This window comes from Nomascus leucogenys, chromosome 2 (assembly GCF_006542625.1).
Source record: "Nomascus leucogenys isolate Asia chromosome 2, Asia_NLE_v1, whole genome shotgun sequence".
NCBI lineage: Eukaryota > Metazoa > Chordata > Mammalia > Primates > Hylobatidae > Nomascus > Nomascus leucogenys.
Window position 1 is genome coordinate 150,424,331 of NC_044382.1, and position 71,277 is coordinate 150,495,607.

General features: G+C 49.7%; 1 protein-coding gene across 1 annotated transcript; it reads left to right on the plus strand.

The window, feature by feature from the left end:
- The first annotated feature begins 8,130 nt into the window (after positions 1 to 8,130).
- On the plus strand, positions 8,131 to 43,260 carry WFDC1 (WAP four-disulfide core domain 1). Its single transcript, XM_003272492.4, has 7 exons — positions 8,131 to 8,531; positions 26,444 to 26,636; positions 31,777 to 31,860; positions 32,885 to 33,025; positions 37,884 to 37,925; positions 40,346 to 40,419; positions 42,741 to 43,260. The coding sequence occupies exons 1-6, from the start codon at positions 8,388 to 8,390 to the stop codon at positions 40,402 to 40,404; spliced, it is 663 nt and encodes a 220-aa protein (XP_003272540.2). The 5' UTR covers positions 8,131 to 8,387; the 3' UTR covers positions 40,405 to 40,419; positions 42,741 to 43,260.
- The last annotated feature ends 28,017 nt before the right edge of the window (positions 43,261 to 71,277 follow it).

Below are 71,277 nucleotides of genomic sequence, written 5' to 3' on the forward strand. Positions count from 1 at the left end.
GGAAGCTGGGAAGGGGTGGTGGCCCTGAAATCATGATGGCATGCAAGCCCTGGGTAGCAACATCAGGCCCCAGCTGGGAGCATCCAGCCCAGCTCTCAGGCTGCGATCCTGCCTTGTCACTGATCAAAGGAAGGCAGCTGGTTTCCCAGGCGGATTTGTTCTGTGTTTATTTCTCCTCTTGGAGCTTTTCTCCTCGCACACAAGACCTGCAGTACTGCCGTGTTCTCCGAGTAGTTACCTTTCTTGTCTCAAAAACTTCAGAAGGTGGTTTTATAAGTTAATGTTTGTGAGAAATTAACTGAAGGGTCACTGCTCAGCATCCTGGGTCCCTGTAGTCTGAATACCGCTGCGGAGTGGATGGCTCAGTTGAAGAACATTTATTGAGTGCCTCATGTGTCAAGCCCTGTATATATTGAGGAAAGCACTTTGGAGTTCGGTCACTGGCTGGGACTTTGGAAAGAGCCCCTAAATTCTGCGGACTTCCATCTCTTTATAGAACAGGGACCATTCCTGATGGGGCCATGATGATGACATTGATTCTGTCCATCGGTCCAGGACTTACTGAGGGCTGATGCCGCCCCGTCCCTGTGCGAGGCGCTGGGTTGCAGGCAGTAAGAGACATGGATACTTGACCTTGCAGAGCCTATATCCCACTTGTGGGTATAGGACCTTCCTCTTTTTTTTTTAATTTTTAATTTTTTTTTTAACAGAGTCTGGCTCTGTCGCCCAGCTGGAGTGCAGTGGTGAGATCTCAGCTCACTGCAACCTCCGCCTCCCAGGTTCAAGCAATTCTCCTGCCTCAGCCTCCCGAGTAACTGGGACTACGGGCTCCCTCCACCATGCCCAGCTAATTTTTGTATTTTTCATAGGGATGGGGTTTCCCCATGTTGGCCAGGCTGGTCTTGAACTGCTGACTTCAAGTGATCTGCCCGCCTCAGCCTCCCAAAGTACGACCTTCCTCTTGATGCTGTAACAAATGACCATAAACTTAGCGACATGGATGGAGCTGGAGGCTATTATCTTAAGCGACCTAACGCAGGAACGGAAAACCAAAGACCACATGTTCTCACTTCTAAGTGGGAGCTAAGCATTGACTATGAGTGATCGTAAAGACGGGAATGATAGACACTGGGGACCACTAGATGGGGAAGGGAGGAAAGGGGGCGTGGGCTGAAGAACCACCCATTGGGTGCTATGCTTAGGGCCTAGCTGATGGGATCATTGGGATCTGAAGCCTCGGCATCATGCAATTTACCAATTGCAAACTCAGCAAGTTCACAAGTCTATGATTTTACTGTTCTGTTGATTAGAAGTCCCACCTGAGTCCCAGTGGGGAAAACTCTAGGGGTTTGCAGGACTGTACTCCCTCTGAGGCTCTAGGGGAGAACTTCCTTTGACTTTTCCAGCTTCCAGAGGCCGCCTGCATTCCTTGGCTCATGGTCTCTTCCTCCATCTCCAAAAGCACAGCATAGCGTGGCAAATCAACTTTCCCTTGACTTCCACGCCCACCCGACTTCCACCATTCATCTCCTCTGACTCTCACTCTCTACCTCCCTCTTACAAGGACCCTTGTGATTGCATTGGTCCCACCCACATAATCCAGGATACTGTCCCTATCTCAAGATCTTTGCTTTAATCCCCTCTGCAAAGTCCCTTTTGTCAGGTAAGGCCACATGCTCGCAGGTCCTGGGGATTAGGATGTGGACATCTTTTAAGGGCCCATGATTCTGTCTACCACAGGGAAAGATACAATCAGTAATAAACATAGTAAGTAAGCTTCATAATTTATTATAAGGTGATGAAACTATGGAAAAAGAAAGCAGGACAAATGGGATTGGGAATTTAGGGTGGTGTAAAAGAGGCAGATGGTGATTTTAAAAGCTCGGTTGGGGTAAGCCTCATTGAGAAAGCAAAACTGGAGCACAGACTGGAAGGAATTGAGGGACCAGCTAAGCAGGTATCTGGGGAGAGAGCAACTGGGGGGCTGTGCAAAGGCCCTGGGGTGGGAGCTGTCAAGGAAGAAGCTACAGCAGAGTGACCACAACGAAGAGAAGTGGAGATGGTGATTTCAAGAGCCCAGCACTGTGCCAGGCATATAGTAAATGTTCATTAAAAGAGGTTCCTGTCCATGTCCCAGAGAAAGTTTCGGAGCTGGACAACGCTCAGCCCTGTCCTCAAAAATTTATGGTCAAGTGAGGACAGAGGAACATGTACAACCGTCTTCTTCATACTACTCATTCAACCCTCATGACAACCCTATGAGACAGGTACGTTACTCCCATTTTACAGATGAGTCAACCAAAGAACAGAGAGGGCAGGTGACTTGCCCAAGGTCACACAGCTGGGAGGTCTCAGAGCAGGTGTCTGTGCCTGAGCAAGCTGGCTGCAGAGTCCGTGTTCTTCTTTTTCTAAATTTCAACTTTTATTATAGATTAAAGGGTATATGTGCAGATTTGTGACGTGGGTAAATTACATGCTTCTGAGCCTTGGGGTCCCAGTGATCCCATCACCCATGCGATAAGCATAGCACCCAACCAACGGGTGGTTCGTCAGTCCACATCCGCTTTCCCCCTCTCCCATCTCCTGGTCTCCAGTGTGCGTTGTTTCCATCTTTATGTTCATATGTATTCAGTGTTTAGCTCCCGCTTATAAGTGAAAGCATGTGGTGTTTGGTTTTCTGTTCCTGCATTGGACCACTTAGGATACTGGCCTCCAGCTCCATCCACTGGAGCCCTCGCTGCAAAGGGCATGATTTTGCTCTTTTTTATGGCTACACAGTATTCCCCGGTGTACAAGTACCACGTTTTCTTTATCCAGTCCACTGTTGACGAGCCCTTAGGTTGATTCCATGTCCTTGTCATCGTGAATAGCACTGTGTAGCAAACATTTGAGTGCGTGTGTCTTTATGATAGAACGAATTACTGTCCTTTGGGCATATTCCCAGTCGTAGGATTGCTGGGTTGACTGGTAATTCTACTTTAAGTTTTTTTGAGAAATCTCCAAGCTGCATTCCACAGTGACTGAACTAGTTTCCTTCTCACTGAGTGTATAAATGTTCCCTTTTCCCCACAGCCTCGCCAACGTCTACTGTTTTATGATTTTTTGTTTTTTGAGACAGAGTTTTGCTCTTGTTGCCCAGGCTGGAGTGCAATGGTGTGGTTTTGGCTCACTGCAACCTCCACCTCCCAGGTTCAAGCGATTCTACTGCCTCCCAAGTAGCTGGGATTGCAGATGCCTGCCACCACACTCAGCTAATTTTTGTATTTTTAGTAGAGACGGGGTTTCATCATGTTGGCCAGGCTAGTCTTGAACTCCTGACCCCATGTGATCTGCCCATCTTGTCCTCTCAAAGTGCTGGGATTTACAGGCGTGAGCTACCACGCCTGGCCTGTTTTCTGACTTTTTAATAGCTGTTCTGACTGGTGTGAGATGGTATCTCAGTGTGGTTTTGATCTGCATCTCTGATGCAGAGTCTGTGTTCTTAATGTTACTTAACGTTGCCATGCTGACCTCACCCACAGCCATGACTTTGCCCTTGGCCTTGACTTCTATCATGCCTAATATATATACATAGAAAAAAAGAAAGGCTACGTTGGTTATCTCTGGATACTGATACTAGATGTATGTATTTTAAAGATTTTCTTTATTCTTTCCTCTGTTTTCCCAGTTCTCTGCTAATAAACATGAATTATGCTACTATTAGGGGGAAAAAACATCATATCATAACTTTTAAAAATTCTGAATTAGGCTGGGAGCGGTGGCTCACACCTGTAATCCCAGCACTTTGGGAGGCTGAGGCAGCTGGATCACCTGAGGTCAGGAGTTTGAGACCAGCCTGGCCAACATGGTGAAATGCCATCTCTACTAAAAAAAAAAAAATTAGCTGGGCATGGTGGCAGGTGCCTGTAGTCCCAGCTACTCAGGAGTCTGAGGCCGGAGAATCTCTGGGACCGGGGAGGAGGAGGTTGCAGTGACCCAAGACCACGCCATTGCACTCCAACCTGGGCAACAAGAGCGAAACTCCAAGTCAAAAAAAAAAAAAAAATTCGGAATTAGAGACCAAATAAGGAGAGGAGCAAGGCAGGTATTAGCAGTGAAGGGAAGGTTTGAGTTGGGTGTCTGGTTGGACAGTGATGGCCTTGGCTGAGAGGGGTTGAATCTTAGAGAGGGAGTTTGATATCTCAGACCAGCACCACTTAACAGAAACATAAGACAAGCCACATGTGTAATTGTAAATTTTCTAGTAGCCATGTGAAACAGATATGAAGCCGGGTACAGTGGCTCATACCTGTAATCCCAGCACTTTGGGAGGCCGAGGTGGGTGCATGGCTTTAGCCCAGGAGTTCAAGATCAGCCTGGGCAACATAGTGGGACCTCGTCTCAAAAAAGAAACAGGTACAGTTAATTTAATACCATCTTATATTTAACCCAATATAGCATAAACATTAGCAGTTGAATTAGTGGTTGAATGCACAACCAACGTAAAAACTCCTAATGAAATGTTGAAATTTTTTTTTTCCTGTCTCCAGCCAACAACAGATGCTGGCGAGGCTGTGGAAAAAAGGGAACACTTATACACTGTCAGTGGGAAGGAAACTAGTTCAGCCACTGTGGAATGCAGATTAGAGATTTCTCAAAGAACTTAAAGTAGAATTACCATTCAACCCAGCAATCCCACAACTGGGAATATATCCAAAGGACAGTAATTCATTACTGTCATAAAGACACATGCACTCATAGGTTTTCCAAATCTGGTCTGCATTTTATCCTTAAGACAGATCTCAATTCGGACCAGCCATGTTTCACAGGGAAGCATAGGTAGAAAGCGACTGCCACGTCGAGCCGTCAAGCAGGCAGATGAAATGTGTTATGCGCGACTCATTCATTACACCGTCTTTACTGAGTGCCTGCTTTGCACCAGGCACTGCTTAGGGATCGGCAATTCCAAAGTGAACAAACAGATCCGCAGAAGCTGCCCCCATGGAGCTCACATCCTAGTGTGGAAATATAGACGATAAACAAAGAAAGCAAAGTCAGTAAAATACAGAATATGTCAGGTGGAGATGAGTACGAAGAAGCATAAAACTAAGAGGGGCACCGTGAGTCCCAGTGGTGTGCAAATGGTGGTTTTCAATCCTGGGATCAGAGAGGACCACAGCAAGAAAATGACACGTGAACAAAAGTCTGGAGGAGGCGATGGGTGAGAAGTGCCGCAGCTGCGTGGAAAAGCATTCCAGGTGGAGGGCGCTGCAGGGGCACAGGGCTGGCGCCTTGCCCAGCCAGGAGGCTGAGAGAGGGCATTTGGAACCTCATCTACCCAGAGGGAGGGGAGTCATACTGTTGGCAGAAGTGAGGCCACCCAGGCAGAGAGAGAGAGGCAGGAAATGGGCCAAGACTGTAACATCAATGGGAAACGCCTACATTTTAAGGGGAAGGTGGAGATGGTGGATGAGCAAGAACCACGTGGGAGGTGTTAGCTGCCTTAGGAGAGCGCAGGACCCCAGGTTCCAAGCAGTAGGAAGTTTCTGAAACGGAACCTGGGCCAAAGTTCCGCTCTGCCTGGAGAACAGGGTGAGGGTGGAAGAGGCCCAGGAGGCAGTGGCTCAGAATGCTCATCTCCTAACAGCAAGCCTATGTTGAGCCTAGATCCTCGCGTAAGTGCAGCTGGACCTCATGGCAAACCTGCGGGTAGATTCTGGCTCCATACCCCTGTTTTACAGATGAGAAAACAGAGGCACAGAGATGCGGCGGGACCTGTTCCAGGTCGTCCTAGTAAGCAGGGGTAGCAGCTCCATCACGTCCGTGGGTGGCTCCTGGCTTCTAAATAAGCAGCCTTGCCCTGCAGGGAGGGGCATTGAGACTGCGTCACAAAAAGCTGAAAGAAGAGGGAGTGGAGCACCCTGGACCAGGCCCCCGTAAGGGCTCAGCCGGTAGTTTCTGGATGAAGAAGTGAAGGAATATTCTAGAATCTAGGGTAAGGTAATGACCAGGGCTGGGCCTAGCGGGAGGCAAAGGAGGCATCTAGGGTGTAAAATGTGAAAAGTCTCTCACTCTTGGGCTCCTGCGTTTACAGGACTCTGATGGTGAACTTAAATTTTGCATTGCTCACTGGGCAGGTGTCTTAACCTCTCTGTGCGTGAGATCCCAGACAGCACCTGCTTATAAGGCTAATATGAGACCTAAATGCATTAAAATGCAGGAATTGCTTCAAACATTGCCTAACACACAGACTATATGGTTTTTAAGTTTTTTTTTTTTGTTTTGTTTTGTTTTTTGGTGATACAGGGTCTTGCTCTGTGACCCAGGCTGGAGTACAGTGGTATGGCCTACTGCAACCTCTGCCTCCTGGGTTCAAGCGATTCTCTTGCCTCAGCCTTCCAAGTAGCTGGGATTACAGGCATGTGCCACCATGCCTGGCTAATTTTTGTATTAGTGGAGACAGGATTTCACCATGCTGGCCAGGCTGGTCTCAAACTGCTGACCTTAACTGATCTGCCCGCCTTGGTCTCCCAAAGTGATCATGGCTCACTGCTGCCTCAACCTCCCAGGCTCAGGTGATCCTCCCATCTCAGTCTCCCAAGTAGCTGGGACTACAGGTGTGCATCAGCACGCCTGGCTACTTTTTTTTATTTTGTATTTTTTGTAGAGATGGGGGTCTCACTATGTTGCCCAGACTGGTCTTGAACTCCTGGGCTCAAGGGATCCTCTGCCTCCCTAAGTGCTAGGATTACAAGTGTGAGCCACCACACCCGACCTACACAGACTATGTGTGTTTGCTACTGTTGTCATTCACCAAAAGGCCAAGAGGGGTTGATGGTACCTGCCCAGGGCGTTCTGAAGTCTGTGCTGGCCAGGAGGTGGGGGGTGAGGGTCCCCAGGGAGGGAAGAACCAATCTTTCTGGAGCACTCACTCTGTGCAAGTGCTGGGCACAGCTGGCACCCTCTCATGTAGCGCTACATGAACCTCAAGAGGAAGAGGCTTTCACATGCCCATTTCACAGATGAGAGAACTGAGGACCGTGAGCAAGAGGCTTTCCAGCATCTCACAGAGGCTGAGCTGGGATCGGGCAGGTGCGTCAAGCCTAGTGCCTGGGTCCCTTCTGCTTCACCTGGGGGGTGCCACAGGGTCTGACCTACGTGGGTTCCAGCCTCCTCTCTGCTGCTGTTGCATGACTCAGGCAGCCCCCTCTGTTTCCCCATCTGTAAAGTGGGCATGAAAACAGTGTCTGTTTTGGAGCCAGGCACGGTGGCTCACACGCCTGTAATCCCAGCACTTTGGGAGGCCAAGGCAGGCAGATCACTTAAGGTCAGGAGTTTGAGACCAGCCTGGCCAGCATAGTAAAACCCAGTCTCTACTAAGAATACAAAAATTAGCCAGGTGTGGTGGCAGGCACCTGTAATCCCAGCTACTTGGGAGACCGAGGCAGGAGAATTGCTTGAACCCAGGAGGCAGAGGTTGTAGTGAGCTGGGATCATACCACTGCACTCCAGCCTGGGTGACAGAGCAAGACCCATCTCAAAAAACAAAACAAAACAAACAACCAGTATCTGTCTTGGAAGTGCTGAGAACAGACAAGGGAATATAAAGTTTGTGAAATGTTGAGCCTGCTGTGCTACATTCCTGTAAAACACACACGTGCACACACGCATACACATACATGCACATGTGCAGATACACAGGCTGACAGTGACAGCACACTTACGTGTGTGAAATGCTTCATGTGCTCAATTTCATTTATATCTCACAAGAAACACACGCTATGAGGAACTACCCACGTGCCCACATCAGACAGGAGGACCCCAGCGGGTGCAAGGGTGGAAGTCGTCTCTTCATGGCTGTACCCTTGGCCAGTCCCCGTCCAGCAGCCTCTTCCAAAGAAGCTTTTATAGGCAGATAGTTTGTCAGCCCAGCTTGAAATGTGAACAGGGTAGCAGCCAAGCCCCCACCTATCCTGCTGCACTCGCCTGCATGTCCAGCCCAGAGCCCTGTGTCAAGCACACCTCCTCGGGAGGAGGCCGCCCCAGCCTGCAAGGAAGTGCTCGTTAGGGAGAGTGGAGAGTGACAGGCCACTCCCGGCCACGTCTCCAAGCAAGCCGGTGCCCCCTCCTCCTGCTGCCACCGCCCACTGAGCTGCCTGGGCTGCAGACGCCCTAGTCGGAGCCTCTGGGGCCAGATGTTATAGGGCAAGCTAAAAATAACCGGGCAGGCCAGCCACCATCGAGGAAGGGGCATGTGCTGGACACGGACACATGATCCGAGGGACCCTGCTGGGTGGAACTAAGAAAGTCCAGAAGACTGTTCACGCTCCTGTCCCCACTCGCAGGCCCACGCAGCGAGAGGGGCCCCTCTTCTGTGTGCGTCTGGAAGGTCGCTGCCCAGGGAGGAAATGCCTGTAACCAGCGTGGGGCCGGGCAGCCGCAGGAGGCAGATCATCCGGGCTGTGTGCCTCTTGCTACTTCTCCTCCACGCCGGCTCTGCCAAGAATATCTGGAAACGGGCATTGCCTGCGAGGCTGGCCGAGAAATCCCATGTAAGTGCCTGGGATGGGGAGGCTGGGGCAGCCTCTGTGGGTGGGAGGCAGCCTTGAGGAGAGGCGATCCCCAGACACTGCCTTGTCCTGTAAGTTTTCCCCCAAAACGTGGCAGGGCAGGCGGCTTCCTATCCGTGTGTGTCTAAGTTGTGTGGTGGGCAGATGGGGCTCAGCCCCTAAAAAGGACCCTTGCCTGTGAGTCAAGAGGCAAAAGACACATCACAAATGTGCAAAAGAATCGTGCCTCGCTTTTGCCTTGTTACAAAAGTGTGCTTGCTCCTGAAAGACAGCATCTAATTTCAGAGCCCTAGGATTTAAGGGAGCATTCCGTCTCCATGATCAGTACCAAATGTTTGTGAAATATACTTATGCATTCATGTGGTTGTTTATTCATTCGGCAAACAGAATGAATACATTCTGCTAAACAGAATTTAGCAGAAAGCGCTCTGGGGAAGGCACTCTGTGGGGTCCTGTGTGTACAAGATGAAGGAGGTACCAGCCCCCATCCTCAAGGGTGACGTGGCCGAGGTGCAGAGGCAGTTGGGTGACAAACGACGGCAGTACCAAGAGAAGGCGCGAGGCAGTGAGTGGCAAGAAACACACGCCCTAGGGCCAGGTGTCTGGGTGTGAATCGGGCTCTGCTGCTCATTGTTGTGTCACTTCTCCCAGGCAAGCTGCTTGACGTCTCTGAACCCCAGCAGTCTCATCTGCAAAAGAGAGAGGGATGCATTCCTTCACACAACTGTGTCTGGGTCGCCACTGTTTACCAGGCACTGTCCTAGGCTGTGGGGATACACACCTCAGATCTCTGCCTGGGGAACTCACTGCGGGGCTGGGGGCAGCGGAGAATAAATGAGAGAGATCTCATTTATTAGTGTGTGTAGTTTGCAAGAGCTGAGGAAGCAATAAAGCAGGAAGGGAACTAGGAGAGAGAATGGGGTGGAGGAGGCTGTCATTTTGGGTTCCTCCCCCCCGCCCCCCACCAGAGATCATAGATCCACAGGGACGGAGGAAGCCAGGATGACATCAGCACACAGAGGGCTCAAGAAGGTAACGCTGGCACCCACAGCACCTGCGTGAGGATTAAATGACTCAGTATGTAGAACGTCTTTGCAACATAGCAAGCTGGCAGTGCATCTTGGCAGCTTTCAGTCAAATAATTGTGACTTTGGTTGGTGTTGCCTGACAGGGTAGCATGTAGGTTCCTTGGGGTAGGGCAGGGTTCTGTTTCACTAGTGTGTGCCCCTGGTGCCTGCCATTAAGTCGACCCCTGGTACATTCTTGTGGGTGAATTATGAGCGGATGCAGTGGTAGCACGGGATGTGTGTGCAGCTCTTCCCCGGGAGAGTCAGATAGGGTTTTTAGGGTTGGGGTCAGTGGACCTGGGGCTTTAAAGGATAAATAGGAGTTTGCGAGCTGGAGAAGAGGGAAGGGAGAATGATTAATGAACCCAGGCACGGTGGGGTGCCTGAAACTGTATTGAGGCAAATCTGGGCCTCCAGGCCTCATATTCTCCATGTTGGGCACGTGCTCGTGGCAGGAGACAGGAGGCCTCCGAAAAGTGGAAAGAGTGGTAGAGTGACATGATGAGGCGCTTGGAGAAGGGAAAGCTCATGTGAGATGGTGTAGTCACCTAAAGCTTCCTGGAGGAGGTGGAGACCCTGACTGGAGCTTGGGGAAGGGTTAGGAATTAGGACGAGGAAGGACATTCCTGGAAGAAGGCTCGGCATGAGCTGAGGCCCACAGGCAGAAGTGGTGCATCTGAGAGCTGCTTGGGAGACAAGACCCGGCCAGAGAGGAGGCATTGAGGAGGGGTGAGAGACTCTTCTCAGATTTTATTGACTCCTCCGTGCTCTTCTGTGGTGCAACAGGATGATTTAACCCTCACCAGTAGCACTTTGGTTCTACAACCATAGAGAGATTCCCAGTATGTCATCTGATTTTATCTCCACCATGTCCCAAGATGTCATAGGAGCCAGTACCGTTACATCCACATAGGAGGGTCAGGGTTGATGTGCACGGGGGATTCGGGGGAGTCTCTAAAACACAGGCCTGGGTGGGCTGCAGGAGCTGATTCACTTGTAGCCACCACTGGTCAGGATGCAAGTGGTTTGAATTGGCTCCTCGCTGAATTGAAACTTTCCCTGGTTTTCAACAGATACTGGCCTCCTTCCTCTGCGCCTAGACGTAGGCGAGGTTTATGCAGAACAACTGTGCTGGCCGGGCACGGTGGCTCACGCCTGTAATCCCAGCGCTTTGGGAGGCCGAGGCGGGTAGATCACCTGAGGTCAGAAGTTCAAGACCAGCCTGACCAACATGGTGAAACCTCGTCTCTACTAAAAATACAAAGTTAGCTGGGTGTGGTGGCACATGCCTGTAATCTCAGCTACTCAGAAGGCTGAGGCGGAAGAATTGCTTGAACCCGGGAGGCAGAGGTTGCAGTGAGCCAAGATCACGCTATTGCACTCCAGCCTGGGCAACAAGAGTAAAACTCTGTCTCAAAACAACAACAACAACAACAACAAAAAAAAAACAAAAAAAACAACTGTGCCTCAGAGAAAGCCCTGGGCAAAGACAGGCTGTTGACTTGTGGCTCAGAGGACAGGGAGGGCTGGGAAGAGTGCCTGGCCTACAACTCATCACAGCGACATCTCTAATGTGCTGTGCAATCTTGGACCACTCGCTGCCTTTCCCTGGTCCTCAGTCCTCACCTGGGAAATGAAGGTGGAGAACCTATGACTTTCATGGCCCTTTCGTTGGACAGGGACTTAGGCGTGATAGGAAGCAGCCCCCACATGCACAAAGTCGAGACTTCCCCGTGAGGCACCACTCCCTGACCCTACGCTGAGCCAGACCTTCAGCCTTGGCCTTGACCCTCAAGGGCTATGAGCTGGTCAGAGTGAGGAGATGCTGGGTGTGTGCTGAGGCTGGCTTGCACCCCCTCTGGAGAGCCAGTTTCACAGCCAAGATCACAAATTAAGTTATATAAACTTACAATTAACTCATTTATATTAAAAAGGAAAGAATTTTTTTTTTTTTTTTTAAGACAGAGTCTTGTGGTGTGATCTTGGTTCACTACAACCTCCACCTCCCCGAATCAAGTGACTCTTGTGTCTAGGCCTCCTGAGTAGCTGGGATTACAGGCATGTACCACCACGCCCAGCTAATTTTTTATATTTTTAGTAGAGATGGGGTTTTGCTGGTCTCAAACTCCTGAGCTCAGGTGATCTGCCCGCTTCGGCCTCCCAAAGTGCTGGGATTATAGGTGTGAGCCACCGCACCCAGCCAGGAAATACTTCTTATTAGAAATGCATCACTTTCCAATTGTATTGCTCCATTTTGCTATTCTCTCGGCTCCTGGGGTTTTATGTCTCTTGCATCCGTGTGGTATGACGAGGAGAGAAGGTACTCCACATCTCTTCCCACTCCCATTCAGCGGCCTCACGTGGGTTGCCTGAAATCAACCATGCTGGGAGTATTTACACCTTGGAAATTGGCCAGGGCTACATGCGGAGAGCTGCTGGTTCAGTCCTGACCAAGCGCAGTGCTGCCTGTAGCCTGCTCTAGTCTCTCAAAGCCTCATCCCCCGGCAGAGTGAGTTTTGTGTAGGGGACTGGTCTCTTAGAGTGGGGCCAGTTAATGTCCTGAGTGCTGTTTATGCTTCTTGGTCTAAACATGCAGAGACAGTACCAGAGACGAGCACGCTTGCCTTCCATTCCTGTGGGAGGGCCTTAGGAGAGGCTTCTAATGAGAAGTGCCGGGTCTCCCGCCTTCTATCTCTAAGACCTTCAGGAGTTTCCTTCTCCTATCTGAGCCTCAGTTTCCCCATCTGCAGCATGGGTCACAGTAGTGCTTGCTTTGCAGTGTTCAGTAAAAAGACCATAGAGTCCACAGTTCCCTGACTAGCACAGAACTGCATTCCCTACATGTGCACTATGGACAGATTTAAAAACCCATTCCAGGCCGGGCGCAGTGGCTCATGCCTGTAATCCCAGCAGTTTGGGACGGCAAGGCAGGCAGAGCTCCTGAGGTTGGGAGTTCAAAACCAGCCTGACCAACATGGAGAAACCCCGTCTCTACTAAAAATACAAAAAAATTAGCCGGACGTGGTGGCACATGTGTGTAATCCCAGCTACTAGGAAGGCTGAGGTAGGAGAATCGCTTGAACCTGGGAGGCGGAGGTTGCGGTGAGCCGAGATCGTGCCATTGGACTCCAGCCTGGGCAAGAAGAGCGGAAATCCATCTCAAAAAAAAAAAAAAAAAAAAAGCAAAAAAATGAAAACCCCATTCCAGAACCAAATATTTATGAGACTGAATAAAACAGAAGCAGAACGTTTGTAAATAGTCCAATAACCTTTCCATGGAGCTCAGTTGGGTCTGTGGAGTTGGCATTTTTGGCTTTTCTTTCCTGGCATTAGATAAAACTCCTGAGAACAATGATTTACTGAGCGCTTATGCTGTGTCAGGACAAGCGTTTGCCATGTAGTCGCTCTTGGGAGACTCTCAACAAATCCACTGGGTGGGGCCCCTGGCAGCCACCAAGTGGGCCTGGGTGCTGCGCAGCCCCTGCCCTGGGCAGGCCGGCCCCTGCTGTCAGTGCGACTGTGGGTCTGTTTTCCCCTCTAAGCACCCCTCCAGGGCAGCTGGAAATGGTGGTTCGGTTTGCACCCTGCCCAGAGATGCCTGTCCTGCTGAGGGGGCCTGGGAGGGGCTACAGCAGCCAGGAGCTGATGCCACTTTCTCTTTCAAATGCATCCTGCCAGACGTGGGTAGGGGGGACATTGCAGCTTGTCTGTCTGGAGGCACCCCCTGTGCTAATAGCAGTAGGGGACTGTAGGAGCCAGCAGTGGCCCACAACTCACATTCCTCAGTTCCCCAACCTAGTTCTCCTTTCCTCCATTATTTCTGTGAGCTCTTGAGAGCCTTCCAAACATCCTTTTATTTTTTGCTCAGATAGCAAGAGTGGGAGAGGCAGATGGCCTGGAGCTGTGCTTTCACCGTTCCATGAGTTCTGACCTTCGCCTTCAGCTTTGTACCGTAAGCATCTGTGTCTGCTGGCCTGAAGGCTTTCTCTGGCTGCAGGAGCACGCTCAGCCCGCACACAGGCAGGCCAAGGTGCTGGGGAGGTAACGCCTGTAGGAGCAAATGGAGCTGGAGCCCGATGGCCCGGCTGGCTTCTCACCTTTGGTGGGACACCAGTGAGGAGTGTTCCACACGGTTTCTCCAAGGTCCACTGGGTTTGAGCTCCAGCACCCAGGCAGCCACCTGCTCGTTAGCAGTCCCTGAAGGGGCGCCTTCCCTTTCGTGCCCAGCTTCCCCAGTCGCCAACTGGGGCTTCCTGGGATCCCCTCCCACATGTACTCCGTGCACTCAAATCCTGTCAGATCCATGCTGTGGGATGAACTGTGTCCCCCCAAAGATACATCCAACCCCTAATTCCTGATCCTTGTGAATGTGACCTTATTTGGAAACAGGTGCATTGCAGGTGTAATTAGTCAAAATAAGACCAAGTCATGCTGGAGGTGGGTGGTTCCTTAATATGACCCCTGTTCCTTATAAGAAAAGGAGAAGGGGCCGGGCATGGTGGCTCACACCTGTAATTCCAGCATTTTGGGAGGCCGAGGTGGGAGGATCACCCGAGGTCAGGAGTTCGAGACCAGCCTGGCGAACATGGTGAAACCCCGTCTCTACTAAAAATACAAACATTAGTCGGGCATGGTGGTGCATGCCTGTAATCACAGCTATTCGGGAGGCTGAGGCAGTAGAATCACTTGAACCCAGGAGGCGAGGTGGAGGTTGCAGTGAGCCAAGGTCATGCCATTGCACTCCAGCCTGGGCGACAGAGTCAGACTTCATCTCAAAAAAAAAAAAAAAAGAAAGAAAGAAAAGAAGAGACATAGAATCAGAGACACATGCAGAGAAGGCCATGCAGAGACAGAGAGTTGCAGAGATCAGAGTGATGTGTCTACAAGCCAGAGAACATGAGGGAGTGCCAGCCACCGCTGGCAGCTGGGAGAGGCATGGGAAGGTTTTCTCCTTAGAGCCTCCACAAAGGAACCAACGCTGCCAAACACCTGGGTCTCGGCCTTCTGGCTTCCAGAACTGTGGAAGAATCCATTTCTGTTGTTTTAAGCCCCCAGTGTGTGGCATTTTGTTGCAGCACCCTGGGACACGAATACAGTCTGCTCTGGGCATCAAGGGAGTCAGCTTCTGTTGGTTGCAACTGGCAACGCTGATTGAGAGACATTTCACAGACAAGGAAACTGAGGCCGTTGCAGAGAATGACTTATCCGTGCTGTTTTGGCTGGGGACAGGTAGGGCTATCACTATATCCCCAGAGTCTGGGAGCTTTCTCTGCTCCTTGAACCATGTGAGCTCACACCCTGCAGGACTTCATCATCGAGACCACGAAGATGCCTCAGTCTTGGGGGTCAGCGGGTGCTCAGTGGGCTCCGGAGAGCCCCAGCAGCACCCAGCAGGGGGTCTCCAGGGCTCATGGTTGAGAACCCCAGAAAAGCCCTGGAGCTGCCTGGGTGCTGGAGAGAGGGGATATGTCATACTGATGTGAAGCAAACTCACTGTAGGCTTGGCCACACCCTGGTGTCTAGCCCAGAACCCGGCATGGATGGGTGAGTGGAAGGAATGAAAATCCATGAATAGCTGACTTTTGAGGGGGACCTTGGGCAAATCACTTTCTCCTCGCTGGACCTGAGATTCCTCATCTGAGGTCCCAGCCCTGAAATTCCAGGTGAAAATCAACGAGTAAAGAAGCATCCCAGGTCCCTGTGTGGTTATCGCTTGGGAGAGGGAGACAGGAAAGCAGGACACCTCTGTGCCAGGACTCACCGCAGCCACAGGGCGGAGGCAGAAGGATGCCCATGGGCTGAGCACATCTCACCTGTCCACTCAGGGGACTAGAACTCAGCCATAGAAAGGTACGGAGCCTGGCCACACTGCACTACACAGATGAACCTCGAAGACATGATGCTGAGTGCACAAAGGCCACAGGTGTGTGACACTGTTTGGACGCAATGTCCAGAAGAGGCAAATCCAGCGGGACGGGAAGGAGATTCTTGGTTGCCCGGGGCTGGGGGAGGGAGGAATAGGGGGCAGCTGTCTGATGAGAACAGAGGTTCTGCCTGGGGTGATGGAAAAGCCACAGAAATAGATGATGGAGGTGGTTGCACACATCGTAAATCTAATTAATGCCATCAACTCACAACTTAAGATGGCTGAAATGGAAAATTGCTTGATATATATATATATATATATTTATATCCACAATAATTTTTCTAAAAAGCAGCAAGAACCTGGGGCATTTCTTGGGAATTCTGTGATGGCATATAGAGACCCTGTGAGTCCTCTGTGTCCCCAGCACCGAGAGGCAGCCTCTCAGCAAGTGTCCGCTCACGGTGCCCGCTCTGGCTCATGGGTCATCGTAGCTTCAGGCCCACCTCCTCCGAAGCCTCTCCCTGAATGCCTCGTTATGATTTCCCTTAAATGTTTACATAACAGCCCAGCTCTTCCTTCTTAGCATTAAGCTCTGTCGTTGTTTTTGGCATGATTTGTTTAGGTTTCTCTCTAACTACTTTTGCAGATGACCACAAAAAGCAATTCGTTCGCCTTCTCTGTGTGCTGTTTTGTGTGGTGTCTGTGACTTGTCCTGAAACTGAGCCATGTAAAGTCAGGGCCAAATGTCTTCTGGTTCAACTCGGAACTCCCCATTTCCAGCCCAGCGCCTGAAACGCAGTGGGTCTGGGAATTATGAATTTACTATTGAATGAACGAATAAATTATATTAAAACCTTCCGGAACAGAACAGAAGGGATGGAAAGTTCTAGAGGACTCTCGGGTGCACTGATTGACAACGACATTGTTGGGAAGAGTGGGTCGAGTTTGCAGTCTTGTGAATTTCTTTTTTTTTTTTTTTGGTCTCCCTCTGAGGAAGTCCCGTTAACTTTGTGCCAGATTCCGTCCCCAGGGCCCAGTGTTAAGGGCCCCGGGCACCAGGAAATGGCATTCATCTACACACGCTGAACTCTAAGCCCACTATTTCAGGGAGCAACGTATTTTTAGATGTTTGACGTCCAAATTCCAGAGGAAGAGCAAGTAATACTTAGAGGAAAATTGGCTTTCTTCCTCCACCACGCAAACCAGTGCTGGGGTGCATTTTTATTGGTCTGGCTGCTAAGCTGCTGGCACTTTCCAAAGAAGGGTAAAAGCTCCTGCATGTAGAAGGAAGGGATTGGCGAGCACTGAGGGAGGCATGTGGGTAGATTTGGTGGCAGCTCTGGAGATTGGATTCTTTTTCCCTAAATGGAAATAGTTTATAAATTCTTCTACTGATTACTAAAAGAATGATGTTTACTGTAAAAAAAAAAATTCAGGCAACACAGAAAGTTATAAATTAGTAAAATGGATCTGAATTCTTCCTCCAAGATGTAAACTCTGGTGACATTCTGGGGTGTCTGTCTAGATTGTTTCATGAAGCAGTTACACAGAGCACACATGTTTTTTCTTAGTGATATTTTATTCATACTGATTCAAATTTCTTTTATTGAAATGAAATTCACATGACAGACAATTCACCCTTTCAAAGGTACGATTCAGTGGTGTTTAGTATTTTCACAGAGTCATGCAACCGTCCTAAGTACCTAGTTTTGGAACGTTCCCATCAACCCTACAGGAAACCCCGCTGCCATTAGCCGTCAGTCCTCCTTCCCTGTTCCTGCAGGCTCTGGCAACCACCAATCCACTTTCTGTCTTATGGATCTGCCTGTCGTAGACGTTTCATGGAAATGGAATCATCCAGTGTGTGCTATTTGGTGTCTGGCTTATTCACACTGTTTTATATGTTGCATTTTCACTTGATAATCTGTGGGAAGTATGTTAACCTGGTGGATCGGCATCTTCCCTTCTAAGGCCTGCCTGGTGTTCCCTGTGCCTTCACTTATGTATCCAGCCTCCTTTGGTTGCACATCCAGCTTGTTTGCTTTAATCGAATCTGGACTTGGACTTGCTGAATTGGGGTTCCCACTGCTGGAGCCCAAAGTGGGCATTTCCCCACCTGCTTCCTAGGGGTATCACTGGCAGAATGGCTTTGCAAATCTATTTTTTTCATCTATATGAACAAAAGGTCATATAGTTTCACTCTTGGCACCCAGGCTGGAGTGCAGTGGTGCCATCTGGCTCACTGCAACCTCTGCCTCCCTGGTTCAAGTGATTCTCCTGCCTCAGCCTCCCAAATAGCTGGGATTATTGGCGCCAACCACCACACCTGGCTAATTTTTGTATTTTTAGTAGAGACAGGGTTTTACCATATTGGCCAGGCTGGTCTTGAACTCCTGATCTCAGGTGATCTGCCTGCCTTGGCCTCCCAAAGTGCTGGGATTATAGGTGTGAGCCACCGCCCCCGGCTGGGAATCATTTTTATCCAGTTAAGGCATACAGAACCGGAGAGTTCTTGTCTGAGTTGTACCATGAATGTGTGCTCAGTGGATACTTTGAAATAGACTTACTGTACAACCCCTGAGCAGGAATGAAAATAAAAGCTGGAAAGCACAGGTTGCTCTGCGGTTTTCACAAAGGTGTCGTCTGTCTGGGGTGAGTGTCCTCCTTTCTCAGAGGGATTTCATGTGGCATTATTTTGTTTTCATCTGAGAGGCAACATAAGCTGGGAGGGAAGGCTGCAAAGAGGGGGCCAGGACAAATGTGTACCTGGGCCCCCCCGTTTTGACTCCACCCTGAGCTGGGGCTAGGCCACAGGAGGGCAGAGGGAGCACTTTGGGAGGGGGAGGGAGCCCCTGGACTGAAGGAATGGGAAGAAATTGACAGGCACCATTGGGAAACAACTCCCAGTTCCAGGCTCCTGGGTCAGGAACGCCCCCGGAGGAGTAGGACAGACCCAGGTTCGAATGCTGCCTCTGACACTTCGCAGCTGCTTGCTCTTGGGCAAATGCTTTTAGTTTTTTTGTGCCTCAGTTTCCTCATCAGTAAAGTGGGTTTAGAATAGCAGCAACCCCAGAGGGTGATACTGAAGATTCAGTATGTGAGGACCCAGCACAGCATTGACACCCAGTAAGAGCTTACTAAATGCTGCCTCCCTTGCCATGAGCATGAATCACACAGCCCAGGCTCTAAGCCTGGTGTCTGTGTATGGTGACTGTGTGCCTCTGTTTCCTCACCTGTGCAATGGGGACAGCAGTGGTACCTACCAGGGAGGTCTGGAGGCGGCTTCAGGTGGTCCTCCGAGGGCAGTGCTCTCGCCCATGCTGGGTGGCTGTTTCCGCATGGCCCCTCTCTTAAGAACTCTGCAAGTTGTTTGCCCTGGTCTTATCCAGAAATGATGAGGTTACCCAATCCCACATTTCACTGTTGCTGGTGGGTTTCTCGTACGTGGATCTGCAGCCTCAGCTGGACTGGAGATCCTTAGGTTTCTTCTGCATCTGCTGGGCATCTAAACTAACGCTATGGAGATGGTGGGCATTCACTAATTCATCAGTGAGTGAACTGAGGGAGGATACAGGGGAAATGGAGAAAGACTGGAAGAGATGAAGAATGAAGTTACTATGGGACGAGAGGCTTCTAAGTCCATTGATTAAAAATAATAAAAGGAGCCAGGCGTGGTGGCTCACGCTTGTAATCCCAGCACTTTGGGAGGCTGAAGCAGGCAAATCACCTGAGCTCAGGAGTTCAAGACCAGCCTGGGCAACAAGGCAAAACCCCCATCTCTACTAAAAATACAAAAAATTAGCCAGGCGTGGCGGCAGGCACCTGTAGTCCCAGCTACTTGGGAGGCTGAAGCATGAACTGGTTGAGCCTGGGAGGCGGAGGTTGCAGTAAGCTGAGATCGTGCCCTTGCACTCCAGCCTGGGTGACAGAGTGAGACCTTTTCTCAAAATAATAATAATAATAATATAATAATAATAATAAAAGGAATAAAAATCAGGTGAACTATGGATTAGCATTGTCCATGCTGAGCCGAGTACACGCAGGTGTGGTCTCTTTTGATCTTCACCACAAACATCGGCAGCAGGTATTCCTTTTGCGTCCATTTTGCAGATGAGGCTCAGATACGTTAGTGATTTTCCTGTATAATCGCACAGCCATGGGGTTCAAACCCAGACGCGTCAGATTCCTACACGTGAACCCTTAATCCCTGTGCAAAGCAGCCTTTGCTGTATAAGAGGTCATGAGCTTCAGTCCCTTCCATCTTGGGATATGGCTCCTAAGTTCTTGCCCCAAAGGATGCGGAGGCTCAGCTGTTAAAAAGAGTTAGGAAGCGTTCCGAGTGGAAGGAGCAGTGTGCGGAAGGCTCCAAGATCAGGAGGAGCAGTGAATCTTCAGAAACTGAGGACGGCCGAGTCCAGCTTTACATTTTGAAAGCATCCTTCCTCATCTCTGGAGTGTGCGATATTAAGACCTACTCCCCTAGTTCACATCCACATGAAGTGAGCATAGGAGTGTGACGATGCTTGCCTACAGCACAGCCTTACACAAAGGGCTGCCCCCACGCCTGTGCAGGACCCCCGCTCTGCAGAACCCACTGCACAGGGCCCATGTGCAGATCAGCCAGTTGATGCATATTCAGCACTTAGAAGGGTGCCCAGCAAACTGCCAGGGTGTGTTGACCACCATCATCCTCATCTTCATCATCATCATCATCACAGCTTTTATTCCACCCAAAGAATATTTACTGAGTGCTTGCTACGTGCCAGGCACTGTTCTAGGTGCTGGGGACACAGGTAAGAACAAAACCAAGTTGCTGTCCCTAGGAGGGAGAAAAACAGCCAACCAATGAGTACATGAATACACAGTCCACCCAAGGGTGATGAGGTGTGTGAAGCTCCACAAAGCAGGGAGGGGGGGAAGGGAGGGTGTGTGAGCAGACCCCGAGGAGGTGAGAGCCGGGCGGATATGGTGGGTGGGTGGGGAAAGAGCCAGTGCAAAGGCCCAGAGGTGGGACTGGGTGGCCGGAGAGAATGAGTAAGGAGGGGAGTGCTGGAAGAGAGGTCAGAGACATGGAAGGGGTCAGGGAAGCCAATTCCAGTCCAACCTCTAGGCCAAGAACCTTGGCTGTTAACTCCTTTAACCCATGGGGTCCAGGGATAAATTGGAGGACAAGCTGTTTATTTCTCTGAGTAAAAGTTATTTCCCAGAACTCCAGAAAACGCCCTTTGTTTAGAACCCTCTTTGAGTGTCACCTTGCGTGACATGAAATATTTTTCAAAACATGTAATCCTTTAATCTGGGCCTCTCGGTGAAATCAGTGCTTTATCACTCACGACCATCTGTTGTTTCAGCCACGCAGTAAATAACTCGGGAGATGTGGCTTCTAAGGCGCTTATCTCTTTGTTCTCTCCAAATTCTGAGAAATGACATTTGAATTTTCTTCTGAGACAGCGGCACATCTAAAATTGATCTCTGCGTACCCTCCCGTCTGGGGCTGCCATTGAGGAAGTCACAGGACTGGGAGGCATTTGAGGTGGGTGAAAAGTGTTTTGCTTCTGATCACCCAGTTCCATTAAATTTCATAAATGAGTCTTGTTGGAAAAATAAGCTGGGCGGAAAAATAAGGCGCCCCCTCCCAACGACGTATGGTGTATTCTTAACCACCCTCCGAAGGAGGCTGGGGCGGCTGTCATATTAGATTAGGATTAAAAATTGCGGACCCCAGCATGGGTCCAATTTAGTTAATTCTGCAGCAAATGAACTAAGAGCTAATGGCATGGGATTATACACCTGCTGCGGCTGGAAAGTTATTGGTGATGGTTACAGGGGTGAGGGAGATTGGGCGGAGAAAGGGGTGATAAAAGTTCTGATCTACACTCTGGTCTCCCCTCTGTCTTTGGGGAAAACCATTCACCTCCTTAAGGCCTCATCTCCATATCCACCAAATGGCAGCTTAGTGGTCATTTTCACTTTTCGTGAATTTAACAGCCAATGTCTACAAGAGTGAAAAGAAGGGTTCTCTGGGTGAAGCAGGGATAGGGGCCAGGGCCCCCCTCCTAGGCTTTCCTGCCACACCACCCCCCCTCCTGCTTGGCCATTCCTGCTCTCTGCCCCTCATGCCATCAGTCTCAGGCCCTGAGGCTCCCTGGGGGCAGCTGAAAACCTCTGGCCTTGGTGATCCCACCCGTTCCCAGGGGCACCCGGCCAGGACCTGTTCCCTGGGACCTGGTGCCCCCTGCAGGGCACTGGTGACACCGCGTGCAGTTTGCAGGTACCCAGATAGGGGCGCAGGAAGGACTGCGCTCGGCCCCAGCCAGGCAGGGACAGACACAGCCTCTGCACTCAGTGTGGGGTGGCGAGGGCCTAAAAATGAAGAAGGATCATACTAGAAACATCCCGAAGAGTCTGGGGAAAGCTGCCTCGTAAGGCCGTTTAAGCTGAGGACTGAAGGGTGATTTGGCCAATAGAAGCTGATGGGAGGCCTTCCAGGCAGAGGACCAGCACATGCCAATGATGATCGGTGGCACTGTGCTAGACGCCAGCGAGGGTGTAGACACCATCCTGAGTGTAGACGCCAGCCTGGGTGCAGATGCCAGCCTGGGTGTAGACACTATCCTGAGTGTAGACGCCAGCCTGGGTGTAGACGTCAGCCTGGGTGTAGAAGCCAGCCTGGGTGTAGACGCCATCCTGAGTGTAGATGCCAGCCTGGGTGTAGACGTCAGCCTGGGTGTAGACGCCAGCCTGGGTGTAGACACCATCCTGAGGGTAGACATCAGCCTGGGTGTAGACACCATCCTGAGTGTAGACACCAGCCTGGGTGTAGATGCCAGTGTGGGTGTAGACACCATCCTGGGTGTAGACACCAGCCTGAGTGTAGACACCATCCTGAGTGTAGACACCAGCCTGGGTGTAGACACCATCCTGAGTGTAGATGCCCTCCTGGCTGTAGACACCATCCTGGGTGTAGACTCAGGATACCCCAGGAGGGAAGTTCTATAGGGAGAAACTGATGCTTGCCCAAGGTCACACAGCAAGTGAGTGGCAGAGAGGATTTAAGCCCTAGAGCCAGGATTTGAACCAAGCCCGTTAGCTGCAGAGCCCACTCTGGTGGCCTGTCTGCTCTGCTGAATGAGACAAGCTCCGCTGGAGGAAACAGTTTGAAGAGAGGAATGTGCTTGGAGGGCGTGGGGAGGAGGAAGGGCAGTTTGCTGGCATGTAAGGACAAGGAGGGTCGGGGCGATGAGATGAGGCCAATGTATCCTATATCTAAGTTATTAAATAGAGAAAGTAACTTGTACCTGGTTGGCACAGGGCTCAGAGGTCGAGTGGGAAGCTGGGACTTTGTCCCGACGGTGATGGGAACCTCTGGGGCCTTGGAGCACAGAGGTGACCTAATCCACACGTGCCTTTCATAAAGCCTCTTTGGGCTGCAGTTTGGAGAATGGATGGATTTGGAGGCAGCAAGGCCAGGGATGAGGCCACTGTGGAAGCACTGATGGGGACTTGGGCCTGGGGTGGGGTTCATTTACAGAATGTGCCTGGCAGAGGGACAGATATCCAGTTTCCAGGGCCGTCGTAACAAATGACCACAAACTGGGGTGGGAGGGGTGGTTAAACCAACAGAAATGAATTGTCTCATGGTTCCGGGGGCCAGAAGTTCAGCATCAGTTTCAGTGGACTGAGATCAAGGGGTCAGCAGAGCCGTGCCCCCGACTCCAAAGGTTCCTTCCTTGCCAATCCCTCTTCCGGTGGCTGCTGGCAATCATGGTCATTCCTTGGTCTGTAGACGCCATCTCTGCCTCCCTCTTCACGTGACTTTCTTGTGTGCGTGTGTGTGCGTGTGTGTGTGCATGCGCTTGTGTGTGCGTGTGTGTCTGTGTAATCTCCCTGTGCTCCCCTCTTCTCAGACACTTGTGACTGGATTTAGGGCCCAACCAGAAAATGCCGGATCATCTCCCCATGTCAAGATCCTTAAGCTAATCGCATCTGCAAAGACCTTTTTTCCTTTGCATTTAGGATTCCAGGGAGTAGGGCCTGGTGTCTTTGGGGACCTTTATTCAGCCAACTGTACGTGCAGGAGGAGACACAGGAGGCTTGAGGCCCTCTGTTGAACGGGTCGCTCACTGGTTAAATGCGATGGCGGATTTCTATTAAGACACCGAGAAAGAGTGACAAGGGAGGGTGGGTGTGGGACATAGAAGGTGGGGGGTGGCGTGGCCCTAACCCTGGCCTGGGAGGGCTGGTGTTAAGGAAGCACATCCCAGCCGTGAGCGCTGAATTGAGTCTTGGGGAATGGTCCCTCTGGAAGACCTGAAGGAACGGGCATTCGGCAGAGGACACAGCCTGGGCAAAGGCCTGGAGGTGACGGTGCCCACACTGTCATCATAGCAGCTTCAGTAGCTTTGTGAGGTTCTGTGAGTCAAGTCTAGATTAAGCCAGGGCTTGGACGATGTGCCCTCGCTCTCCACAGAGACTGTCTTTAAATTGAAAAAGTAATGTGTACATGGTAAAAAGATATTGAACCAGTGCAGAAGAGTATACAATAGGAAGAAAGCTCTATTAGCTTTACACCCTATTCTTCTCTCCAAAGGCACCTTTCATAATGGTTTCTTGTGTATTTTTCCAAAAACGTTCTCAGCCTCTGCAAATATATATGTATTACATCTGTGTGCATTTTTAAAAACACAGGTGGGGCAGAGTCTACACGCTGTTCCAAACCGTGGTTTTCTTCACGAGCCACCACATCCTGGCAATCTTTCATATGCGGCACATTGAGTCTTATTTCATTTTTTGCCAACACCTTAAGGGCAGGTTTTCATGGCTGTCTACTATTGCAATTTGCAGATATGCCCTATGTACTTGGCCAGCACAAAGGGGCCAGATTTTGAATATGTCGGGGGAGGACTTGTGGGGAGGTAAGTAGGTGAAGCATTTTAGATTAAAGGAACAGTTTAGGCAGAGGCCAGGAGGCAGGGCAAGCCAAGGTGGTTTTTTTCCAATTAATCTATCCTGTATCTAACTCTGTGTGTGTGTGCGAATGCGCATAAACTGCCCACCACACACCCCATTTTCATAGAAGCAGAACAGTGTTACTGGGCATGGATGGGGTCTGGTGTCAGGGGACCCAGGGCAGTTTGCCCAGTGGCTTAAACTTTCTCAGTCTTACCTTTAAAATATTGATCTTGTTGGTCACTCATCCATATTCCTATATGTTAAGTACAGTACTATATCTGTTTTTTTTTTTTTCTTTGGGAGACGGAGTCTTACTCTGTCGCCCAGGCTGGAGTGCAGTGGCGCAATCTTGGCTCACTGCAAGCTCGGCCTCCCAGGTCCACACCATTCTCCTTCCTCAGCCTCCTGAGTAGCTGGGACTACAGGTGCCCGCCACCACGCCCGGCTAATTTTTTTTTTTTTGTATTTTTAGTAGAGATGGGGTTTCACCATGTTAGCCAGGGTGGTCTCGATCTCCTGACCTCATGATCTGCCCACCTTGGCCTCCCAAAGTGCTGGGATTACAGGCGTGAGCTACCGCGCCTGGACTTTTTTTTTTTTTTTTAAACAGGGTCTTACTCTATTGCCCAGGCTGGAGTGCAGTGGTTCGATCATGGCTCACTGCAGCCTTGACCTCCTGGGATCAAGCCATCCTCCCCCGTCAGCCTCCCAAGTACCTGGGACTACAGGAGTGAATGAGCATGCCTGACTAATTTGTTTTATTTTATTTTTATTTTTTTTTTAGTAGAGAAGCAGTTTCGCTATGTTAGCCAGGCTGGTCTCAAACTTCTGAGCTCAAGTGATTCACCCACCTTGACCTCTGAGAGTGCTGGGATTATAGGCATGTGTGCCACAGCACCTGGCCCCTATATCTTATTTTTGAGCTTTTTATTAAAACATAATACTTCAGGCCAGGCACGGTGGCTCACACCTGTAATCCCAGCACTTTGGGAGGCAGGCGGATCACCTGAGGTCAGGAGATCCAGACCAGCCTGGCCAACATGTAGAAACCCTGTCTGTACTAAAAATACAAAATTAGCTGGGTGTGGTGGCACATGCTTGTAATCTCAGCTACTCGGGAGGCTGAGGCAGGAGAATCGCTTGAACCCAGGAGGTGGAGGTTGTGGTGAGCTGAGATCGTGCCACTGCACTCCAGCCTGGGCAACAAGAGTGAAACTCCGTCTCAAAAACAAAACAAACACAAAAATAATACTTCAAAGTACATAAATCCTATGAATTCCCACAAAATAAACACACCATGTAACCAGCCCCCAGACCAAGAAACAGAACACAGCCAGCCCTGAGACCACGTGTTCCCAGCCAGTCACTGCCCACCAGATTCCTGACTTCTCATGCCAGACACCAGCTTGGCCTGTTTTTGAGCTATAAATATAAGTGGAATTCCACTGTGGTGTTCTCTTTTGATCTGGCTTTTTTCCTTTCATTATTTTCTGAGATGTATCGATGTTGTTGCATGGATTTAATCATTCTGTGTATAATTTGTAAATTCTCAAAGGTCTATATAAACATATGGATTACAAGAAATCCACACATATGTACATATACATATGTATACATAGACATATATGTGTGTACGTATATGTATACATGCAGACATATATGTATATACACATATATACCGCATATATTATGTATTATATATACTCTCTCTCTCACACAGGGTAGATACTTAAGTAATTGTCCTTCAGCAAACATACCGAGATTTGCTTATCCTTTTGCTCTGGGCTTTCAGTTATTTCGTGCCGTGCCGACTGTTATAAAAAGAAACATGGTATCTTCTGACCTTCTGAGCCGCCCTCCGAGGCTGGCTCTGGCTGCTTGCTGTTTCTTACAAGAGGAAACGCAGGCTCAGAGAGGCCCGGCGCATGGCCCACCCCCTTGCAAGCTCCGGGCGGCGCCGGGACTCGAACGTGCGGCCCAGAGCTGCTGACACCGCCCTCTCCCCGCAGGCCGAGGAGGCGGGCGCTCCCGGCGGCCCCCGGCAGCCCCGAGCCGACCGCTGCCCGCCGCCTCCGCGGACGCTGCCCCCCGGGGCCTGCCAGGCCGCGCGCTGTCAGGCGGACTCCGAGTGCCCACGGCACCGGCGCTGCTGCTACAACGGATGCGCCTACGCCTGCCTAGAGGCCGTGCCGCCCCCGCCAGGTAGGTCCGGGGCCCGAGGGAGGGGGCTGAGGGAGAAGGACAGGTAAACAGGGCTGTCCCGGGTAGGAGAGAGCTCGACTCGGGGGAGGGGAGAAAAGGAGCTGGGCTTGGAGCTGGCCTTAAAGCTGGGCCACCTGGGCGGGTCTCTGGCGCCTCCACTGCGCACCTGTGAACTGGGACGGGCGCTCCTTGAGCAGGCGTGGTGCTGCTGTCCACCTGCTGTGTGTCCCACTGCCTTTGGGGACCTGCGTTGTGGGAGACGCCCTTCCAGAGAAAATGTCACTTTGAAAATGGGGTGGGGGCAGGGACCCCAGATGCCTCCAGGGAGCCACAGTCAAGCAGACACCCAGGAGGATGGGGGTGCAGTGAGATTTCTCATTTAAAAGATCAAGATTCGAGGCTTTTCTTTACAATATCGACCATGTTCCCTGGGCTGCCACCAGGTGGAACCTCAGGTGCCCCTGGATGAGGAGGTGTCCTCTAGCTTCCCACTCACCCCATCACCCCACCAGGCCTGCCACACTTCTCATGCCTGGCCCTGGGGTATTTGAAGTGGAGACCGGGAACTTAGCAATCCAGATGGGGTGTGCCCCAGAGAGGAGAGGGTGCGTGGCTTCAGATCCACCGGCCAGCTGTCACTTTCTTCAGTCTCCCCTCCTGTGAAATGGGTGGATCACCTGAGGTCAGGAGTTCAAGACCAGCCTGGGCAACATGCTGAAACCCCGTCTCTGCTAAAAATACAAAAATTAGCCAGGCATGGTGGCAGGAGCCTAAAATCCCAGCTACTTGGGAGACTGAGGCAGGAGAATCACTTGAACCCAGGAGGCGCTGGTTGCAGTGAGCCGAGGTTGTGCCATTGCACTCCATCCTGGGCGACAGAGTGAGGCTCTGTCTCAAAAAAAAAAAAAAGAAAAGAAAAGACAACGTGCAGCTCACGGTGGACCTGCCACTCCGAAGTGCTCAGCACTGCGCGGGGCTGGGAGCAGATCATGACATGTGTGTGGAATCAGGACGCCAACCTCTTGGGGAGAGACAATGTTGAGGGGTTCGTCACTGGCAGGACAGAGTTTCAGATCCCTTTCGGAGAGAAGGTTTGGGAAGGGAAGGAGGTGACCCTGTCGGGAACAGTAAGTGGGGAGTAGGGTGGACAAGTAGCTATTTCCTGGAAAAAATGTGCCCTCAGGTGGGGAAAATGTGCCCCTAAGTGGGCAGGATTTTGGGCAAGGAAGTTTTCTCCACCCTCAGCTCTGCTCAGGGTGATAACAACAGCTGTTTGGACTGTCCCTTCCGTGAGAGGCTGTGTGTTCCCATGGGCCTTAATTAGGGAAGTTGGCTCGAGCAGGTGGCCCAGCCCCTCCTCCCAAGGCAGAGAGGAGAGTCGGAGATGGCAAGAATGACCTCACTTTGTTTTCTTTGGGGTGAGGTCACAGTGATGACAGGGGACTCAGCACACTTAATCATGCTCATAATTACAGTCTTATATGCTCATCAAGACAGACAGGGACTATTTCAGTACTGCCTCTGGGCAGGAACTGGCCGCTGCTCCAGGCCAGGCGGCCTCCTACTCAGCCTTCATAAGAAAAACTAAATGTTGCCCCTCATGGTGGACAAGCACATAAAGGCACTCCCCTCTGGGTGGGCTTATCAAAAATGGTGCCCCTTCCTCTGGAATGTGAGCTGGCATAGGGATTCTAGCCTTGCTTCCTGCCTAGAGCAGGTGCTTTTGAGCAGTGCACAGATGATACAACTGTACATGGCATTCCCAAAAGCCTTTTCATACATCATCTCATTTCATGCTCACACAGCTTGATGAGATGACTGTTATCAGCCCTGTGCCACAGCTGAAGCTCAGGGAAGCTGAATCATTTGCCCAAGCTCACATAGCAGGCAGAGCTGCAGTTTCCATCCAGTTGTCTGACTGTAGAGAAGGGTTCATTGCCTTAGGCCGTGAGTGTGGGAATGTGGGGCCCCTGCCCTGGCACCTGTACCCACGCGTGGGGTCCTTCATTGCCAGGAATATCCTTCCCCAGACATCCCATGGCTCACTTCCTTACCTCCTTTAGACCAATTTCCAAAGGCCGCTTCTCAGGAAATATTTCCCTCTCTAAATGACAGCCCCTCCTTGGCCATTTTTTAACCCTCCATCCCTGTTTAGTTTTTCTCTGTAGCATAATCTGGAAGACTGTTTTACTTGTTTGTTCATTGACTGTTCTCTCCCCTCTTGAAGGTCAGCCCCACAGGGCAGGGAGTTTGTCTTTCATTCACTGCTGTAACCCCAGCATCTAAAATGGTCTCTGGGCATATAATACTCAATAAATATTGACTCATTCATTCATTCACTGGCCAGCAGGAAGAGCAATCATACTACTAGTTAGTAATAGCAACAATGCTGTCTAACACCAGATTTCACAATCTTGGCATATGGATATTTGGGGTTGGATGATTCTACTTGCTGGGCAGGAGGGCACTGTCCCATGCACTGTAGGATGGTCAGCAGCTTCCTCGGCCCCTCCCCACCAGACGCCAGTAGCAACCTCTATCCCAACTTGTGACAACCAAAAATGTCTCTAATCTTTCCTAAATCCTGTCTGGAGAACAAAATTGCTCTGCATTGAGAACCACTGGTCTAACATAAGATGACGTGGAATACATCAGGCCCCGTTCCAGGCACCTTACTTCTTCATTGCCATCTGGATTTGGGTCCGTCCAAAGCAGACCCAGAGACAAGGACTTGGGCCCAGGTTGCTTATTTGGAAGGTGATCCCAGGTAGTTCCAGTGAGGGCATGAAGAGCTGACACCCCAGGGCCACCAGGCCTTTAAGGGTCTTCAACTAGGGTGATGGGGAGCCCAGACCAAGTTTCACTACTCCAAACATTTGCTTATTTCCCTGCTGCTCAGAAGCCTTTGATGAAGGCAAAAGAGAATACAAACAGCACGTATTACTACGTTTCCTACCGGAAAATGTTTCCTAACACATGGTCCGATGTAGTGGGGGAAAGGAGGGAAGAACTGAAAGTTTGGGCATAGAGGCTGCAGAAGCATCACGTCATTCCTGTGTCGGAGGTCACAGACTGCTGGCTCCTTTCTCTGCTCTTCCAACTTCCACTGTCATTATAATCAGCAAGTGCTTCTTTATAGAAAAAGCTAACCAGCATTTTTACCAGTACCCATCAATGTACTTTAAAAGATGCTAATTATTTTTCTATTCTCTTTGTAAAGATAAATATTAGTAATTTTTATTTTTGTCTTATTTTGGAGTCAAACGAATGCAGAGGTCACAAGCAAATGTGATCCCAGAACCGTTTTGATCTCCAACATGCTTAAAGTTTTCTGCCCAGGCACGGTGGCTCACACCTGTAATCCCAGCACTTTGGGAGGCCAAAGCAGGAGGATCGCCCAAGGCCAGGAGTTTGGGACCAGCCTGGGTAACATAGGGAGACCCCCTATCTCTACAGAATAATAATCATCATCATCATTAATAAAAAAGTTTTAAAATTACTTGTCAACACTTAAAAACCAGAAGATTTCTATTTTTAAAAATACAGACTTGGCTGGGTGCGGTGGCTCATGCCTGTAATACCAGCACTTTGGGAGGGCAAGGCGGGTGGATCACCTGAGGTCAGGTGTTCTAGACCACCCTGGCCAACATGGCAAAAACCTGTCTCTACTAAAAATACAAAAATTAGCCGGGCATGGTGGTGTGCCCCTGTAATCCCAGCTACTTGGGAGACTGAGGCAGGAGACTTGCTTGAACCCAGAAGGTGGAGGTTGCAATGAGCCGAGATTGCACCATTGCACTCCAGCCTGGGCAACAAGAGTGAAACTTTGTCTCAAAAAAAAAAAAAAGAAAAAAATGCAGACTTTGTCTGGGTGCAGTGGCTCACTCCTGTAATCCCAGCACTTTGGGAGGCTGAAGGGGGTGGATCACTTGAGGCCAGGAGTTCAAGACTAGCCTGGGCAACATGGCAAAACCCCATCTCTACTAAAAATAGAAAAATTAGCCAGGCGTGGTGGTGGGCGCCTGTAATCCCAGCTACTAGGGAGGCTGAGACAGGAGAACTGCTTGAACGTGGGAGGCAGAGGTTGCAGTGAGCTGAGATCGTGCCACTACCCTCCAGCCTGGGTGACAGAACAGGACTCTGTCTCTAAATAAATAAATAAATAAATAAATAAATAGAATAAGAACTTACAGTAAGGAAAAAAAAACAGTCTGGGAGCACTGGAAATGACTGGTCCGGGCTAACCAGCAGCTGATTCATCGAGGTAGGAGGCACTCTCTGCTTTGCTGTGGCCCTGCCTGGTCTGCTTTCCTGTTTAATGTCATCTACCTGTCCCCTAGAGGCATTTGAGTTTTCGACCCCTGCCTTTTGAAGGCCTTCCCATAAACTGTGTGGGTGACTCTTTCTGTTAAAACCAGGTATATTGGTTATACCTGGGTGATGGGATCACCTGTACACCAAACTTCACCCATACACCAAACTTCAGCGACATGCAATTTACCTGTGCAACAAACCTGCATGTGTACCCCCGAACCCAAAAGTTAAAAAAATAAAGTATTAGTTAGAGAACAGGCTATGCTGCTGCAACAAAAAGACCCATAAATACAGGGACCCAACCTGTGAGGCATTTTCTTCTCTCTCAGCTATTAGTGCAGAGACAGACATTTGTGGCAGGCAGGTAGCTCTGCTCGCAAAGCCGTCTAGGGACCCGGCTTCCTTCCTTCTTTCCACTCTGCAGTCTGATTGATGTCCTTGTCCACGTGGTCAGAATGGCTCCCAGCCTGCAGGAAGGAAAATAGGGAGGGAGGGAGGGGAGCAGAGAGCCCCCGATCAGAGGGCAAGACAGGAAATTGCATGGTCACTGCTACTCACATCTTTGTGGCCAGAACCCTGTCACGTGGCCACATGTAGCTGCAAGGGAGGCAGGGAAGGCTAGTCCCCAGCATGGTGGCCCAGTGCCCAGCCCACAGTGAAAGGTTCTATCACTAAAAGCAAGGGGTGAAGGTGTGCCAGGAACCATAGTTCTTTCTCCCATGGGGAGCCTCTGTGCTGTCATGAAATGGGGGTGCCCCCAGCCCCCAAGCCTGGGCATTTCTCAGCTGCTTGAGGAGGGCCTTGATCTGACCTTGTATTGTGTTAGTCTTAGACTGGCTGGTGCAGCCGAAACCTCGATGGCTTGGTGGCAATGGCTGGCTCCTGGATGGCCCTGAGGAGGTGTTACAAGGTACCTGCCGGGTAAAGCCCAGACCCTACATCCAAGTCTCGATCCCTCCTTCTCAGCTGCTTCCAGAAAGCTGGCAACACCAGGCTGGCTGTCCCCCATGCACGGGCCCTTCAGCCAAACACTCAGCCCTCTTTGATCCTCCTCACCCCAGCGCAGAAGGGCTGATGGCTGGGGGTTAGTCAGAATCAAAGCCCAGTACAGAATAAGGGCTTCGACTCTCCTCAAGAATGGGGCCTCCTCCTGGATGGAGAATTGAAGGCGAGGGGGCTTAGGGTTGGTTTTCAAATTCCTGGAATTATAGGGGGTTCACTCCTCTCTAATGATGAAGCCTCCCTGGGGGTGGGGGAGGTACCAGGAGGCAGAGGGCAGTTTCTGGAAGGAACAGCTTGCAGGCCAGGGACCTGGAGGCCTAGGAGGTGAGAGCGGGCACCCTTGCACACCTGCGGCTGTGCTTCTGACTCCACATCCATCTGTGTGTTGTGTGACTTTGTCCGCTAGAGTGTGCAGCCATGTATGCAACTGTGTGGCTGTCCTTGTGCCTGTGGCTGAATATTTGTGTGTGTGTGTGTGTGTGTGCAAAAGTGTGTGACTGTATTGTGAGTATGTACATGTGTGGGTGAACGTGTGTGTATGTGGGTGTGGATATGTGTGTGCAGGATTTGTGTGTGGGGATGAACGTGTGTATATGTCTGTGTGTATTTGTGTGCCCGACTTGCTTGTGTAAGTGTCTGTGTACCCATGCGACTGTAGGGGTGAGTATGTGTTTCAGGGGGTATCCGTGAACATGTCTATATGGATGTTGCTGAGCCTGTGAGAGTATGTTTGGGATCAGGTGAGCTTGGACTGCCTGTGTTTGTGTGCGTGTTTGTGGGTGTGCACGTGTGCCACATGCCGCTGAGTGAGACCCAGGGCCTAGCCTGGAACCTGGGGTACAGAGGCGAGGCCTCCTCTCTGGGTGAGGTGCGTTCCCTGCACCTGCGCCGGGAGTCTGCCTTCTAGACCCCAGCGTGTGTCCCTCCTGCAGCAGAGGCATGCAGCACCACGGAGGATGGGGCCGAACCCCTGCTCTGTCCCTCGGGCTATGAGTGCCACATCCTGAGCCCAGGTGACGTGGCCGAAGGTATCCCCAACCGTGGGCAGTGCGTCAAGCAGCGCCGGCAAGCAGGTGAGTGTGGCACCCCCTCCCCCCGATCCTGGCCCCTGCCCCAGTCCCCTTCTCCCTGTAAGCGCCCTCACCCCCACGGACGACCTGACCCAGGAAGCAGCCCCAGCACCTGGGCCTGACTGAGAGCGCCCCACATCTTCCCCCTGCCCGGCTCCTTCTTTCATGGCCCCTACCCTTTCCCTGCCGCACCAGCATGTGACCGAAGCTCTTGAGCCAGCAGACTGGCTGCAAACCCCAGCTCTGCACCTCCCAGCTGAGCGACACTGGGGTTAATTTCTTCCTATCTCTGAGCCTCAGTTTCCTCATCTGTAAAATGGGGCTACTTCATGCTGTTGTGGAGCGTGACTGAAATCCTAAGTGCAGAGCTGTCGGAGCAGCCCTGAGGAATAGTAGGTGGTCAGTAAACACTGGATATTTTATATACACGGATGTGTAGATGGACCCCAACTTACGATGGTCAACTTATGATTGTTAGACTTGACGCTAGTGCAGAATCAACATGCATTCTGTAGAAACTGTACTTCAAGTTCCCATCCAACCATTCTGTTTTTCACTTTCAGTATGGTAATCAATAAATTACATGATACATTCAATATTTTATTATAAAATAAGCTTCGTGTTAGATGACTTTGCCCAACTCTAGGCTGATGTAAGTGTTCTGAACACATTTAAGGTAGGCTTGGTTAAGGTATGGTGTTCAGTAGGTTAACTGTGTTCAATGCATTTTGACTGAAGATATTTTCAGCTTGTAGGGGGCTTATCAGTACATCACTCCACTGTAAGTCAAGAAGCATCTGTGTCTGTTTCAAAGGAGCATCTGTATCTGTTTTCAAACTGCACAGAATTAGAATTGTCTGAGAATCCTTAATTTCCCAGAACTTCTGCCAGGACTGTTCAGTTTGACTTAATTTGTGTTTGTCTTTGGACACAAAGGCAATAAATAGATGAGTGAGTGGTGTTGCTTTCTTTGGCATAATTTTCCCAAGAAAAGAAAGAACATGGCGCAGCGATTCCTGGTGGTATCTAAAACCATCTCGAACCCCACGCAAGGCAATCAAGTTGAAAGACTTCAATGTGCTTTTTGGCATGGAGTTTGGATGAACTGTGTGGTGAGCCAGGAGTCTGGGACTTCAGGGTGGCCATGTCCACCTTGTCAAAGTCAATGTCAATCGGGCTGAGACCACACCCAGGGGCCCCTGTCCCCACTTCGGCATCTCATAGCCCTAATAGCTAAGGACAGGACCCTCAGACAAGATTGGTGATTACAGTGACCCTATTTGCCAAAAGTATACTGGGGGGTGCATGTTCTGCCAAAACCTCTTTTTTTTTTATTTCTCATTTGAGAATGTGTTTCTCTGAAGTGTTTCAAGAAAGGCATAGACATAAAATCAGTCATGCATTTAATGTCATTATCATTGCAGATAAAGTGATTAAAATCCTGGAATCCTGAACTTTGAAGAAATTATCTGCAAAAGGCTTTGAAACAAAGAGATGCCTTTTTGCTTTTCTCTGCATTCCCCTTGCTATTTGCAGGGCTTTGTTTGGGGTTATAGGGTGGCTTCTCTAGCCAGATAGCCTGGGCTGCCACAGCTACTCAGCCCCTTACTGCTGTGGGCAGCAAATAACATAACCTTTTCAGGCCTCATTTGCCTTTTCTGTCAAATGGGTTCGTAATACTTGAGGTAGTTCATAGGGCTCTTTGAGGAGTGAGTTAATCCGTATAGAGTGTCCATCACTTCACAAGCAGAGAACACAACGTTCACTGGTTTATCCCTGTTTTATCTAGACACTCAATCCTGCCGTGGGTGGGTGGGGTGTGTGGTCCTTTGGATGTAAAACCGCAAGGGTCTGCCAGCCAGTCTGAGGCTGCTGGAGTGTGGAAGGGATAGCCTTTTCCAAAAGAGAGCTGTGGGGCGAGTTTCGAGTTCGTCGTACTATGCCACCATTTATAATAATGGCGGCATAACAGGAATGCCTTTGGCACTTGTCTTTTTCATCCCCTGATCTTTTCATTCAGCCCTGTGATGTCTAAGACCAAGTTCAAACCAAGTCAAACTAGTTCTTAAGGGTTCAAACCAGTTAAAAAATTTCCCATTTGAAGACAGAGCTAAGCAAAGAGAGTCAGTCATTCAATGATGACCACACCAATGATGCCTACTGTTAACACGCACCTTTGGAGTGCTCTCTTTAAATTAAGCTTTGCTGCAAGCCTGCAAAAGGAGAAGTAGAACCAGGAGGCAGTGCTGCATAGGTTTCAGCAGGCTCAGAACCACAGAAAGAAGTCCAAAGCCTGTAACTTTCTTCCTCCGTGGCCTTGAGCAGGTCACCCAACCTTTCTTAGCCTCAGTTCCTTCATCCGTAAAATAGAGATGGCGATGGTAACCATAGTGACTACTTCATGGGGCGGTTGTGGGGCTTGAGTGAGAGAAAACACCTGTGAAGTGCTTAGACTAGCACCTGGCGCACTGTAGGTCCTCCGTGAACGTGTGCCGCCATCATCTCTGTCTTACTAAGGGGAGGATGTGAGTTCAGGAATTTACCCAAAAGATGCACAGCTGGAATTCCAAGCCGGTCCACCAGCCTCAGAGCCTCTGTGTGTGTGTGTGTGTGTGTGTGTGTGTGTGTGAGCTTCCCCTCACAAATGAATGATTTGAGGCTTCCAAAAGGAAATGTAAGTGGAATTCCCCCTAGCCTTGTTCTCAGGGGGCTGACACTTAGCAATAATTACTGGTAATTTATTGGTAATTATATATAGGTTTGGAAACATTTTGAATTCCAGCAACTTCCCTTGGAGCAAAAATCTCAGGGGAAGAGTGGCCCCCTTGTCCCAGCCTTACCAAGGAAGAAGCTTTTTATTTAAGTTTTTAAAAACTGCATATTTGAAATAATTTCAGACTTATAAAAATGTTGCAAAAGTAGTTCACTGAACCCCCCATCCAGATTCCCCAGTTGTTAAAAAACTACCATTGCATTTTCTTTTATGCTTTCTCCCCACTTATAAATCTATGTGTGTATTTTTCTGGACCATTTGAGAGTAAGCGACAGACCCTGTGCCCACACCTAAGATGCCATCCTCCCCTAAGAAAGGCTTCTAGCGGGTACCAATAGTCCTTCAAGTTTGACCATCCAGCACCTGGAACCAGGCATTTGAGGGGTTCACATTTTATGCAAGAGGAAAATGAACATTGATATGTATAGTAAATCTGATTTTTCAGAGAGTGGGGTCAGGGAAAATCGGTGCATTTTTCTCAGTAGGTTTGAGGTCACACAGAAGCTGAACTGCGGGGGCTGGCCCTTCCTTGTCCTGCCCAAGACACTGCTTGAGAAGAATGAAGTGGGGCTTGTCTAGCCTTGAGTGGGAGGAAATCTGAGAAAAGTGATGAGTAATCACTTTTGGTAATAAATTATAAGTGATTATATTTGGCCTGAGGAGGGGGTCCGGGGTCCACATTTACCTCTGTCTCCTTGTGGTGTTATGGGCCAGAATTCATCCCCAGGTAAAGGGGGAGCAGGAAAGTTTCAGGGAGCTCCCCCAGCCTACAAAAACCCCATAGCCATTTGCTTTGGAAAATAGTTATTCCTGCAGTTGCTGATCAGCAGGTGCTGACCCATTGGAGGGCCTGGAGCGGTTCCATGGAGCGTTAGCACCTTGACCAATAAATGTCCATGCTGGTCCCAAACAGCCTGATGATTTTTAGTATAGCCACAAAACAAAAGAAAAAGAAAATGTCTGGCTACTGCGCATATGTGCTTGATTGACCTTATAGCAGAGAAGGCAGCGCTGATCACCAGGATGGAGAAGTGAGCTAAATTTGAAAGAGATTGCCACATTCAAGCATCCCCATATCCTGGTCACATTCCTGTCAGCAAATGCTTTCCTGCTACTATGGGGTGGGTAGCACAGCTAGTCATGGGACATGCATGAAATTGCCGGCAGTTGACCACTTTTTACACACAAAGATAGCATTTTCATGTGGCTCCTCCTAATACTGCATAGATATGTTTTAAATGAAATTGTTTCTTTTAATCCTCACAATAACTTTAAGAGGTACTAATTTTATGCCTATTTTTAGGTGAGGAAACTGAGGCTCCAAGAGGATGAGTGAGGATTCATACTCAAGTTACTTTGTCATTTGCAGTAATGACATCAGAGTGTCTCTTGGGCAGGCTCAAAAGAGTGCCATCTCTTCCCCCTGTGAACATATTTTGTGATGACATTTACTCAACAGTACGTTAAAATTTGGCTTCCAGTTCATCTGTTAAGACAGTGGTTTTGGCTGGGCACGGCGGCTCACACCTGTAATTCCAGCACTTGGGCAGGCTGAGGCGGGTGCATCACCTGAGGTCAGGAGTTCGAAGCCAGCCTGACCAACATGGCAAAACCCCATCTCTACTAAAACTACAAAATTGGCTGGGCGTGGTGGCGCATGCCTGTAATCCCAGTTACTCGGGAGGCTGAGGCAGGAGAATCACTTGAACCCAGGAGGCAGAGGTTAGAGTGAGCTGAGATCATGCCATTGTGCTCCCGCCTGGGCAACAGAGTGAGACTTCGTCTAAAAGAAAAAAAAAAAAAAAGACAGTGGTTCTGAAACTTTTTGCTCTCAAGACCGCTGTACCCTCAAAGATGTTAAGGAGATCTCACAGGGCTTTCCTTTATGGGTTGATGGCTCTGGATATTATCATATTAGAAACTAGAGCTGAGACATTAAAAATGCTCATGTAGCCTCTGAACAATTCGATTGTACACTAGTGAGATGGTGAGAGTGAAAAACACAAGTAATTCCTCAGTATTATTATGAAAACAGTTTTGGCCTTCTAAACTCCTAAAAGAAGTTTTTCCCTGTCGCTTGTTTTCCAGATGGGCGAATCCTACGACACAAACTTTACAAAGAATATCCAGGTAAAAGAAGAAACTTCTTTCTTTCCAGAGGGCACAAAAAAAAAGGCAGTGAACGTTTCTTATGTGAAGAAAAAAATAAAAGCCCAGGGCTGAGATATAGGGACCTGGAATTAAGAAACAAAATAGAAGACCTGTGGTCTGATGGTGGGCAGGGAGGTGTGAGTCACAGAGGAGCTCATGGCAAACATGACCCCATGCCGAAGAGCAGAGCCTGGAACTGCTCATATTTAAGCCTCTGCTACTTTCCTTCAGAGAACTGGAAAACATGGCTGATACCACTCTTCCATTCATCCATCTAATCATCCATCGATCCATCCATCTCTCCATCTATTATTTCATCCATCCACTCATCCCTTCATCCATCTACCCACCCACCCATCTACCCCCCATCCATCCATCCATCCACCGATTCATCCATCCATCCACTCATTCATCCATGCATATATCCATCTATTCTTTCATCCATCTTCCTGTTCTTTCATCCATTCATTCCTCTATCAATCTATTCATCCATCTATTCATTCTTCTATCCATCCACCCATTCACCCATCCATCCACATATTCATCTGTCTTTTCACCCACCCATCTATCCTTTTATCCACCCCTTTATTCCTTCATCCCTCCATCCATCCATCCTTTCATTCACTCACCTATTCACCAATCATCCATTCATCTATCCATCCATCCATTCATACATACATCCTTTCATCTATCCATCTATCCACCCATCTTTCTTTTTTTTTTTTGAGATGGAGTCTCACTCTGTTGCCTAGGCTGGAGTGCAGCGGAGTAATCTTGGCTCACTGCAAACTCTGCCTCCCGGGTTCAAGCAATTCTCCTGTCTCAGCCTCCCAAATAGCTGGGATTACAGGTGACCACCACCATACCTGGATAATTTTTGTATTTTTAGTAGAGACAAGGTTTCACCATGTTGGCCAGGCTAGTCTCACACTCCTGACCTCAGGTGATCCGCCTGCCTTGGCCTCCCACAATGGTAGGATTACAGGCATGAGCCACTGCGCCTGGCCCCATCCACCCATCTGTCTATCCATTTATCCATCCGTCCACTAATCCATCCACCCACCCATCTACGCATCAGCCCACCATCCATCCATCCACCCACCCATTCATCTATCCGTTCACTCATTCATCCATTCATATATTCATCTAATCTTTCATCCATCCATTTTTTCAAGCATGCATCCATCCATTCATTCCTCGATCAATCTATTCATCCATCTATTCATTCTTCCATCTATCCATCTATATATTCATCTATCTTTTCATCTACCCATCTATCTATTATTTTATCCACCCCTCTATTCCTTTATCCCTCCATCCAACCATGCTTATACCCACTCATCTATTTGCCCATACATCCATTCACCCAACCATCCATCCATCTGCCCATTCATCCATTCATGCACATATCCTTGCATTCATTAATCTATCTCTTCTTTCATCCATTCATACATCCATCCATCCACCCATCCACCCATCTATCCATCCATCCATTCACCTATGTATCCATTCATCCATCCACCCATATATCCATCTATCTATTCAGCCATCCAGCCAGCCATCTATCCGTCCATCTATCCATCCATACATCCATCCATCCGTCCATCCACCCACTCATCTATCCATCCATCCATCTATCCATTCATCTACCCATCTATCCATCTATCCACCCACCCATATATCCATGCATCTATACATCCATCCATCCATCCATCCATCATTTATCCATTCACTCATCCATCCATCCATCCATCCATCATTTATCCATTCACCCATCCATCCATTCTCCCATCCATCCAATATGTCTTTATCAATAATTTACTGCACATATTTTCTAAGCATTACTCATCAGTCTGCTGGGGGTTGGAGCTACATTTGTGAACATGACAGACCCAGTCCCTGTTGTCATGCAGCTATTATCAAGCAGAAAATTCAGACATGAATAAAGCCCAAGTGGTTATTTTATGATAATAGTGACAAGCCTTCCTGACATCACATGCTGGATGCTATGAGGACACCTTAGTCCAGGTTGTGAGGAAAGGCTTCCTAAGGAGAGGACATGAAAGCTCAGCCTAAAGAATAAGAAATAGTGGGCAGCAGAATGGCATGTGTGAAGCTCTTGAGGTCGGAAGCAATTTGGCCATCCCCAAAGCTGGAGTGTGTGGTGAGCTGTGGAGGTGGTGGGAGGTAAGATCAGAAACAGACAGAGCTGATGACACCAGCTGGAGGACCTGAGAAGGGAGAAGAGGCACTGCAGGTGGGGACTGAGTGACCTCAGTTGGGGGAGGGAGGAGAGGGCCAGGTCACCAGGCTTCATTTGGCAGTTGCTTGTGAGCCACGGGGGGCATTACAGCAGGAATAGATACATCTACCCCAACAGAGCTGTGTTCTTTTCACAGAAGGTGACTCAAAGAATGTGGCAGAACCTGGAAGGGGACAACAGAGGCACTTTCAGTAAAGCAATGGCAAGCAGGTGAGTGGGCAGAGAGCAAGAGTCAGTGGCCAGGGTAAATGTGGGCAGCCAGTGTCCTGGCAGCTTTCACCACCAGGTTGAGGAGCAGGAGGGTGAGAGGAGCACTTTCCCTACTGGCAGAATTTGAAATTCCCTTCTGCAGTAAGTCCTCACCTAACGTCATCAATAGGTTCTTGGAAATTGACTTTAAATGCAACGACGTACTATATGCACTGTATGCCATAGAAGCTTAACTCATTCGTTTGTTTTTTTAAAAGACGGGTTCTCACTCTGTCACCCAGGCTGGAGTGCACTGGCACAATCATTGTTCACTGCAGCCTCAGACTCCTAGGCTCAAGCCATCCTCCTGCCTCAGCCGTAGTCCCAGTAGCTGGGACTACAGACATACACCACCGCACCTGGCTAATTTTTTTTGTATTTTTTGTAGAGATGAGTTCTCACTATGTTACTCAGGCTGGTCTTGAACTCCTGGGCTCAAGCAGTCCTCCCACTTTGTCCTCCCAAAGTGCTGGGATTGCAGGCATGAGTCACTGTGCCTGGCCTTAACTCTTGTTTATATCCATTAGCCTATGGTAAAATTGTTTTTGTTATACAGTAGTCATTTTGCTTAAAGTTGCGGTTTCCAATAAGCTATCTATGATGTGAAATCAGGACCTACTGCAATTTCAAGGCAGGAACATAGGAGAACTTTGTGTGTGATCAGAAGTGGAAGAAATTCTGTATCTCTCTGAATCAAAATCCAAGAGCAGACTAGGTCGCAACTTTCCTTTCCATTCCTTTGCTTTACTGTCTCCAGGAAGTCTTGTCTATCTCTTCTCACTTCTGTCAAACAATTCTGTTGGGTGCCAACTATCTGATAGTCATGGTTCCAGCCTCTTGGTTGCTCAGCGGTAGTTCATGGCAGAGCGGCATGGTGAACAAATCACACAGAGCCCCTGCTCTCAGGGAGGCCACATCCTGGTAGAGGAAGGCTACACGAGCCAACAGATCAATCCATACAAAGACAGGTGTGGTGAAGAAGTGAACAGGCAATGTGGGGCAGAGTCCCCGGGCAGGGGCAGAGCCTGGGACAGGGGCTGCTTCATTTGGGGTCAGGGAAGGCCCTGTGGGGGTTGAAGTGTGAGCCAAGATCTGAGGTGAGAAGGTGCTGCTTGGGGAGGGTCTGGAGGACAGGCGCCCAGGTGGAGGGAGTTGGAAGAGTGAAAGTACTGAGGCGGGAGGGACGCTGGCTTTGGGGAGCCAAAAGGATGCCCCTGGGGTGGACGCGGGAAGGTGGCAGGGAGTCTGACTCCAGAGGAGGCCGCAGGTGAGGCACAGGCTTGCTCTCAGGTGCCCTCAAAGGTGAGACGCAGGTGCATGCAAAAGGCCGTGGAGTTGCAGCCCTAAACCTGAAAATCTACCCAGCCCCTGTGAATGCTGGATAGCCACAGAGGGCAAAAAGGAGCCCCTAAAAGCAGGTGACAGCCTCCTAGGACGTCACTGAAAAGCAAATGTCAGATTTCAGATTCCAGAGTCCTCCCAGAAAATCTGGAGCCCGCAGGGACTGATGGCAGCTTGTCTATTACCTGCTGATGACAGGAGCCGTCCCTGGAGTAGGTCAGATGCAGCTGAGGACTGAGCGTCTAACAGGGAAGGAGGAGGCCAGTGGATGAGGAAGAGACCTTGAGAGGCAGTTTAGGATGGTTTAGAAGTTGAGGCTTTTGGCCAGGCGCAGCAGCTCCCGCCTGTAATCCCAACATTTTGGGAGGCCGAGGCAGGCGGATGGTATGATCCCAGGAGCTCAAGTCCAGCCTGGCCTGGCCAACATGGCAAAACCCTATCTCTACAGAAAAATAGGAAACTACCCAGGCATGGTGGTGCGCACCTGTGGTCCCAGCTACTTGGGAGGTTGTGGTGGGAGGATCACCTGAGCCAGGGAGGTTAAGGCTGCAGTGAGCCATGTTTGCACCATTGCACTCCAGCCTGGGTGACAGAGTGAGACCCTGTTTCAAGAAAAAAAAAAAAAAGTACAGCCTTTGGAGCAAGCTAGGCCTGGGTTCAAATTCTTTCTCCACCACTGTGTGACCTTTAGTAAATAATTTCAGCTCTCCAAGCCTCAGCTTCCTCATCTATAAAATTGGACTGATGGTAAGGGAGGAGTTAGGAACTAAATAAAATGATGCCGTGAAGACGTCACAGTGAGTTCAGAATTGGGTCTTCTCAGAAACGGGCATCTTCCTGGTGTTTCTGATGGTGGCGGTGGTGGCGGGGAGAGGAAAGATTGGTGACTCTGTGGTCTGCCCGGCGGCAGTTCACCCTGATGCTTCTTTCCTCCTTTCCAGCTGGGTTGCAAGAAAATTCCTCCACTTTCTGCTAAGCCTTGGAAACGGCTAGGAAAAGTAGTTTGACCCTCAAACTTCACATTCAGCTCAGCAGAGCAAGACCCCAGAGATGCTTAGAGACGGGACACCTGGCCGTCAATCCCAGTTTGGCCCAGCCTGGTTGGGTGACTTTGTGGGAGCCACTTAACAGCTCTGGGTCCCTGTTTTACCATCCTGGGAGGAAGGCCCTGCAGCTCCATGAGACCTTTACCCCGGGAAGAAGCCGCCGCCCATGCAAGCATTTCTGAAGCCGCTTTCTAAGAGCAGGCTCAGCAGCTTGATATTTTTGAAAGATTTCTCCCAAGCATGGCTCTGGGAGGTATGTCCCCATCTCAAATGTTCCCAAGATAAATTCATCCATCAGGAAATGGAAATGAACTTGCCTACTCATGTGTGATTCCTAGTTCTAGCCACCTGATGTGCTGAGGCCTAAATGTTAGCAGGTGGGAGGAGGCCACAGAACAATAAAAACAACCAAATACGATGCTGAGTCTGGTGTTTTGTGATACTTTGTCACTGTTTAATTGAGGGGCAGGAAGCAGCGTGAGTATCGCTGGGATGAGGTGTCAGCTCGGCTCTGCTCTTGGAACCCTGTGTTAGCATAGAGCCCCTGAAGCAGACCCTGGGAGGGGGATTTGTTGAAAGTGATTCATTAGGGAGTTGCCTGGGAAAAACTGGCACCTCCAAGCTTCTCTGAGACCAGCTTGGCCCAACATGGTGAAACCTTATTTCTGTTAAAAATACAACAATTCGCCAGCTGTGCTGGCGCACGCCTATAATCCTAGTTCCTGGGGAGGCTGAGATTCCACTGGCTGAGCTGGACTCCAAGATGCAACGTAAAGTCCTCTTGATCTGCCCATCAGGGAAGTGGAACAGGAGGAGACAGTCAGACGAGGGAGAGGTGACGAGGGCCCATGGAGGGCACCTTTGCTGCAATCCTTCTGGGGGTCTTGGAGGAAGCCTCAGTCCCGCCAGGGCTGGCTCAGGGCTGTGCATCCTGTGCTGTCATCCAGAAGGACCCTATGCTTGGTTCAATGATCTGCTGTCACCATTTAAAAACTCTTAGTCATGGTTGAACAAGGGGCCTCTTGTTCATTTTGCAAACGATGTCGGTAGCCCTGAGCCACACTGTGGAGTCGGTCCCACTGGGGCTGGGCAGCGGAACCCGAGTATGCGTAACGCTTCCAGCACCCATCAGTGCGTGGTGAGGCTGCCCCTCCCCCTAAGAGAGGAGGCAGCCCACCTGCCGCCAGGGAAGGAGAGGCACAAAGGCACCCAAGGGGACATGGGCAGAGCCCCTGGGGCACTCTGAGGCTCTCCCATTAAATCATGGGTGCCCCACCTGTGCTAGATGGCTTGCTCGCAGTGGCCTGGGATTGGCTGAAGTCCCCAGGGCTCGCCAGAGCTAAGGACAGAGGCCCTAAGGGACTGTCCACCCCCAGCTAGCCACATACGGTGGAAGCAAATAATTACAACCAGCAGCGACTCCAGGGGGCCTGGCTATGTCTGTGCATCTCTCAGATGAGGAAACTGTGGCTCTGGGAGATCTGAAAGGACCCACCCAAAGCTGTGAAGTCAGTAAGAGCCAAAGCCAAGATTCCGAGCAGGCTGTCCCACCTTACACTCAGGCTCCAGACACCCTGCTCTTCTGCTAGCCTGGCCTGTCGAAGCTGACTCCCTCCTGCCACTGAGGTGTAGAAGGGACCCCTGACAGTGTGCCATCCTGCAGAGGACTCTGGATTGGAAGGGACTGGGCTGAGCTCATCCCTCCTCCCTGGAGGGCTGCTCACTAGATGGGGTGGAGACACTGGAGCCTGGTCAGCCTGAGTTCCAATCGGAGCCTCAGTCTCCTCTTCTCTGAACTGGGTATAATAAAAGCAGCCGCCTTTCAGAGTTCCTGTAGGTATTGTGTGAGATGCTACACAGTAAGTGCTCAGCACACAGGGATGGTTATAATTATTATCATTAGCCTGGCCCAATACACACTAATTCTCTTAATACTCACAAAACCTCATGAAAAGGGTATGAACACCTGCATTTTCCAGCTGTAGAAATTCAGCTTCAGAGAAGTTAAGCAAGTTGCCTAGGATCAAAAAGAAAGCAAATGACAGAGCTGGGCTTTGAGCCCAGAGCTTCTGATGCCCAAGACGAGACAGGCTGGTCCTACCTTGTGTTGAGTCCCAACCACCAGCTGGGCGGCCCTCACAGGTTACTGAACATGCCCCAGCCTCGGGGTCCACATTTCTAAAGTGTCAGTGAGAACTCCAGCCTCATTATGATTATTAATATGAACTCAATCAAGATCATATGAATGGGACTGGATGATCAAGATGCAAATACCAAGGCAGGAAGGTGGTCGTATACTGCCAAGTGGTGAAAAATAAGACCTGCTTTCTGCTCTCAAGGAGCCCAAAGTCCTTGAGGGAGTCAGAGAAATGAGAGAGTTATGATCCAGGGTGGGAAAGGCACAGACGGGAGCAGGGGCCGGAGGTGCCAAGGGAGCCCAGTGAGGGATGCTAAGCGCAGGCAGGAGGCAGGGAAGGGAGCAATCAGGGAAGACATCCTGGAGGTGGTGATGTGCTACTTGGTCATATCTGAACACTTCTGGGAACACGTGCATTTCAAGGGGAACTGCTGTCCCTGTTCGGCTTAAGGCAGAGGTTCTCAACCTTGGCACTAGTGGTGTTTTGTGCAGGATCATTCTTTGTGGTGGGAGCTGTCCTGTGCAGCGTAGGATGTTGAGCAGCACACCAGTGTCTGTACCTACTAGATGCCAGAAGCACCCTCCCCAAGCTGGGACCACAAAAATGTGACTTTGCCAAAGTCCCGTGGGGTACAGTTACCCGGCAAGAACTTCTGGTTTAAGCCCAAAATAAGGAAGCTCGACTTTGTATCATTTCATCCGTCAGCAAGTTCTCTCGGGGCACTTTCCCTTAGGCTCAGGGTAATTCACTTTTCTGCTCACTCATCACTTGTTCATGCACTGACTCATGCACTCATTCTCTCAAGTAATATTCCCAGGCACTAACCACCTTTTCTTTAATCAAATCTGAGGCACCATTTTTTTTTTCACCTTTTGACATTCCTGAAGTTAGGGTTTGTCTTATGGCCACTGTCCTCCAGGCCCAGACACGATGGAGGCATCATTGCCTGTAAATGTGAATATCAAAACATGTAGGTTGGGTGTCAGCAGCTTGGTGGAAACTTCCAGAAACAACGGAGGAACCAAAAATTCTGCATCACCAATGCTCTCAGAAAGATGTCCTATGAAATACCTTATCTCATTTATTGCACTTATATTTTTTATTTGATAAACACATAAGAATGATGCATGATGAGGCCGGGTGCGGTGGTGCACACCTGTAATCCCAGCACTGTGGAAGGCCGAGACGGGCAGATCATTTGAGGCCAGGAGTTCGAGACCAGCTTGGCCAACATGGCGAAACCTTATCTCTGTTAAATATACAACAATTAGCCAGCTGTGCTGGCGCACGCCTATAATCCCAGCTACTGTGGAGGCTGAGGCACAACCAGGGAGATAAGGTTGCAGTGAGCTGAGATTGTGCCACTGCACTCCAGCCTGTAGGACAGAGCAAGACTCTGCCTCAAAAAAAAAAAAAAAAAATGCATGATGAAAACTTATGTCTATACAAGTCTAAGAAAGGCCTTTAATGACCTTGAAATCAAAAGGGAAAGAGCAAGATGGCCAAATAAAAGCCCACTCCATTCATCTCCCCTGTACGAACACCAAACTTTAGCAACTAACTACACACAGAAAGCACCATCACAAGAACAAAAAATCAGGTGAGCAATCACAGTACCTGGTTTTCACTTCATGTTGCAGACAGGGGCATGGAAGAGGCTAGGAAAGACAGTCTTAAATCGCCAGTGCCACCCCTGCTTCATCCCTCAGCAGCAGCCACAAGGCATGGGAAAATCTATGCACTTGGGAGAGGAAGACTGCAGTGACTGGGGGCTTCACATTGAACTCAGTTTTGCCCTGTCACAGCAGACAGCAAAGCCCTGGTGGCTTCAGCTGGTGCTCATGCACAGAGGGAGTATTTGGACCAACCCCAGCTAGAGGGGAATCGCCCATCCCAGTGGTTGGAACTTGAGTTTCTCAGCAAGCCCTGCCGCCATGGACTAAAGTGCTCTGAGGTACGAGGTAAACTTGAAAAGCTGTCTAGGACACAAGGACTCTAATTCCTAGGCAACTCCTGGTACTGGGCTGGGCTTAGAGCCAGAGGACCTGTGGGGCACATGACCTAGAGTGACACCAGGCTTTGAGGCTAAGGAAGTGCTTGAACCACCCCTCCTCCAACTCCAGGCAGCACAGTTGGCAGCAATGAAACTGACTCCTTCCTTCTGCTCAGGGAGAGGAGAGTTAAGACTAAAGAGGACTTTCTGTTGCATCTTGGAGGCCAGCTCAGCCACACTTGGAGAGGTCACTGGGCAGAGTCATGAGGCCCCCATTTCAGGCCCTAGCTCATGGGTGACATTTCTGGGTACACCCTGGGCTAGAAGGGAACCCACTGCCTTGAAGAGAAGGACCTAGTCCTGTCAGGGTTCATCACTTGCTCACTAAAGAGCTCTCAGACCCTGAATAACCAACGGTGATACCCAGGTAATATGCTGTGGGCCTTGGGCCCTGAGAGGTGCTGGTGTCAGGTGTGACCTAGTACATTCCCACCTGTGGTGGCTGTACGGAGAGACCCCTTCTGTTCGAGAAAAGTGGAAGGAAAGGTAACGGGGACTTTGTCTTGCACATTAGGTACCAGTTTGGCCACAGTGGGATAGAGCACCAAGCAGGCCCTTAGCGTCTCTGAGTCCAGGCCTAGGCTCTTGGACAGCATTTCTGGACCTGCCCTGGGCCAGGGGGAGCCCAGTGGCCTGAAGGGTGAGTCCCCGGCCTGGCAGCATTCATTGCAAGCTGATGGAAGAGCCGTTGGGCTTTAAGTGAGCACCAGCAATGGCCTGGCAGAACTCCCGACCATGGGCCAGTGGTGACAGTGGCCACAGGGAGACGCTCCTTTGCCTTTGGAAAGGGGAGGAAAGAGCAGGAAGGACTTTGTCCTGTGGTTTGAGTGCCAGCTTAGCCACAGCAGAATAGAACATCAGGTAAATGTTTAAGGCTGTGATTCCTGGCTCTGAGGCAGCATCTCTGGGCCTATCCAGGGCCGGAGGGAACTCATTGCCCTGAAGGGAGAGACACAAACCCTGCTGGCTTCACCACCTGCTGATCATAGAGCCCTAGGGCCTTGAGTGAACATAGGTGGTAGCCAGGTAGTGGTTACAGTGGGCCTTGGGCAAGACCCAGTGCTGCACTGGCTTCAGGTATGAACTAGTGCAGTCCCAGTGGTGGTGGCTGCAGGGATGCTTATGTCCCCCAATTCCAGTTACAGGTGCCTCAGCACAGACAGAGAGACTCCATTTGTTTGGGAGAAAGAAAGATAAAAGAATAAGAATTGCTGCTGGTAATCCAGATAATTCTTCCAGTCCTTATCTAAGACCACCAAGGTGGTACTTCTATGAGTCTGCAAGAACCACAGTGTTATTGAGTCCTAAGTCCCTTCAAATACCTGGAAAGTCTTCCCAAGAAGGACAGGCAGCCCAGGCCCAGTGGCTCACACATGTAATCCTAACACTTTGGGAGGCCAAGGCAGGCAGATTGCTTGAGCCCAGGAGTTTGAGCCTTGGCAACATGGCAAAAGCCTGCCTCTGCAAAACATACAAAAAGTAGTGGGGTGTGGTGGCATGCACCTGTAGTCCCAGCTACTTGGGAGGCTGAGGCGGGAGGATGGCTTAATCCCCAAGGTCAAGGCTGCAGTGAGCTGTGATCACACCACTGTACCCCAGCCTGGGCAACAGAGTGAGACCCTGTCTCAAAAAACAAAAAACAAAAAACAAAGAGGAAGAAGGACATGTACAAACAAGCCCAGACTGTGAAGACTGTAATAAATACCTAATTCTCCAATTCCCAGACACCAACAAACATCTACAAGGATCAACACCATCAGGGAAAATATGACCTCACCAAATGAAACATAATAAGGCATGAGGGACTAATTCTGGCAGCTCACCATAAATAAGGCACGAGGGATCAATTGTGGATAAATAGAGGTATGCGATCTCTTTCAGACAGAGAATTCAAAATAGCTGTGTTGAGGAAGCTCAAAGAAATTCAAGATAACGCAGATAAGGAATTCGGAACTCTATAAGGTAAGTTTAACAAAGGGATTGAAATTATTAAAAAGAAACAAGCAAAAATTCTAGAGTTGAAAAATGCAATTGACATACTGAAGAATGCATCAGAGTCTCTTAATAACAGAATTGATCAAGCAGAAGAAAGAATTAGTGAGCTTAAAGACAGACGATTTGAAAATACACAGTCAGAGGATAGAAGAAGAAATAATAAAAAAGAATGAAGCATGGCCTACAGGATCTAGATAATAGTCACAAAAGGGCAAATCTAAGAGTTATTGGCCTTAAAGAGGGGGTAAGTGCCTACGTCAAAAAAGAATAAAAACTTCAAATAAATAGCATAACAATGCATCTTAAAGAACTAGAAAAGCAAGAGCAAACCAAACCCAAAGTTAGTAGAAGAAAAGAAATCATAAAAGCCAGAGCAGAAATAAATGAATTTGAAATGAAGAAAATAATGCAAAAGATCAACAAAGCAAAAAGTTCGTTTTTTGAAAAGACAGATAAAATTGACAAGCCTTTACCCAGACCAAGAAAAAAAAAAAATAGAAGACTCAAATAAACAAAACGAGAGATTTAAAAGGAGGCGTTCAACTGATACTGCAGAAATTCAAAGAATCGTCAGTGGCTACTATGAGCAACAGTATGCCAAAAAATTAGAAAAATCTACAGGAAATGGATAAATTCCTACACACATAGACCCTACCAAGATTGAACTGTGAGTTGGGTGCGGTGACTCACGCCTGTAATCCCAGCACTTTGGGAGGCCAAGACGGGTGGATCACCTGAGGTCAGGAGTTCAAGACCAGCCTGGGCAACATCATGAAGCCCCATCTCTACTAAAAATACCAAAATTAGCCAGGCATGGTAGCATGTGCCTGTAATCCCAGCTACTCAGGAGGCTGAGGCACAACAATCGCTTGAACTGGGAGGTGGAGGTTGCAGTGAGCCGAGATCACGCCACTGCACTCCAGCCTGGGCAACAGAGCAAGACTCTGTTTAAAAAAAAAAAAAAAACAGAGATTGAACCATGAAAAAATCCAAAACCTGGCTGGGTGGAGTGGCTAATGCATGTAATCATAGCACTTTGGGAGGCCAAGGCTGACAGACCACTTGAGGTCAGGAGTTTGAGACCAGCCTGGACAACATGGTAAAACGCTGTCTTTACTAAAAACACAAAAATTAGGCTGGGCACAGTGGCTCACACCTATAATTCCAGCATTCCGGGAGGCCGAGGCCGGCAGATCATCTGAGGTCAGCATTTCAAAACCAGCCTGGCCAATATGGTGAAACCCTGTCTCTATAAGAGTAGAAAAATTAGCTGGGCATGTTGGCAGGTGCCTATAATTCCAGCTACTCTGGAGGCTGAGACATGAGAATTGCTTGAACCTGGGAGGTGGAGGTTGCAATGAGCTGAGATCACGCCATTGCACTCCAGCCTGGGCTACAGCGTGAGACTCTGTCTCAAATAATAATAATAATAATAATAATAATAATAATAATAATACAAAAATTAGATGGGCATGGTGGTGCACATCTGTAATTCCAGCTACTCAGTAGACTGAGGCGTAAAAATTGCTTGAACCTGGGAGATGGGGGTTGCAGTGAGCCAAGACCGTACCACTTTACTCCAGCCTGGGTGATGGAGTGAGACCCTGTCTCAAAGAAAAAAAAGAAAGAAAGAAATCCAAAACCTGAACAGACCAATAACAAGTAACAGGATTGAAGTCATAACAAAAAGTCTCCCAGTTAGGAAAAGCGCAGGACCTGATGGCTTCACTGCTGAATTCTACCAAACTTTTAAAGAATAACTAATTCCAATGCTACTCAAACCAGTGTGAAAAACAGAGAAGGGAATACTTCCAAACTCATTCTACAAGGCTAGTATTACCTTGATATCAAAACCAGACAAAGACACATCAAAAAAAAAAAAAAAGATAGGCCAATATCTCTGATAAATACTGATGCAAAAATCCTCAACAAAATACTAGGAAATTGAACAGCATATTAAAAAGATCATTCATCATGACCAAGTGGGATTTATCCCAGGGATGCAAGGATGGTTCAACATACTCAAATCAATTAATGTGATACATCATATCAACAGAATGAAGGACAAAAACCATATGATCATTTCCATTGATGCTGAAAAAACATTTGATAAAATGCAACATATTTTCATAATAAAAACCCCCAAAAAGTTGGATATAGAAGAAACATATCTCAACATAATGAAAGCCATGCACGACAGACCCATAGCTAGTATCACTAAATGGGGAAAAACTGAAAGCCTTTCCTCAAAGATCTGGAACATGATGAAGATGCCCACTTTCACCACTGCCATTGAACATAGTTCTGAAAGTTCCAGCCAGAGCAATCAGATGAGAGAGAAAAAGGGCATCCAAACTGGAAAGAAAGAAGTGAAATTATATTTTTTCGCAAATGATATAATCTTATATTTGGTAAAACCTAAAGACTCCACCAAAAAACTATTAAAACTGATAAATAAATTCAGTAAAGTTTCAGGATACAAAATCAACATTCCTAAATCAGTAGTTTTTTTCTTTTTTTTTTGAGACGGGATCTTGCTCTGTCGCCATGCTGGAGTGCAGTGGCACGATCTTGGCTCAATGCAACCTCCGCCTCCAGGTTCAAGCAATTCTCCTGCCTCAGCCTCCTGAGTAGCCGGGACTACAAGCACACACTGTCACACCTGGCTAATATTTTTTTTTTTGTATTTTAGTACAGAGAGGGTTTCACCATGTTGCCCAGACTGGTCGTGAACTACTGAACTCAGGCAATCCGCCTGCCTCGGCCTCCCAAAGTGCTAGGATTACAGGCGTGAGCCGCCGTGCCTGGCCTAAAATCAGTAGTATTTCTATACACCAAAATGAACAATCTGAAAAAGAAATCAGGAAAGTAATCCCACTTACAGCAGCTGAAATTAAATACCTAGGAATAGGCCAGGTGCAGTGGCTCACGCCTATAATCCCAGCACTTTGGGAGGCCAAGGTGGGTGGATCACGAGGTCAGGAGTTCAAGACCAGCCTAGCCAACAGGGTGAAATGTTGTCTCTACTAAAAATACAAAAATTAGCCTGGCGTGGTGGTGCATGCCTGTAATCCTAGCTACTCAGGAAGCTGAGGCAGAAGAGTTGCTTGAACCTGGAAGGCAGAAGTTGCAGTGAGCTGCGTAGCGCCACTGCACTCCAGCCTGGGGGACAGAGCAAGACTCCATCTCAAAAACAAACAAACAAAACCTAGGAATTAACCAAAGAAGTGAAAGAGCTGAGCAATGAAAACTGTAAATCACTGATGCAAGAAATGGAAAAGGACACACGAAAAAGAAAAAGATATTCCATGTTCGTGGATTGGAAGAGTCAATGATAAAATGTCCATAGTATCCAAAGCAATCTACAGATTTATGCAATCTCTATCAAAATACCAATGACATTCTTCATAGAAATAAAAAAAATCCTAAAATTATATGGCATCACAAAAGACCCAGAATAGCCAAAGCTATCCTGAGCAAAAAGAAAAAAAACTAGAAGAATCACTTTACCTGACTTCATATCATACTATAGAGCTATAGTAACCAAAACAACATGGTACTGGCATAAAAATAGACACACAGACCAGTGGAACAGAATAGAGAAACCAGAAACAAATCCATACCCCTACAGTGAACTCATTTTGTTTCCACATGTACCCACAAAAATTTTAAATTAAAAAAAACTAATTTTTTTTAAGGTGAAAGCATTATAATATTAGCCTGGTTAGTGGTGCTTTTTCTTTAAATTGTGTGTCAGTTGTGGTATCTGCTGCCTGTCCCTGTTCCAGCCTGGAACAGCCTAGAAACCGTCCCTGCTGCCTATAGTCTAGAGGGACACGGTACATGGGAAAGCAGGGATTTGAACCATGGCCTGCTAATTCCCAGGGGCTCTCCCCTTCATCATGCTGCCCCTGGGATGGCTAAAGAGCCTCCCTTCCCTCCTCCCTGGCCTTTCGTGCTTCCTCCCTGCCCGAGAGGAGAGACACAGACGGATCAGCGATCGCAGGCAGGTGGTGTGTGCCCGGCCCGTCTGGGAAGCAGCTTTATTTTTTTGGCTTTGAACTTAGTACAGCTTCCCCTTGAGAGCCTCCCTTGGACCTGACTGTTTTGGAGACAGGTGACAGTGTCTCCCTCCTGAGCTGAAATCTGAGCAGACACCTGGCTGCCTCAGGATGTTGGAGTGCTCTGGGCTGGAGCTGAGCTCCATGGTGGCCCTGCTGGTCCTTATCTGCGTATCCCTGGACAAAGAGCTTAGCCACCCTGAGCCTCAGTTTCCACTGCTTTAAAACAGGGGCAACACCTGCCATGACTTCCATAGGACCAGATGAGATGAGGGTGTGAAAACGGTCAGGAAACTCACAAGGCTGGGAGGCAAAGAAACACAGAAGGCTCACTGAAGACCCCAGCCAGGGATTCAAGGGCCCTGAGGGGCTGGATGACCACTGCTCTTTGGTGATGATGACAGAAACCCAGCCGGAACCAGTCGGGACAGATAGGGCCACAGGATGGGCCGTGTGCAGGAGTGGCGAGGGGCTGTGGCCCTGGGCTGATAGGGTTCAAGACCTGGCTCTGAAAGAACAAATTTGTTCCCTTTTATTGCCATTAATTATCAAAGTCAAATTATATTTTATACTAAGGTCATTTGGCTGGATTTTTTTCTTTACACAATTTTTTAAAACAAACTTCTTGCTTTGAAATTCTGATAAATTTACAAGACATGCAAAGAAATATACAGGGAGGTCCTGGTCCCTCCACCCCTCCTCCCCCATGGTAACATCTCACACGGCTATGACATGACATCAAAACCGGGAAGGTGATGTCGGCAGTCTCCATGCAGCATACTCATCTGTGTCCCACTCTGCATGGGTGTGTGTGTGCGTGTGTGTGTGTTTGCACGTGTGTGTAGGTCTGTGATCTTGCTGCACGAGCAACCATCACCCTCAAAATATCCTGACTGCACTGTCGCCTCCTCCTCACTAGGTGGTTTTATTACCCGCGTGTGGATGGAGTACGAGGAAGACGGGAGTATGTGGCAATCTCCCCACGGCCTCACAGCTGGAAACTGGCGGGGCAGGTTGTTGGGACATCAGAGCCCCACCTCCCGTTCTCCAACTCTTCCAGGAACAGAAGGAGGCGGGCTCCATTTCTCTGAATCTCTGTCTGGAGTTTTCTCTCTTGGGACACAAGTTCTCCTGTATTGAAGAATCAACTTCTCAGTTGCAGCCACCTCTCTAACCACCTGGGGACGGTTCCACAGCCACAGGGAGCAGGGGTGGCCAGGGGGGGAGAGGACTTTGTCCCTCATGACAGCAAACAGGGTCTCAAAGCACGGCTGCAGGACGGGCCCCTGGGTGCTTTGGTTCCCCACTGCAAGACAGGGCACCAGGATGCTGGAAACTACTGGGCAAGCCCGTGGGCCACCCCAGGCCTGCTGGAGACAAACCACCGTGCGCCATACAAGGCCCTTGAAAGCAGCTTTTTCCATAAGGGCAAACTTAACTAAATCATCCCTTTGGGCCAGGCATGATGGCTCATGCCTATAATCCCAGCACTTTGGGAGACTGAGGTGGGACAATTGCTTGAGCCCAGGAGTTCAAGGCCAGCCTGGGAAACAAAGTGAGACTCTGTCTCTAAAAAAAAAAAAAAATTAGGCATGGTGATGCACAAGTTCAGGTCCCAGCACAGGAGGCTGAGGCAAGAGGATCGCTTGAGCCCAGGAGGTCGAGGCTGCAGTGAGCCATGATTGTGCCACTGCACTCCAGCCTGGACGCCAAAGCAAGACCCTGTCTCAGAAAAATAATAATAATAATAACAATCCCTTTAGACTTTGGTTATTCGGATGTGGCCACATTCCTTCCCAGGTTGCTTTCCATCTGAGTTGCCTGTATAAGCTCGCACCCTGAGCCTTTTTTCTAGAACATTCTCATAGAGATCAGTAAGTTGGTCCAAAAAGAAGGCAGGTGGGTCCATTTCTGGTGACTGTCTTTCAGGACAAACCTGATCTTACAGCCCCCACAGAGGTTCTTCCCATGCTGACGCCTGGAGTAGGAGCCTGGGTGAGAAGGAGCCTGGACCCTCAATCATCCTTCCTGCAGGCCCCCGTGAGCTGCCTGAAGTTCCACCATTACAGAACCATCTTTTGTCCACAGCTGCGAGGCCTGTTAGCCTGTGGACTTCTCTGGGAGAGGCTGCTGTAATCTAAGCCGTTAGGGAATCCTGCCCTTCAGTTTACGTTCTGGAGTGAAGCCACACAGGTGCGTCGCTGATCGTGGCCACCGAGGTAAGAGGTAGGAGAGGGACCTACTGGGCTCTGGGCATCCAGTCGAGGTGAAGAGTCAGGGAGGTCTTCCCAGAGGAGGAAATGTTTGAGCAAAGTTTCTGAGTATGAGTTTCTGTAGCTGCTGCAACAAATGACCACACATGAAGTGATGTGAAACAACAGTCATGCATTCACACAGTTCTGGAGGCCAGAAAGCCAAAACTAAGGTGTTGACATGGCTGGGTCCTTCCAGAGGCTCAGAGGGAGAATCCACCCTGTGCCTCTCTCCGGGCTTCGAGGGAGAATTTGCCCAGTGCCTCTCTCCCGGCTTCCGATGGCAGCCGGCCATTTCAGTGGTCCCGGCCTTGAGGATGTACCCCTCCCATCTCTGCAGCATCTTCCCGTGGCCTTTGCCTCTGTCTCTGTGTCCCAGATTTCCCTCTCATTTATCTTTCAAGGACACCCGTCATTGGATTTAGGGCCCTCCTAAGTCCAGGATGATCTCCTCTTGAGACCTTTAACTTCATCCCATCTGCAAAGACCCTACGTCCAAATAAGGTCACATCCGCAGGTTCAGAGGGTCAGGACATGGGCATTCTGGGGAGACATCATTGAACCCACAGCAGGGAGCAAGCGGCTAGGTCAGGAGAGGGAAGAGGGGGAAAGGCATTCCAGGCAGAGGGAAGAACACTGACAAAGGCATGGAGCAGAGAAGTTCAAGAACCTCCAAGCAGGTGGATGTGGCCAGGGAAAGGGGGCACCCGAGAGTGAGAGGATGTGGGGCTAGAAAGCTAAGCAGGTGCCAGCCAGTTCACACACTGAGTTTGAACTTGACCCTGTTGACCTAAAGGAAAAAAAAAAAAAAAAAACGGAGGAAACAATGACTTAATTACTTAGTCAAACTAAGCAAAGAGTTTATTGGGGCCAAGCTTGAGGATTTCAACCTGAGAGCATGGATTCAAGCTGCTCTGAATATACAGTCCGCTCAGCAGCAGTTACAAGTAGGTTTTTAAAGGAAAAAAGGAGAGGCAGTTCCCAAGCTCTTTACCAAGAATTTATATGAAAATAACAGAAGCTATTGCTTGGCTAGGCATTGTTCTTTGTGTCACAAATTCCCAGAACATGAAGATAGCAGGTGAGGCAGCAAGTCAGGAACAAAATGCCCTTAACTGCCCCTAGGCCAGGGGGTGATGGCATGACTGAGGTCCCACACTCTCGTCTTTCCGGGCCTCATGAATTCTGCCCACCCCACGAAGCTGAGACTACACCAAGCCATTTTTCTTTTCTCACCCCTGAAAATGATGTGGAGATGCTGAAAGTTTTACCTGGGTCATTATGTCACTTGACTCTCCCCACATCCTTGAGAGGTGGGAATTATGGCCCCATTCACAAATGGTGACTCTGAGGCCCAGGGAGGTGAAGTCACTTGCCCAAGAGCGGATCCTTGGAGAAATGGCAGGGATGGGATTGGAGCTCAGGCCTCATCTAACTGCATGAGTGGGAAGATGGAGGCAGCAGGATTCTGGGTGTCTGTGGCAGGCAGAGGTGGGTTATCCAGGAGAAAGGAAGAGAGCAAGGCTTTGGGACTGGGTGCCAGGCCCGCCATCCCATCATGCTGGGCCCAGGGTCCTCATGGTCTTCATGTGAGACCCACCTCCTTGGCTAGAGCTGATTGGTCCAGAAACAGGTCACCTGACTCAAGCTGAGCCAATTCTATTTCCCTTCCAAGAATATGCTCTTGAGTCTTTTTCCTCTTTTTTTTTTTTTTGTTTGTTTTTTATGAGATGGGGTCTTGCTCAGGGTCTTACCCAGGCTGGAGTGCAGTGGTGCAATCTCGGCTCACTGCAACCTCTGCCTCCTGGGTTCATGCTATTCTCCTGCCTCAGCCTCCCGAGTAGCTGCGATTACAGGCGCCCACCACCACGCCCAGCTAATTTTTTATATTTTTAGTAGAGACAGGGTTTCACTGTGTTAGCCAGGATGGTCTCGATCTCCTGACCTCGTGATCTGCCCGCCTCGGCTTCCCAAAGTGCTGGGATTACAGGTGGGAGCCACCGCGCCCAGCCCTTTTTTCCTTTTTTTTGAGGCAGGGTCTCACTCTATTGCCCAGGCTAGAGCGCTGTGGCATAGTAATGGCTCACTGCAGCCTCGACCTCCTGGATTCAAGTGATCCTCCTGCTTCAGCCTCCTGAGTAGCTGGGACCACAGGTGCACACCACCACACCTGGCTGATTTTTGTATTTTTTGTAGAGACGGTGTCTCGCTATACTGCCCAGGCTGGTCTCAAACTCCTGGGCTCAAGCGATTCACTCATCTCAGCCTCTCAAAGTCCTGGGATTACAGGCGTGAGCCACCATGCCTGACCTTCTCTTGAGTCTTTGATGCTGGAAGGTGACGCACAAGGCAAGTGATTTAGAGCCTGGTTCCGGACTGAGGCACTCAGCGGCGTGGGTTCAGGCAGCTTCTTTTACCACTTCTCTGTGAACCTCTCTGTGTTGCTTCCATTTCCTTCTCTGGAAGTGAGAAAGATGAAACCAGCCTTTCCTCCCGGCCTGTGGTGGAACAAAGTGACACTTCCTGCCGTAGGCCTGGCACTTGGAAAATGCTGGGCAAACCTTAGTCCTCACCTGGTGGCTGTCTGAACAGAGAGGATGGAACTTGGAGCTCCTGCCTTTAATCTTTGATATGAGGAGGAGGGGGAGAGAGAAAGAGACAGAGAAACCAAGACAGGACGAGGAAGAGGAGAGAGAAAGAGACCCACAGACAGGGAGGGGGGAGAGGAGAGAGACAGAGACCCACAGACAGGGAGGGGGAGAGGAGAGAGACAGAGACCCACAGACAGGGAGGGGGGAGAGGAGAGAGACAGAGACCCACAGACAGGGAAGGGGGAGAGGAGAGACACAGAGACCCACAGACAGGGAGCGGGGGAGGGAGAGAGAAAGAGACCCACAGACAGGGAGGGGGGAGAGGAGAGAGACAGAGAAAGAAAAGCCCCCTTGTCCGTCTTCTTTGGTCTCCCAGCTGCCATGACATTTTTCTAGGACTTGCTTCCAGTTGTTAGGAGACAGGGCTTCCCTCTTTGAACTTGGGTTCCAGGCAATGAGTCCATGGTCCCCGGTAGCCAGCACCCCTGATTCTGGCTTAGGCTAGCACACGTGGATTTCTGTTATTTGCAACCAAAACCAAACCAACCCAACACTCAAAAAACGCCTCAACTGAGACAGATTGGCAGGCCAAGAGCCCCATGAACTCTGTTGGAAACCCCCTTGATCTGGATGCCAGGGAATTCTTGTCCTAGACCCCATCACCACGTAAAGAAAAACCCAGCAGGCCTGAGCCTCGGTGTGGGGCAGCTGCGGGAGCTTCTAGGTAGCCCTTGTGGCTGTGCTGGCCGACAGGTCTTCTGTCGTGCGTCCCATACCTGCGCCTCCTGCTCCCAGATGGGCAGGTTTCTGTCAAGTTCCACACTCAACCCAGGAACCCTTTGAGCAGGTGCCTTGAAATGGGCAGTACCCCTACACATTGGGCACAGGAGGGCCTGCCCTGGCCAGGTGGGGACTGCAGAACGTGTGAACAAGGAGCAAATCCGGGTAATTACAGCTTCATTAATTACCTACCAGGCTGAGTGCCACTCAGCATCCGTGATCTCCTCAACAACCAGCCCAGCTGGGAAGATGCCAGTATCCCCATTGGATGGGAGAAAGAACCAAGACTTCGATATCCTAATAAGTCAGCCTCTTACTCTAGGTCAAACAGTTACTAAGCGAGGGAGCCAGAACATTTTGTGTCTACATGAAGTAAGGCTTATTATTAACATTTTAAAATATAAACAATGCATCAAAAACTGTGTACTGGGTGGCTTTGCACTTCTCACCAGCTGCCACTGTTTTACCTTCAACTTTTTGCAGGAACAGGAGCTGGAATATTTTAAAGCAAATCTCAGATATCACCTATGTCACCTGTAAAAGCATCAGAACATGCATCTTGAACACATGAGGATGATGTATTCATTTCTCTTTCTTAACATAACCACGACGTCATTATCACAAGACCACTTGGTTTGGGAGCTTCCAGCTGGGACCACCACAGCTTTATCCTAGGAGGGACCAGGGCAGTACCAGCCTAGTCCTAGTCTCCCTCAATGGTCGAAAGTTCACAAAAGGCCAGGCACGGTGCCTCACACCTGCTCTCCCAGGACTTTAGGAGACCGAAGTGGAATGATTGCTCAAGCTCAAGACCAGCTTGGGCAACAGACGGAGACCCCGTATCTACATTAAATTTAAAATTAAATTTAAAAATTAGCCTGGTGTGGTCGCAATCATCTGTGGTCCCAGCTATTTGGGAGGCTGAAGTGGGAGGATTGCTTGAGCCTGGGCGGTGGAGGCTGCAGTGGGCTGTGATGGCACCACTGCACTCCAGCCTGGGCAACACAACAAGACCGTTTCAAAAAAAAATTATGAGAGCAGCAGTTCCCAAAGTGAGGTTCCTAGACCCAGCAGAATCCATGTCACTTGGGACAGCATTAGAAAGGCAGATTCTCACGCCCACTCCAGACTTGCTAAGCCAGATACTCCAGCCTTGGGCCTGGCAATCCTCATTTGTTTCTGTTTTTTTTCCTAATCTCATGACAGGATATGGCAATCTGTGTTTTAACTCACCCTCCAGGTGATCCTGATGGCAACCCCGGTTCAAGAACTGCTGCTCTAGAGAGAAACAGGTGACAGAAAGAGACGGCTCCACTCTTGCATTCAGAGTTTTTTTTTTTTTTTTTTTTTTTTTTTGAGACAAAATCTCACTCTGTCACCCAGGCTGGAGCGCAGTCACGCGATCTCGGCTCACTGCAGCCTCTGTCTCCTGGGTTCAAGCTATTCTCATGTCTCAGCCTCCTGAGTAGCTGGGATTACAAGTGCGCAAACACACCCGGCTAGTTTTTGTATTTTCAGTAGAGACAGGGTTTCACCATTTTGGCCAGGCTGGTCTCGAACTCCTGACCCCAAGTGATCTGTTCACCTCAGCCTCCTAAAGTGCTGAGATTATCAGCATGAGCCAATATGACCGGCCTCAGTCAGTTCATTCTTTGTGCATGTTCTGGCTTCTTCTCCAAAGGATGCTGAGGACTAGTTCTGAGCAGTCTTGTCCTCCAGTTAGATGCATTAACCCTGGAGCCCAGCATCAGCTCTCATTCCCCAGGTGACCTCTGTGCCTTGGTCTCCTCTTTCATCAAATGTGTGCGAATAATAGAACTTGCTTCACACGCTGCTCGTGAGGAGCAAACCAGCTAAGGTATAGGAACTGCTCAGAATTGTTCCCAGGGCATAGAAAGTGTTCATTAAGGCAAAGATGTGCGGTTCTTACCAAAACAGGGATGTCTGTTACCAAAACAGAGATGGCCAGATCTCTAGGCTGCCATAGCACCCCGGGAGTGAGATCACAGCAAGTCACTAGGAGTCCATTGTGCAAGGGAGGGGCTGGGAGAGAACAGAAGGAGACTGGGGGCTTCTTTAACAGCTTTGGGGAGTGCAGGATTAAAGAGGGGCTCAAAGGGTGCCCTTGACCTGAGGGCTCCAGGCAGAGCAGGCCTCTCCGCGTTGGGGAGGCTGCAGGTGGTGAGTTGGCAGGAGGTGGCGAGGACAGAGCTTGGGTTGCCCGGAGCAATGCTCCTGAGATGCCCCACGAGCAAACCCTGGGGACCTGCTTCCCAAAACCCCAGAGAGGACGAGAGGGGGCCCACTAGCTGGAAGAGCCGAGATGCCTCCAGGAGTCTCTAGAAGTTTCTGTCCTCCCCGGGCCCAGTGGGGAGACGAGAGACTCCAGCAATTGAGGAGTGTGGGGTGCCCCGGACACCCGGGAAGGAAGAGGGTCAGGAGGTCAGGGCTGGGTTCTGAGCAAACCCCAGTTCCACCGTTGTCCCAAGTTTGATTGTCCCCAAGCCTCAGGAAACCAGTTGTGTACTGTGACTTAAATAGGACATGGGGCTGGGCATAGTGGCTCATGCCTGTAATCCCCGCACTTTGGGAGGCTAAGGCAGGTGGATCACCTGCAGTCAGGCATTTGAGACCAGCCTGGTCAATATGGTGAAACCCTGTTTCTACTTAAAAAAAAAAAAAATTAGCCAGGCATGGTGGCAAACACCTGTAATCCCAGCTACCTGGGAGGCTGAGGCAGGAGAACTGCTTGACTCCAGGAGGCAGAGGTTGCGGTGAGCCGAGATCGCACCACTGCACTCCAGCCTGCGGAACAGAGCAAGACTCTGTCTCAAAATAAAAAAATAAATAAATAAAAAGGACATGGACTCTCAAACTCTGTCTAGCAGAGGGATAGACACCTTGTCTCCTTTATACCCATGCACGAGGGAGACACTGAAACCTCCCCCGTTGTCCGTCTTAGCAAAGAAAACTCATAGGCTTTACACCTTGGGAAGGACAGAAATTCCGACTGAATAAGGCAACGAGTTATGAAATGAGATGGCTGATCCAAATGCAGACATTTCAGAGGTTCATGATATGAACTCAGGAGGTTGGTTTGTTTGAGACAAGGTCTCACTCTGTCGCTCAGGCCGGAGTACAGTGGCATGAGGAAAGCTCACTGCAGCCTCAACCCCCGGGCTCAGGCGATCCTCCTGCCTCAACCTGCCAAGTAGCTGGGACTACAGGTGCCTATCACCACACATGGCTAATTTTCTTATGTTTTGTAGAGACAGGGGTCTCGCTACTTTGCCCAGGCTGGTCTTGAATTCCTGGGCTCCAGTGATCCTCCCGCCCTGGCTTCCTAGGATTACAGGTGTAAGCCACCGTACTCGGCCAAGATATTTTATTTAAAAAAATTTTTATTTTATATTTGTATCAGCTAGCCCTGACCACTGAAAAGGCCTAGAGAAAGTAGTCGCCTCAGTAGCCTAACACACAAATTATGGTCTTGAAATGCCGTTTCTCATTTAAAACACTAAAATTAAAAAGCACGGTGTCTTGGAGAAATAGCTGACACCAGGACTGGAAAGGTGCCAGCCAGTGTACAAGACAAGGCTGGATTATCTTATTACACCAAATAGCAAAGAATTATGCCAAAGAACTCAGGGCCAATCCAAACACATTCCCACCAGCCAAAGCTGCGTGACCATGTGAGCTTTAATATGAATAATATTTGCAATGGATAGAAATGCACCTATGCTTAAACTCACGAGTTCACAAATGTATTTTTAAAACTTGCATATGTACATGTGATTAAAAAAGAAAAATAAATAAAAAATATAAGGACTATCTGATCACTTTCAGAGGATGATGAGAAACCAACATGTTATCTTGAAAAGTGGCTAATAAAGGGAAGGAATCCAGCAATTCTTCTGCCTTTCCTGTACCAATTGGTAACACAATTGCAGATGAAGAAATGCCTCTCTTTACAGAAGTATTCCAATCAATAAATTGAAAAGCAATGGTGTAGTAGTACAGTTTTGCAATCCCCAATGAATTAGTGAATCTAGGCTTTGAGCAACAACAAGTACATTACAAAAAGAGATGCTCCCCAGCCATCCTGAGCCTCCTGATGCAGGAACACAGAACCAAAGTCATCCATCCAGAGGCTGGGCAACCTTCTGGATCCCAATTTGCAGGGACTAGTGAGGACAGAGGGAAAGGCAGAACGGCACTGGGAATGTGCAATCAGCAAAATCCAGACTGTGGCCAGGCGTGGTGGCTCACACCTGTAATCCCAGTACTTTGGGAGGCCAAGGCAGGCAGATCACCTGAGGCTGGGAGTTCGAGACCAGCCTGACCAACATGGAGAAACCCTGTCTCTACTAAAAATACAAAATCAGCCGGGCTTGGTGGCGCATGCCTGGAATCCCAGCTACTTGGGAGGCTGAGGCAGGAGAATCACTTGAACCCAGGAGGCAGAGGTTGTGGTGATCAGTGATCGCACCACTGCACTCCAGCTGGGCAACAGAGCGAAACTCCGTCTCGAAAAAAAATCCAGACTGTAGGAGTGCACAGGTCAAACGTCCAGGATTCTGCAACAGGTAAACTGTAAGCAAGAAAGATGGATGGTGCGTTAGACAGAATAACGGCTCCCAAAAGATGGCCATGTCTTAATCCCCAGCACCTGGGAATGTGTCCTCTGCAGGGTAGAAGGGGCTTCACAGGTGCGATTGTGTTGAGGATCCTGAGATGGAGAGAGGAGCCTGGATTAGCCAGGTGGGTCCAATGTCATCACAAGGATCCTTATAAGGGTCGTGGGTTGCGGGGCTGGGCGGTTAGAGTCAGAGAGGACAGGGCGTGACAGCAACTGAGTTCAGAAAGATTGGAGGAGGGAGAGACGGAGGAAAAGAGGTCTGATTATGGACGAAGGTTGCATGAGCCAAGTATCACAGGCAGCTTCTAGAAGCAGAAAAAGACAAGAAAATAGATGCCACCCCCTTCAAGTTTCCAGAAGGAACACAGCCCTGCTGACACACCTTGCACGTCGACTTTGGCCCAGTAAGACGGTTTTGGATATCTGACCTCTGAAACTGTAAGACAACCAACTTGTGTTGTTTTAAGCCAGTAAATTTGTAATAATCTGTTACAGCAGCAACAGAAACTAAGACAGATGGGAAACCTACAGGCTAAAGACAAGTAACAGACATGGCAAATTCACAAAACGGGCACAACCAAACTAGAGTGTGTAGGCAGGCGAGGAAGGGAGAGCATGTGAATGTCACAGTCAGGAGAATGGCCACATTCGGAGGAGGGTGCAGGCTGCGGGACGGGGAGAGGGCCTGCGGGGAGCTCGCAGGGATGGGGGCAAAGTTCCTCTTTGTCCTGGCTGCTGGCTTCCAGGGTTCATTAAGCTGCACCTTTGTTTGGGGCGTTCCCAATGACTGTTTGATTTTACATTTAACAAGGTAAAAATCGTAACCGTGGCAAGGACAGTTATAGGATGTAGAATAGGACCTCTCTCTCTCTCTCTGCAGCCGTACAAGCAGCAGCAACATTTTCTTCTGATCTGAGATTTCTTTCAGCAGCAGCAGCAGCAGGAATCCATGCAGAGAGAAAAGAAAGGCCAGTCTTCAGAGCTCATGACTTACATTCTGCAAAGAAGTGGACAGAGCAGGCTCACCCTCAAATGGAACATGGGGTGCAATGTTTTGTAAAAAGTCCAGTGTAAAAATGTAAAGCCCAGTGCGGCAGATGAGCCAGGCACCCCCTCCACCCAGCACCCATTCATCTCTCCTTGCAGAAGGCTGCCTCCGGGCTGGTAGTGCAGGGGCTCATGCCTGTAATCCCTGCACTTTGCGAGGCTGAGGCGAGTGGATCACTTGAGGTCGGGAGTTTGAGACCACCCTGGCCAACATGGTAAAACCCCATCTTTACTAAAAATACAGAAAACTACCCAGGCATGGTGGCAGGCGCCTGTAATCCCAGCTACTCGGGAGGCTGAGGCAGGAGAACCACTTGAACCCAGTAGGCAGAGGTTGCAGGGAGCCAAGATCACACCACTGCACTCCAGCCTGGGCAACAGAGTGAGACTCCATCTCAATAAAAAAAAAAAAAAAAGGCTGCCTCCTGAGGTGATATGTGACTGGGACTCCCTGCCTTTCTGGTTGCCTTTCTGGCTGCCTTTCCGGCTGCAGAAGCAGGCCCAGCCCGTGTACCTCATGGCAGACCAGAGGTGGTGCCTGAGGAGCAGCCCTCAACGTGGGAGGGATGGAAGTTGGGGATCAATACCCCAGGCTTCCCATCCCTTGGTAGGGATAACTCTGTGTTCTGTACCGTCTCAGACTTCCCCCCTCAGACTGAGCTCCTATTGCCCATAGTGGTGATGGGCTGAGTGATGATCCCTCTGTGGGGAGCATAATTCATGCCGGGGTTACCTCCCAAGTATACCCGTTTGCATTCAAATCTTCCTCTCAGGATTTGCCTCTGGGGAACCCAAAACAAGGCACTTAAAGATGGGGGGAGATGGTTAATATATATACGTATATAAATGTATGTGTGTGTGTATATACATACATATATACACATATACATACATATACATATATATATGTAGAGACAGGGTCTCACTAATTCTCTAAGGTAATCCTCTCACCTTGGCCTTCCAAAGTGCTGGGATGACAGGCATGAGCCACTGCACTCAGCCAGATGATTAATATAGAACACCTAGTCACAGAGTAACTTTGTGGCCTTTATCTGGCTGCTTCTACCGCCACCACCGCCCCATCCCTAGCTCCTCCCACAGTACCTGGCACCTGATGGGCGCTTAGTAACTATTTTGCTGGATGGGCAGGTGGATGGATGAAAGACAGTGGCCCACCCCCCATTAGAGAAGTTGAGAAAGGCCTGGTGTGGTGGCTCACGTCTGTAATCCCACTACTTTGGGAGGCCAAGCCGGGCAGGTCACTGAAGGTTAGGAGTTCCAGACCAGCCTGACCAATATGGTGAAACCCCATTTCTACTAAAAAAGCAAAAATTAGCCAGGTGTGGTGGCATGCACCTGTAGTCCCAGCTACTCAGGAGGCTGGGACAGGAGAATCACTTGAACCTGGAAGGTGGAGGTTGCAGTGAGCTGAGATTGAGCCATAGCACTCCAGCCTGGGTGACAGTGTGAGACTCCATCTCAAAAAAAAAAGAAAAAAAGAAGTTGAGAAAGACAGGTCTTTCCTCTCCCTGCCCCTATGTCCTGACAAGGCTGCTGGCCAGCTGAGGGCGGTGGAGCTTCTGGCTTTCTGGCCACCCTCACCTCACGTTCTCTTGTTTCCTTCCCAATTTCCAAACCTGAACCTCTGCCCTTCTCCTCTTCATTGTGTGAGGTGCTGATCCTTCCACTAAATTCCCTTTTTTGCTTTGCTTAATAGAGCCAGAGTCAGTTCTGTTGCTTGTAGCCAAGCGATTTCTAACTGGTACTGCCAGGTGAAGCTCAGCAGGTTCTGAATGTTAAATAGAGCATCAAGTGTCCTGACAGCTAAGACACAAGTCCAATGTGGAGAAACTCTGTCTATCGAGGGCTTCTTCGGGGCCAGGTAATACTCACGTAGCCTTCATCATCATCTGTAAGGTGTGTGTGACCCTTTTAGAAATAAGAGAGGCCAAGGGTCCAGTACATGGCCCAAAGTCCCAAAGCCTGGAGGAAGATCAGGTGGGGTATAGTTCATCACGAGAGAAGAAACACTTTTTATGTTTTTGTTTTTGTTTTTTTTTTTAAGTTCTATCCAGCCGGATGTGGTGGCTCACGCCTGTAATCCCAGCACTTTGGGAGGCCAAGGCGGGCAGATCACTTGAGGTCAGGAGTTCGAGACCTGCCTGGCCAATATAGTGAAACCCCGTCTCTACTAAAAATACAAAAAGTAGCTGGGCATGGTGGTGGGTGCCTGTAATCCCAGCTACTCAGGAAGCTGAGGCAGGAGAATTGCTTGAGCCCAGGAGGCGGAGGGTGCAGTGAGCCGAGATTGCGCCACTGCACTCCAGCCTTGGTGACAAGAGTGAAACTGTCTCGAAAGAAAAGAAATGGGGCTCAGGGAGTGAGGCAATTTGTCAAGAACTCCCGGAAGTCACAGGTAAAGGAAGCATTGACCCAGAGTGAATTTAATTTTCTAAATGTCCACGCCTACCCTCTGTTGAAAGGGTTCCCACCCTGTGTTCTCCCCGGCCTGACTTGGCCTCAAGGACCCATGGAGGGGCCTGAAGCTCCTGGGCTCTGGTGAACAGCTCTCAGTGGCGGGACTCCCACATGGGCACCAAGGACCCCTTCCCCAGGCAGGCCCCAGCAATGCACCCATGGGCACTCACAACCCCCTTCAGTTTCTTTGTGGGGTTGGAGAAGGGGGCCCATCTTCTGCCGTCAGCGTATGCAAATCACAACCGTGTCAGTGGCGCTCCCTAAAGATCCACCAACCTGCCCAAGCACACTTGGGCCCTGCCGGATCTATCCAGCACTTCCTTGGAGCCAGGCAATACTTGTGTAGCCTTCATGACCGCCTGCTAGGTACGTGTAACTGACCCATTTTAGAGATGAAAGAGGCCAAGGCTCTGAGGGTAAGATACACGGCTCAAGGTCCCAAAGCATAGAAGGGATCAAACTAGGCCCCTGGAGCTCAGCCCCACACTAAAGCTTTCCCATGGGAGGGTGTGACTCGAGGCCCTTGTCAGAGGACAGGCAGAGGGCCACCTCCAACGACGTTGTCTGCAGAGCTGGGCCAGGAGCACGCTTGCTGCAATTCCCAGCCCTCATTTTAGCATCAATCAGGAACCCCGAATGTTGTGCAACCAGTGCTGCTCTCCTAGGCAGCACGTCTCCACCTTCTTCTCCTGCCAGGACTCTGCTCAATCTTTAGCGCCGGCTCTGAATCACCTCTTTGGAAGCCTTCCTTGAGCCTCACCTACAGGTTCCCTTCATGTCCCCACTGCACCTGCACATGGTGTCATTATAACATGTGCCATGTGGTTTTGCTCCTCCTCTGGATTGAGAGCTCTTAGAGGGCAGAGACCCTAGATGTCTTTCTGCTTGACATCTAGCGTGGTGCAGGCAAACAGTAGGCACTCAGTCCATGACTTTTGAGTCAGTGAGTGATCAGAGGGATGAGGTTGAGTCTCCTTCCTAAGTAGGCTGAGAGCTTCCAGGGAGGGACCTGAGAGTCATAATTGCCCTCATCTGTCCTGATCCCTAGCCTTCCTCCATGCCTAGCAGTAGGGGCTGGTCAAAATAAGTTTGTGGTTGGTTGGGTGGGTGGATGAATGGATGGATGGGTGGATGCGTGGGTAGGTGGATGGATGAATGGATGGGTGGGTGAATGGGTGTGTGGATGGGTGGGTGGGTAGGTAGATGGATGAATGGATGGGTGGGTGGGTGGATGGATGGATGGATGAATGGATGGGTGGGTGGGTAGGTGGATGGATGAATGGATGGATGAGTGGGTGGATGGATGGATGGGTGGGTGGATGGGTGGGTGGATGGGTGGTGGATGGGTGGATGAATGGGTGGGTGGGTGGATGGATGGGTGGGTGGATGGGGTGGATGGGTGGATGGGTGGGTGAGTAGGTGGATGGATGAATGGATGGGTGGGTGGATGGATGGATGGATGGGTGGATGGGTCAGTGGATGGGTGGGTGGGTAGGTAGTTGGATGAATGGATGGGTGGGTGGGTGGATGGATGAATGGGTGCATGGATGGGTGGATGGGTGGGTGAGTGGGTGGATGGGTGGGTGGGTAGGTGGATGGATGAATGGATGGGTGGGTGGATGGGTCAGTGGATGGGTGGGTGGGTAGGTAGTTGGATGAATGGATGGGTGGGTGGGTGGATGGATGAATGGGTGCATGGATGGGTGGATGGGTGGGTGGGTAGGTGGATGGATGAATGGATGGATGGGTGGGTGCACAGGTGGGTGGGCGGGTGGTCTAGCTGGAGGTAGTGCAGCATGATAGGAGTGCAGGTTCTGGCATCTGACTCCTGGGCATCTGACTCTAGGAACACAGAACCTGGCTTTTCCTCTCCTCTGAGCTGTGTGGCTGTGATCAACAGACTTAACCACCATGTGTCTCGGATCCTGTCTCAGTTCAGGTTCTGCAGAAGCAGGTCCTGAGACAAAGACTCATATGCTGGTGATTCCCCCTCCTCCAACCCGCCGAGAGAGTTCTACTCTGTCACCCAGGCTGGAATACAGTGGCACAGTCACAGCTCACTGTAGCCTGGAATTCCCAGGCTCAGGCAATCCTCCTGCCTTAGCCGCCTGAGTAGCTGGGACCGCAGGAGCACACCACCACACCTGGCTTGTTTTAAAATTATTTGTAGAGATGCGCTCTCCCTAGGCTGGTGTCGAACTCCTGGGCTCAAGTGATTCTCCCGCCTCGGCTTCCCAAAGTGCTGGGATTACAGGTGTGAGCCACCATCCCAGGCCACATGCCAGTGATTTATGAAGGAAGTGCCACAACAGAAACTGGCAAGGGAGTGTAGGAACACTGCGGATGGGTGCAGTTTTAGGTCAAGTCCCACGCCTGGCTTCACCCCACTGGGAGCTGTGAAGGGCGAGTTACGCCTCTGCCTTGTCCCACCAAAGGCTAGAACCTCTTGCCTCGCACTTGACGGTTGCCTGGGGGTGAGAACATTTCCAGGCACTTCCGGTCTTCCACATCCAGGCAAAGCAGCCCAGGAGCCCAGACTTGGCCTTCAAAAATCTGTAGGTGCTGGTGGTTATTGAGGAAGCCCCAACACTGAGGGAGGGGGGCACCACACGGGGAAAAGGGTCTGAGGGGATCTGGGTGGGCCCCACATTGTTGGCTACAATTTCCCCTTCTGCAAAATGGGGTTGCTGAGCGCCAGCAAATTGTTATAAGGATGAAGTGAGGGCAAAATCTGAGCACAGGGCCTGGGGGCAGGTCAGCGGTATCGCTGGCTCATACTGGGCTGTTCTTATCCTCCCACAAGCTCCTCTGGCTCTCATTAAATATTTGTTGAATGAATTAACCAGCTTTCCTACTGGTTTAACTGGGTTCATGGGGCCCGCCCCTGTAGTGCCCAAACTGTTGATCAAAAGTCCCTTTGTGTCCAGGCTGGCTGGTAAAAATGACAGCCAGACCCAATGCAAAGAGCCAGCTGCGGCATCCAGTCCCATCGCCCTGGGGGCTCCCCAGGCTTCCCGGGGTGGGTGCCTGAATGTAGTCATTGTCCCTGGGTTTTGGCTCCCTTCAGGTTCACTGGGGCCAAGGCACTCTGCCGCCTCGGGCCAGGGCTGTCTTGTTCATTCAACACAACAAACATTCCATTCAAGCCCCTGCTATGTACTAGACACACTTCCCGCTGCTGGGGATAAAGCAGGAAAGATAACAGACCTCAGGGAGCTGGTAGTCCAGGGGGGCACGGGCAAAAAGCAAACAGACCAAGTCAGTGGTAGAAGGGCTTTGGGGGAAAATAAAGCTGAGTAAGGAATGGAGAGGGACAGAGGTGTGTTTACCTTTGTCTTTTCAAATAATTACAGATTCCCAGGATGTGGTCCAGGGTACCCTACACTCAGCTTTTTCCCATGGTTACATCTTGCATAAGCACAGTGCCAAATCTAAGCCAGGAAACGGGCGCAGCTACAACGTGAGCACAGCAGTCCCTTGGTATCCACGGCGATTGATTCCAGGACCATGTCTCCCAGGACAGCAAAATCCCAGGGTGCTCAAGTCCCCCAGTCAGCCCTCCCAGTATCTGCAGTCTTCTCAGAAACCTCAGACGCAGGGAGGGCCACTGTGTGTGGTTTCTGAGTCATTTTATCACTGCGTAGATTCATGCGACCACCAGTACAGCTAGGGAAGAGAATGATTCCATCACGCCTAGGTCTGCCTTGCACAACCTTTGTGGTCACATCCATACCACCCCTAACCCCAGCATCCACTCCTCTGTTCTCCTTGTCTATAATCTTGTCATTTTAATCATGGTATGTTAGTAGAATCACATGGTATGTGACCTTTTGAGATCTGAATATATTCTTCCCTAGATTCTCCAGGTCTGTGCATTCTCTCTCCCCCTCCCTTTTCCTCTCCCCTTCCCTCTCCTTTACCCTGAAAACCTTCAGGGTGCATTTTCAAAAAAAAACAGGGACATTCTCTTACATAACTAGAGTCTAATGATCAAAATCAGGAAGTTCGCACCGGACAATACAATTCTCTCCAGACCTTATCCAAATCCACCAAATGTCCCACTGATGTCCTTTACAGCAAAAGAGAAAGACCTTTTTTCCCCGATCCAGGATCTGACCCAAAATTGCAAGTTGCATTTGATTGTCATCAGGGAGCCCTTTAGTCTCCTTTTTTATTTTTATTTTTATTTATTTTTTGAGACGGAGTGTCGCTCTTGTTGCCCAGGCTGGAGTGCAATGGTGTGATCTTGGCTCACCACAACTGCCGCCTCCCAACTTCAAGCGATTCTCCTGCGTCAGCCTCCTGAGTAGCTGGGATTACAGGCATGCACCATCACACCCGGCTAATTTTGTATTTTTAGTAGAGATGGGGTTTCTCCATGTTGGTCAGGCTGGTCTC

Excerpts from the sequence above, each read along its gene's own strand:
- WFDC1 (XM_003272492.4), top strand. The coding sequence starts at position 8,388 with ATGCCTGTAACCAGCGTGGGGCCGGGCAGCCGCAGGAGGCAGATCATC. Across the intron at positions 26,637-31,776 it reads GGCCGTGCCGCCCCCGCCAG|TCTTAGACTGGCTGGTGCAG; the intron begins GTAGGTCCGGGG and ends GTATTGTGTTAG. Across the intron at positions 31,861-32,884 it reads CCCTGAGGAGGTGTTACAAG|CAGAGGCATGCAGCACCACG; the intron begins GTACCTGCCGGG and ends TCCCTCCTGCAG.